General features: G+C 35.7%; 5 protein-coding genes across 9 annotated transcripts in view; 3 read left to right on the top strand and 2 right to left on the bottom strand.

Moving 5' to 3' along the window:
- LOC110113327 (ribosomal RNA small subunit methyltransferase H) overlaps positions 1 to 4,584 on the bottom strand; it is a 20,893-nt gene extending 16,309 nt beyond the window's left edge. For 2 of the 5 annotated variants that reach the window (XM_020845868.2, XM_028692336.1), the window contains exons 1-2: positions 4,090 to 4,578; positions 3,759 to 4,001 (exon numbers count right to left, since the gene is read on the bottom strand). In XM_020845868.2, coding sequence (XP_020701527.1) covers positions 3,759 to 4,001; positions 4,090 to 4,476 — 630 coding nt within the window. In that variant the 5' untranslated portion in view covers positions 4,477 to 4,578. Of the gene's footprint in view, positions 1 to 3,758; positions 4,002 to 4,089 lie in introns of all 5 variants that reach the window. The other 3 variants (XM_028692341.1, XM_028692332.1, XM_020845870.2) reach the window with 3 other exon arrangements.
- A 7,847-nt stretch (positions 4,585 to 12,431) lies between these two features.
- On the top strand, positions 12,432 to 37,691 carry LOC110113329 (transcription factor SPATULA). Its single transcript, XM_020845873.2, has 8 exons — positions 12,432 to 12,877; positions 12,957 to 13,055; positions 13,140 to 13,205; positions 13,313 to 13,378; positions 35,350 to 35,607; positions 35,753 to 35,819; positions 37,141 to 37,294; positions 37,386 to 37,691. Exons 1-8 carry the CDS (start codon positions 12,713 to 12,715, stop codon positions 37,444 to 37,446), a joined length of 936 nt encoding a protein of 311 aa, XP_020701532.1. The 5' UTR covers positions 12,432 to 12,712; the 3' UTR covers positions 37,447 to 37,691.
- Positions 37,692 to 41,896: 4,205 nt separating this feature from the next.
- LOC110113335 (caffeoyl-CoA O-methyltransferase) lies at positions 41,897 to 43,420 on the top strand. The gene is made up of 4 exons (XM_020845882.2): positions 41,897 to 42,100; positions 42,250 to 42,329; positions 42,445 to 42,589; positions 42,749 to 43,420. Exons 1-4 carry the CDS (start codon positions 41,984 to 41,986, stop codon positions 43,172 to 43,174), a joined length of 768 nt encoding a protein of 255 aa, XP_020701541.1. The 5' UTR covers positions 41,897 to 41,983; the 3' UTR covers positions 43,175 to 43,420.
- An 8,067-nt stretch (positions 43,421 to 51,487) lies between these two features.
- LOC110113331 (40S ribosomal protein S16) lies at positions 51,488 to 52,281 on the top strand. The gene has a single exon (XM_020845878.2). It carries the CDS (start codon positions 51,597 to 51,599, stop codon positions 52,035 to 52,037), a length of 441 nt encoding a protein of 146 aa, XP_020701537.1. The 5' UTR covers positions 51,488 to 51,596; the 3' UTR covers positions 52,038 to 52,281.
- A 10,586-nt stretch (positions 52,282 to 62,867) lies between these two features.
- LOC110113332 (ethylene-responsive transcription factor RAP2-9-like) lies at positions 62,868 to 63,693 on the bottom strand. Its single transcript, XM_020845879.2, has one exon. The coding sequence runs from the start codon at positions 63,631 to 63,633 to the stop codon at positions 63,151 to 63,153; it is 483 nt and encodes a 160-aa protein (XP_020701538.1). The 5' UTR covers positions 63,634 to 63,693; the 3' UTR covers positions 62,868 to 63,150.
- Positions 63,694 to 72,089: the final 8,396 nt, after the last annotated feature.

Raw genomic sequence — 72,089 nt, 5'->3', positions numbered from 1 at the left:
TCGCCAAACTCATGGTAAACTTGCTAAGCTTAAAAAGAACTCTCCGGCTCGTGAAGAAGTTGCCAGGCATATTAGGACATACTCGTTAGGGCCAAAAGCTATTCAACAACTTCCTTCATATAAGTCAACAACTTCGCTTTATCAAGCTAACGGCTAAGCAAAATATTCATCTAAAGTTAGCAAACGATTATAAGTAATTAGGCTACAAGATTCATGTATTTATAGCTAGTTACCTTTAGCTTAGCCATGTAATTTCCCTTATTATGCAACTCTATGAGTAGTCAATCCTATAGTGTTTAAACCTTAACCAAACCTATAAATAAGATGTCAGAGGTGGAGCTCAAGATACGCAATTTTCTGCACTTAAACTGATTTGGTGAAATCCCATATTTTCTCACTCTAAACTCCATATTTCTCTCTTACTATTTGTTCACTTTTTGTGAATCTTCTCAGTAAAATTCTGATATAATTCACAAACAATTCTGGATTCAGCACAATAGACTTCTTAGACAATTATAAATCACTCTAGATAAAAAAAGCCATATAGACAATTACACAAGTTGTTTCATGAGAAAATCCTATCGAGACTCAGTACAAATCAAAATGAATAGCACGAAACTCGATAAAACTCCAAGCATATCACAGTCACTAAAATGGATCAATTAAAAGTAATTGAGTCAATCTAGGCATATTGGGCATGATATATTTTAGACCAAGTTGTTGCTTCCTTACGCATCCTACACTAGATAGGGATAAAGGCCTAACAAAATCCCATGGCATGGTCACATCTAGCATGCCTGATACATCAACCATGACATGTGAGACCAATGGAGGTGATCTTGTTAGGACCTCCACCAACCACCTCAATCCAAAAATGCACAAAACTTCTTCAAACTATCAAAGAGACTACACTCCTTGTTGCCATTCTCCATGAAATGATCTTGCATTACAAGAAATAGCCTCATAATTTTCTTCAACGATGTTGGAGACCAAGATGGCCGAACTTATTGGTAGAGTTATTGCACCTCTTCATAATTTTTCTCACATTTCCAGTGATGAAATTCTTTAATATCATCCCCATTCTGATAACAACCACCCGGACATTGGCTGCAACGCGGCCAGCTGCTACAAGAGGGAGGCTAGAACCATTGAACTCCTTTTATGCTTGAGAAGAAGGCCTTTGGGTCAAGGTCCTTAATTGGATCATTTCAATGTGTGGAATCTAACTATGCCGATCAATTGAGTACTGTTGACTCAGACCTCAATTCCGTCGATCAATATTTTTTTGTATGTACAATCATACAGCACTATGGAGCTGTATGCTAGAGCACTACAACACTTCATAGTCATGATAGAGATAGAGAGTGGTAATGCAGGACTAAGTGAAATAAGTCATGCAATTATAGATTTATGCTAAGATAACATCAAAGACAGCAAAATAAACTTCATAAAACATTAAGAACAATAAGAAAATTTGAACTATTAGATCATGTAATAGCAAGAAACTAACAAGTAAAGGCTAAACATTAAAAATGGGTGAATCAATTTAGACTAGCTAACATGGGTTGGCACAAGTCCAACATTTAATTAAAGGACTAGTCACTAGAGTTTCTGATCGCTCAAATTTAAGTAGGGTTTGACGGATTAATCAACACATATGAGATGATGCTACTATAGATGAAATGAGAAAATTAATATTTAGTTAGATGATGAGCAAGGGGAGGGTTTGATACTTAGCTCATGAATGGAAGGAATGAAGTCCTTGATGAAATGTCGGCAAGTTCCTCCTTAGCTTGCCTTTGAAACCCTTGCTCTTTGTTGAATCGATGTCCTTGTTGCTTTAGAAGAAGCTAGGTTTCCTTGGAAAGGTAGAATAGTGAGGGGAAAAGAAAGTTTCAGCTATATGATGATATGGAAGTGGAGAAGTCAGCTTGGGAAGTGAAGAGGTGGGGTTGGTTGCTTGGGAAAGAGAGAGGGTTGATGTGGCTTGCTTGGGAAGGGAAGTAGTTATATTGGGATAGGGAAAAGTTAGATTAGGAAAGGGAGAGGGCTGATGTGGCTTGCTTGGGAAGGGAAGTAGTTGGCTTGGAAAAAGAAAGTAGTTAGCTTGGAAAAGGGAGAGCGCTGACGTGGCTTGCTTGGGAAGGGGAGTAGTTGTCTTGGGAAAGGAAAAAATCAACATGGGAAAGGGAGAAAATTGAAGTGGAAATGGATCTCCAAAGGTCACAATTAATTGAGATAAATGCTCAATTAATGTGAATTAAATACAGAATTTTGGAAGTTCAAGGGTCAAGGGTGTTGGGGAGAAGGTGGAGATGGTTAGAGAGAAAGAGAAGGGGGTGGCAGTTGCTTGAGAACAACAATTTGCTGCAGAAAAGGGGGGGGGGGCTATTTGGGCGGCTAGAGAAGAACAAAACAAGAGAGAGGGGGAAGATGATACAAACCAAGAGCTTACACGTTGTTGGGTATTTCTTTGCTTTTCTCCAAAGGGCTTCACACACAAACTCAACTCACCAAGAGAAGAGAAGCTTAAAAATAAAAAAAATTATATCAAAATATTCATCATCCTTACAAGAGAACAATGAGCCATAAATATAAGTTTCAAAACATGATAGGAATAAAAGACAAGAAGGCTCTTCGCCAAACAATACAAAAGCTCCCTCAAGATAGGGCAAAACTGTAATAAAATAAATAACACAACATAAATCTCCTACAACATATAAAAACTAAAAATATAAAGACTAAATCAAGGCCGTAGATCTCCGGCCTCTACGGCGATAAACCCTCCAAGCTCTGATGTCCCCATCAAGTGGAGCACTGCAGCACTCCAAACCCTAGCGTCAAGGCACTGCGAGTCGGGCTAAGTATTTTTTCTTCCATTTTCTTCTTATTTCACTTGAATGGTTGCATTCTTTGGATATTTTAAGTGTGTCTCTTATTTGTTTTTAGTATATTAGTGCATCTAAAGTGAAGAGAGGAAAAAAAAGAGTGATCATGATAAGAGAGATCTATACAATTTCTCCCAATTTTCATGGTGGATTTAATGGTGTGGTGCGCTGTGGCTCTGTAGTTTTTTCTCAGTATCGATTTTTTCCACGTTAAATCCTTGTTTTCTTTCTTCTTCTTTGCACTTATTTTTCTTGTTTGTTTCACTATGTGATTATACTTCCTAACAGGTTTAAGCAATTCATCGCATGAGAAAATTGAATATCATTCATCGCACAAATTTTGACAAGAATATGAACTTCCTCATAACCATGAACTATGAATATAATCAAGCAATTTTCAGCAATACAAAAATAATCGTTACAATGAAATTCTCAAATATTTGAGTTATTTCCTTTTGAGGGCCCCTGAGCTTAGCTTCCATCTTTGAGAGCCCCCATCCAATGATCTAAGTTTCATTATTTTTGTTTCCATACTTAGGCAACTCATGCATCCTTCTGTCTCCTACCATTTGTCAAGTTCGAACTCTCAGTTAATTTGAGCAATGAGCACACATGGTCCTTCCTAAGGCGAAAGCCCTCAGATTCGACGTTATTTATTATTGTTGATGTGAGGGGCTCGGCCTCAAGCTAGACTATCCAACTTGAAGAACTCCACCAGCGTCAATATAGCCTTCCAGCTTACCACAACTCTGATTCAATTGATAGCTACTACGAAATTTGAATAACAGTACGCATAACATCGGATTTCAAATTAAGTTAACAAACCACTCCCATATTTCAAGCAGAAACGAGCGAGGGTACAGAGAAAACCTGCATGGATGAAATTCCCAAGTCCATGAAGATGCCATCCACTCCTTCACTAAGTGGATTCTCATCAACACCATCAAGCACAGCCTTTATGTACTTAAAATTCCTCGCATGAGTGTACACTTTCAATTCCTCCCGGCAGCCATCACTAACGAGTGCTTCAATCCTGGTTCGAGCTTTGTCAACGGCGAGAGTATCCACATCCAAGCCCACAAAGAGCTCCAGCTCCCTATGGGCTTCAATAATCTGGTTAATGACAAGCAATCACAAAAAATTAGAAGAGTAAATGAAAATTATGGAGAAAACAGAAGGAAGACGAGAACGATAGACAAACTGCGGAGCTGTGACCGGCAGCACCGAGAGTGCAATCGACGAAGGAGCGCAGCCGAGGTATGCGGAAGGCTTCGAGGACTTCGCAGAACATTACGGGGACGTGGCCGGCAGAGGCGTATCGCTCGTATAGGTCGCGGTCGAACTCGACACCGGAGCGTGTTCGCCGCTTGAGATGTTCAGGCGAAGGAATGCAATTCGTCGGCGGGGCAATTTTCTTGATAGCTAACTTCAGGTTTCCGCCGCGTCGTACCGCGTCGCGAGAGGTGGAAAGGGGTCGCCTGAGTTGAGATCGTTGGCGGGTGTGTAGACGAAATAATGGAAGAAAGAGGTTGTTTTCGCGTGGGTGCAGGAAGGCTGCGCTCTGTGATAAGAGACGGTTAGTCGCCATGCACGGCCCCGCGGCCGACGAACTCGGCGGTCGGACTATAACGCAGAGGCGGTGCGGTGAACCTAATCCAAATCTACTCGGCTGAGGAAAATGGAATCAAAACAAAAAAAAAAGGATTTTAGTTTTGACTAATTATAATTAAGATTTAAAAAATTAAAATCAAATAAAGTACATATCTTTTTTTCCCCCTTATAATACATAAGCTCCTTAATACATCTTCTATCAAGAAATCAACCAAACCTAATTCAAAGTGAGCAAATTTGAAGCCAAAGAGAACATTGAAGTCATTATTCCTAGAACAATTAAGAATATTATTTTGTAAAAAACATATTATTTATATTTTTTAAAAAAACCTGCATTTCATTTAATAAAAATATTTTATTGAATATAAAATATAAATAATAGAAATGATATGTCATCAAAAAATTGTCTTGATCAGGCACGAATCTCAATGTAAATATTTGATTGAGACTTCAAAAATTAAAATCAAGATCATATGAACTCCAATTTCAACAAGCTTGTAGTCAAATTGAATTTCTCAAGAAGAGGAACCCAATGACTCCAAAATCAATTCAATACAAGTTCCAATGGACCCAAATCAAAGGTCTGAATCATACTTGAAAGGTTTAATGCATTAATTGGACGATCAAATGATCATCAAATATGACATGCTTATAGTAGAATCGAGCGGCTCGACGAGACGAATCCAACAAGCATATGATCACTCAATTATGACATCATTAAGTCACATAAAAGCTTGATAGATGCTTAATGATCAAAAGAATCGTTATTAGTCATCCGATGGAACACTTCCAACATGCCCTTGATCTCTCCATATTTGCAAATTAAAGTCATGTTATCCTTAAAAAAATATAAATAGTCCCTCATTCTTCACATGAGGCGATGGAGAAAAAAGAAGAAAATTTGAAAGCTCTTTTGCCATCGACCGCTGTCGGATTTCTTCCCAACCACCGATCGTCATAAATAGTTTTGTTTGTTCGTTGGCCACCGCCAAATTTCTTCCCGACCATCGTTGAATTTATGTTTATTTGTTGGCTGCCAACTGATTTGTTCTCGACTGATGATCGTCATCAGACTTCTGTTCGTTCTTTGATTGCCATCGAAATTCTTCCCGACCATCTACTTTCGCCAGACTTTTGCCCATTTGTTGGCTGTCGCTGGATCTTTTCTCAGCCATCGACTATCACTAGACTTATGCACGTTGTTTGGACATTGCCATCGCCAAACCTCAGCTAAACATTCTCCTGCTTGTTGCTAACAGATTCCCAACATTTGTCATTCATTCGAGAAGTTTGGCAATATCTTCAACATATTGTATTCATATTGTCCCATGAGTTAAGGAACGGTTCGACTACTATAATCCACTTAAACAATAGTGGAATCATTTCAATTGGACAATATCCCATGATTTTCATATTTTTTAGGATTTTTCACATGAAAATCTCGGCGTTTTTTTAATCATTTCAACTACATGTTTGCGCGCAAAATTTTTTTTGCATCGCTAAGACGTAAAATCCTTACACTCTATCACCGCGAATTTTTCAGCCCGCAATAAGAAAAAAGTTTAAAATGGTGCATAGAAATCAAAATGAAATAGACTATGAAATTTTTGTCACTCATTAGTACTCTAATTTTTCTATTTCTATCATAACTTTTTGTTCTATTTTTATTTATATGTCACGTGCTAAATGTAAGAACTAAATTTATATTGTTTTAGTTGATCTTGGAAATTGTACAACAACAACAACAACATCAAGCCTTTATCCCACTACGTGGGGTCAGCTACATGAATCCTTTTTCTCCATTGTGTCCTATTAAAAGCCAAATTCTCGTTTAAATCTAATAAAGAAAGGTCATTCCTAATATTTTCTAACCAAGTCTTTTTAGGTCTACCCCTACCTTTCTTAACACAAGTCAAATCTAATACCTCTACTCTCTTAACTGGGTCGTCGGAAGGCCGCCTTTTTATGTGACCAAACCATCTAAGGCGACTCTCTCTAATCTTATCTTCTACTGGAGCTACTCCAACCTTTTCACGTCAATATTTATCATTATATAAAATATTATTATTTAAAAAATGATATGTGATTCTATTAATTTATTATCCTAATTTTTCAATTTAAAAAATAATCTCATCTTTCACACATTAAACATAAATTCTAATCTTTGATTCGTATAAGAATGGATGAATTATAGGGTTCCATAGAGTTCTAATTTCAGAGGTAGACACATCTAATTGGCTTGCTACCTTTGTCATACTTGGTATGGTTGAGCCCAGCAAATGGCTACAAAGTAGCCACCATTGCCAAAATGATTATGTTTGGTGCGCCAACTGAGGCTAGCAAACCAAGAAGAAGCCATTGGTACTCATGAAAACCAATGGCATAAGAAGCTCAGATTTACTTGCTGAAATCCCCTACACTTTCTACTTGAATTCCATTGGAGGGTGAAACTGTATTGCTAGTGCAAAAGACCCAATAAGCCCATGATAGCTGAAAGGCTCGTCCAAAGCACCGATAATAGTGTACATTTAGGCTTCCTTTGGGAAGACTTTCTTTCTGCTTCTTAAAGCAGCTTCCTAGTATAAAAATTGCTTTAAGAAACAATAAAAAAGCCATCCCAAATGAAGCCTTAACTTGCAATTATTTATATAGTACTTATCTTCTTATGATAGAATGCATAATAATGAATTAGCATGAGATCTTTTACCCATTGTAATTAAATAAGTAAAAGCAGATGCCATAATGACACACGTGACCACAATGTTTTAAATAGGTAGAACTGTAGAAGCGTGTATAATAAATAGATAATTGATTATTATTATCCCCATTTAATGTTTGTCCCAACCCTAAGCACTCATTTTAGTGGAGTTAAAAGTTTAATTTAGTATAATCTTATAAATGTCACACTATGTTGATGAATGAGATATGACACTTTAGTTGATTTGATGACATGTTGATGAACATAATTTGAAATTTCAATCATAAAATGTTGCTATTGGTGACATATGAGTTGATGATATATTGGGGTACACATGCCTCTGATGATGATATGTTGGTGGTCATAACAAGATAGAGTGATGTTAAACATCAACTGATCATGAGTAGATAACTTAATAACATAGTAACTTGAAGAAGGGTCTCAATCATTGAGGTTGAGCAATGTTTTGTTAGTCCATCATAGGTTCATCAATGTAATGTTGGCGGGTCTCACTTTGATAATAATTATGAATAAAGTGAACGATTGAAAGGTTTGATCATCTCTAACATTATTTTGAATTACCTTTTTTTAAAACATTCATTAGATATCACTCAAAGTAGAGTAGAAGAAGAGAATGATGCATGTGTCTAAATTAAGGTGACCCTAATCAAATAATAGCTAACACCTAATCATGAATCATTAGTCTTAGCTTGAATAGCTATGAAGGTTATGACGGTTGTTAAAAAAATGAGTAAAAGATTGAGTTAGTTAAGAGAGAGTGCAATCGAGCATACTTGCTTGTGCAAACACTAGAATATCAAATAAGCCATTCTATGAACTAAGTAAAATGCATTTGAGTGTGTTGATGTGATGAGTCGCTATTCATAATAATTTGGTTGGGTTAGTTTCCACTTGCGGGTCTATTTGAAATGACGTAGGAGTGACAAGTCATGGGGTTGGGAGTTAATCATCGTATCATCTTTTCAAGCAATTATCATCAGTCTAGTAAATAAAATTTCTTCTTATAAATTTATTTAATTGTTTTAGAAAATAAAGCTAAAAAAATATATAATTATTCAACTTCACAAACATTTCATGCCCAGGGTAAATCGTTATAAACTTTGCTTTATATAAAGCAAAGTCCTTCAAATTGCCTTAGGGATGAATGAGCTTGACCAATTTAGAGCAAAATATCATATTCATTTTGTTTGGTTGATTGCTTTGATTCATCTCAGCATTAAGTTATTGAGTTCGACACTTGTTAATCATGGGTGCCTATAAAAGGAATCACATAACTCAAATATTTTTCAGTTATAATGCATTAATTAAATACATTCATGCAATGCAATGCTATTTCAGAAGATTACGAATATGCCTGCTCATTCTGATTAGATATGATAAGAATTTGTTATAAGAACTCGAGATTTACATCACAACCTTCGTAAAGAGCTGTTGGATTTTTTTATTGATGAACCAAATGCCATCACTCGTGATAATTGATAGATGAAAACCACATTAGAAAAATATAATTGAATAGAGTGATTTGATATCAACATCAATGTCCATCTTTGTTAGAGGGCCTTCACTAAAACCATTTTGACATTGACCAAAACTAATAAGAAATATCTATGCTTACTAATCAAGAATATATGACCAATAAAACAAATCCCTCATACAACAAATGACTAATGCTTAATGATTGAGCATTTATGTTAATATATATTTATGGAGCGTCTTTCAACATATTTGATAGGAGTGACATCTTCTTGAAAATGCTACTACATCTTACTTTAGTGCTTTCTAAAAGTAACAAAGAAACTTATCAAATTGCGTTACTCATGATTTTTTGTTGATTGGTCTGTTAAGTTCACAGATGAATGAAGCATGTAGGTTATCGTTCTTTAATAGTGGATCGACTGATTGATTTTCTATCATAGAAAATTACTTCACCTCTGCCACCTCAAGTGGTGGTCCTAAGGATGGTATAATCAATTAGTCGATCCACTATCGAGGACCATTCCTTAGTGGCTCCTAAGGATGGCGTTGACTCCATTAATGTATAATCAATTAGTCGATCGACCATTCCTTGGTGGCTCCTAAGGATGGCGTTGACTCCATTAATGTATTCCATTGAGACATTATCAACATCATACTCATTCATCTTAAAATATAGCTAAGCTGGTTAAATTCCTCTAATGTCACACAATATTGATGAGAGTATACACTTTGTTAATCATCAATGATAGAAATTCTATGTCATAATCATTGATTATATCAATTTAGTAAGTGAGTCAATTGTATAATTTTGATTCATTTAAATGTTATGCTTAAAAGATTATAAGAATTTTTAAACCTATATCTCCAATATTAAATATTGTCGTTGTATTTATTTATTTAATTTGAATTCACTTCTAAAAAAAAATTCACATTATTTCATTTATTTTGTGATATATTTATTTAATATTAATTTATGACCTATTTTCTTAATTAGAACACCGAAATTAGAAAATCAGAAAGAAGAAAAAAATTTATGTATCCATATTATTTAAGAACGAAACATTACTATTAAATTTTTAAAAAATAAGTAGAGTCGAAGCTTAATAAAATTGTTGCGGCCAGGAATATTCGCGACGATAGAGAAATTTTGTTTTGCGTCTTAGCATTGTACGAAGATACATCACGCAAGCATAAAGAGAGAGATCAAGATACCCGATCTTTTTTACGTGGAAAACCCGAAGAGGGAAAAACCACGGGGCCTCGCTCAGGTGAAAAGATTCCACTAAACTTGAGTGAATTACAAGGGTTGACCCGTCCCTCGATTTAGAGGTGGCCAGATTACAGTAATTTGAAGAGTCAGTCAAAGGATCGATGACGGTCAGAAAAAAATACGACAGCTTTTGTGCAGAAGTTTGGCTGACAATGAACGATCCGACGAAGGTCTGGCGTTGAACGGCATCCAGGCAGTGGTCAGGCGATGGCTGGGCTGAAGTCCAACGGCAGTCAGCGGCCAGGCTGAAGTCCAATGGCAGTCAGCGGCCGGGCGGTGGTTCGGCGATGGTCGCCGGCGACACCGCGACAGGCGGTTGCCGGGTGGTCTGGCTGCAGGAGGCGGCCGGGCAGTGGTGCTAGAGCTCTTGAAGCTTCATAGCTCTCTCAAATCTCCAGCCCCCAAGGTGCCCCCTCGTATATAGAGTGGGGGTCTATTTATAGATTTTCATGAGTGGCACCCCGTAAATTTAGAGAAGATCCGGGGTACGTTTAGAGTGCTCCATCGGATGGCTCGTATTGATTCCCCGATCATAGAGAGTTTTTCAACTGTTTAAGTGCCTTAATAGTGTCGGAATTTAGAGATCTTGGGCTCGTTGGATTCGTCTCGCCAAGACGCTCGATTTGACTATAAGCATGCCATATTTGGATATAATTTCATTATCCAAATAATGCTTTAACCCTTCCAAATGTGGTTCGGGCCCCCGATTAAGACCCATTGGGGCTTGGGTTGGACCAATTTTGGTGTTGTCTTGTTGGGCTCTTTGAGATGCTCAATTTGACTATAAGTTTGCTGAAATTGAAATTCAGATGATCCCAAATTTAATTTTTAAAGTTTCCAACTTGAATATGCCTCAAGATTCGTTTTTGATCAAGGTAATTTTTGAGGACGTATCAAAAATAATAAAAAATTAATTTATAACTAGGTGTCCATAAGACTATAACCAAATAAAATATATTAAGGAGAATGATTTAATATATTTGCAAGATTTTTATCCTTTGTTATGAAGTTAGTATAATTTTTTTTTCTATTTTTAATAATTGTTGCGTGCTAGAATATATGCAGCGATAGAGTTTTAATTCTACGTCTTAGCGTTGCATGGATATCTAACTCACACACAAAGAACACAATATTTTTTATGTGGAAAATCCTTGAAAGGAAAAAACCATTGGGCATAGCCTAGTTGAAAAGATTCCTCTATAATTTGAGTTGCGTACAATAGGATGACTCGTCCTTGAGGGCGATATATTACAAATGTCAACCGTATGGTTGAAGTCTAGTGTCAAATATGGCGTCACTTAAAAGTTCAGGTGTCAATCAGTAGTTCGACAGTGACTTGGTGGAACTTTGGCATTAGTTGGTAGTCCAGCGGAGCTCAGGCCCTTAGATGGTCCGACGGAGTTCAGGCCCTCAAGTAGTCGTCCGGCGGAGTTCAGGGCCTCAAATGGTGGTCCGGTGGAGTTCAGACCCTCAGGTGGTGGTCCGCCGAAGTTTCAAGCCCTCAGGTGGTGGTCCGACAGAGTTTAAGCCCTTAAGTGGTGGTCCGGCGGAGCAATGATGTCAGTTGGTGGTCCGGCATAACTCAAGCGCGATGTTCGAGGAGGAGCAAGGAGGCAAGAGCGATCTCCGATCTCTCTCTTGAATCTCTTGGGCTTGTGGTCCTTTTTAAAGAGAAAAGGGGCTCTATTTATAGATTTTTGTAGTGGCATGGTCCATAAATAGGTGGGAGATCAACGGCAAATGAGAAGCAGTTGTATGAACGACTGATGTTGAATCCCATGATCATGGACCGTTTGATCAACATTTGAATGTCATAGTGATGTTGAAATTCTGTGATCTTAGGCTCGTTGGATTTGTCTTGTCGAGCCATTCGATTCAACTATAAGTACGTTAAGTTTAGAAACCGTTTGGTAATCCAAATTGAGGTTCGAACCTTCCAACAGTGCTTTTAACTATTGATTTGGACCCATTTGGGCTCGGATTGGGTCGGATTTGGTGTCGTTGGGTTCGTATTCTCGAGACGTTCATTTTGACTATAACTTTACTAAAATCAGAGTTTAGATAGTCCTAATTTTAATTTTAGAAGTTTCCAACTTGATTTTGCATCGAGATTTGTGCCCAATCAAGATAATTTTTTGATGACGTATTAATAATCGATCCAAAAAATAGCAGTAAATAATTCATAATTTGATTTGTAGGCACTATTTAATTTAATTGATAAAAAAGTAAGGTTCAATTTGAATATATTTATGCTTTTAGAAAGAATTTTAATATATTAAATTTATGTTAAATATTTATTGAAAATGATTATAGACATGTGGTAGATAGTTATTGGATGCGCCGCAATTCGAATGTTTTGGCCTCCGCACGAATCCAACCAAAAAGCTCTCTCTCTCTCTCATCTCGCCGCATTAAATAACAATTATAGATGTCTGCTTCGTCCCTCTCGCTTTCACAGCTCCCCTCCCAAAGCCCGCATTTAAACCCTTCACCCACGAGCAACGCACAAACTCATAAACACGAAAGCAGAGAAGCCGAGCAGGCAAATCGCAAAACAGAGATGAACAAGTCATGATTTATTCCCGTACTTTCTTTTTCCACTTTACCCAGAATCAAAACACCTCAGCAGACTGAAAATCTCTCTTTGCTTAAACCCTCAAGCACATAAACCCTCATTCCCTCGGTTATCTCTCGCTGGAGTCAGAAAGGAGTCTCCTTTGGGAGCAAGGGAAGCAGATTCATAGATTCATGGATAGCAGCTACGGCGGCGGGCCTTCCTGCTCGTCTGCGGCGCAGGAGCAGATATCCCGCTTCTTCAGCGAGCAAGTTCCTCTTCCATTCTCTTCTTCTTCTGCTGGATTCAGGGAAAGGAGTGGGTATCCGATCACTGAGAAACTTGAGTTAGAAGTCGAGGTAATGGTGAATGGGCTTTTCTTCTTGAGATGGATTTGGTGGATTGGTTGTCGGGGTTTGCTTATGTGTGCTATTATAGGAGGCGGCGGAGGAGGTAGCGAAGCCAGTGGCGTCGACTCGCAGCGGCTCTGGCTCGAAGAGGAGCAGAGCAGCTGAAGTTCATAACTTGTCGGAAAAGGTGGTAGCTTTGTTGGCTGGTTTCCCTGTTTCTGGTTTTTCTTTGATTTTTGTACCCCCTCAAGCTATTATCCTTCCTTGTCAGAGGAGGAGGAGTAGAATAAATGAGAAGATGAGAGCCTTGCAGAACCTGATTCCTAATTCTAACAAGGTTGCCTTTTGCTTTTAGATTAGTTGTTGGAAATACTTTGTTTGGTTATTTTTGCTTGATTTGTGCTACTACTTAAAGCCACAAAAATTAAAATTGTGCCTGAACAGACTGACAAGGCTTCAATGCTTGATGAGGCGATTGAATACCTGAAGCAATTACAGCTTCAAGTTCAGGTTAGTGGATGCTACCGTTAAAATCCAAACTAGAACTGTTTAAGTTTTTTTATTAGAGCTTTAAGGGCTCATTTGGTTGCTTGTAAAATGCAAAGCAAGCTTCAGAAAGTCATGTTTTTGGCTTTCATTCATTTTTAGAGACAAAATGAAATCCTCACTTTTGAGGAATTAAGATAAAATTCATAGTTTTTTTTTCAAAAAATTGCTTTCTCACTTGAAGAAATCAATGCTATTTTTTTGAATGGCTCGAACTAGCTATAAATTTTGAGGATATATCAGGAACACTTGAATGGCACTTTCTGAATTTTTGTTTAGGCACGCTTCAAATGGAAAAAATTGCAATTTATATTCAATTCTTGTTGTTGTTAAGTTGCCTGAAATATATATATATATATATATATATATATGTTTATTATTCTTCACTATTTCCATTCTAACACACTGTACTATGCCAGGTCCTAAAAAAATTCCTTATCAATATTTTCATTCCCAAAATGCTTTTGGTATATTTGCTGTTTGGCAAAAGGTGCTTTTGATTTCAGTTTGTAATTGAAAATTTATGAACTTGATTGATTTTTGAATGTTTCCATTATGTTAATGTGTTTACCTAAAACTTAAGTTTAGTTTAGCAACAAAAAATATTTTTTTTCAGGTTAGGCCTTTTCCATATGAAGCATTTAGGTACAATTGCTTTTGGATAAATCCCAGCAATCTGTGATTGTATTTTCTTGTCATTGAATGACCGCTTTACGGGTCAAATAGCTTCTACAATGAGACTTTTATGATTTGATGGAAAACTAATTCATTTCTGAATCCCTTAATACTGATTTTTTTCATGAAAAGTACTTTTCATCCTTACTCATAGAATTAATAAGTCTATAGATCAATATGTGGTGACTTGTGGAATCCTCTTTATGTACGTTTGAATTGGTTGCAATAAATTCCTCCACCATTTCACATGTACCATATTGATCCCTTTTAGGATGATTTTTTTTTAATGCTTGATGTACTCCTTTCATTAAGAGTCTATTTTTTTGGTTTTCTTGGCAAAAGCATATATAATTAATAGAAATCATCCATCTATACGCTTCTTTTTTTAAAGCAGTTCATTTTAAATGAGGCTAATGCAACCACGTGCACATACTTGCAACTTTTATCTATACATGAGCTCAACAAAATTGCTCAGCTTTGATGACATAACAATTGAGTGGTAGTATTTTTTCAAATAATAGACTCAAGGAGTCATCTCTATGACATCCTGAAAGTTACTTGCCTTAGTTTTTGCTGTAATTTGTTTTTTTCTGGCAATTGTTGACTCAATGAATGAGGTAATAATGCTGTCTTTGGTAAAATTATTGTGCTTAAGACTGAGTTAAGGGCTTCATGTGACACTGAGTTTGCTGGCTGAGTAAGGATTTAATCACAAAGGTTTGAACAAAGAAGATGATTGATGCTTAAGTTGGTTACTTGGCCTACTGCAAGAGTGTAAATGCTTAGTCGAGTTCAAGCCATCTCTTATTTGAGCTTGAGCTTGGCTGATTAAGCAAGTTTGAGCATGACCTTGAGCTCAATTCTATGAATTTGAACTAGTTCTTTTTTATGAGAAGTAGGAGATGCTTTCGCTTTGAACAGTTGCAATAACAGAATGATAGAATGATTAATCAAACGAGAAATAAGAATGAGTGCGTTTAGATTGTTACTTTCATTTAGATTTTTGATAACTTTGTACTTAAATCCATGCATTTTTAAGTTTATTTTATATTAATTCTTTTTTAAGTGGCTGAGTTATTGGGGTTGGTTCAAATTTGGTTCATTATCTCATTGAGCTTAGTTCATGAGCCGAGTTTAAGCTAGCTTGACTCAATTTAACCCTAGGTTTAACTTCAAAGGATCTCTAAAAGAAATATTATAAATAGTATAGTATTATTTAGTATACAAAAGTCTATAGCCTTTTATTGTTTGAAGGGTTGACTATCACTAAACCTTCTCTTCAACCCATCGATGTGGGTGTTTGAATGACATCTACTGTGGGATGTGTGGGACATTGATCAAGACACCTAGTTTTACTTAGGAGGGAGACAGAAAAAAAGATTTGATGCCAATTTGATGATAGTCCCTTGTTGATGAACTTCTTGGTCTTCTTCTTCTCTTATAATGGCATTGATTTTGTTTATGTTCTTTTTTGAATTCGATCCAGGCGTTTTATAGTATGGTGAGAATTATAGAATCTTGGAACTCATATCATTTTAGGAATTGTATAGAATTTGAAAGGGGATGGTCTTAAATATCTTGGGAATCATATGTAAGAAAAGAGAGATAATGAGGAGAGAGGTAGGTCTAGAGTCTCAAGAATTTCGTTGAAGAGAAAATACATGATGAATTTCTTCTTGGTCTTCTTCTTTGTTATTCTCTTAGAATTGGCTTTTGTTTTGTTTGTACTCTTTTATGAAATCAATCCATAGGTATTTACATAGGAGAGAAAGAGAGAGAGTCGCACAATCTCAGGACTTAGGTCATCTTAAGAGTCATTCCTTCTTTGGAATACAACAAGAAAGAGAAAGATGCGTGGGGGTGAGTTTCATCGACCTTAGGAATATTATAAAAGGAGAGAGGGAGATCATGAAGAGAGATTGAGACCAAGAATCTTAGGAATTCTCGTAGTTAAAGTGAAAATAAACATAGGAGGGAGTTTACAACTTCCATAATTAAGTCTAAGTGGTTAAAATGAAGAAATGTCTTAGGAATGTTATGTGATAAAATAAAATTATGGTGGCTTAAAGTTAAATTTTATAACATTACAATTATGTTGATGGTGTTCTATGAATTCTAATGTTGGGCTGTAAAAAGATATTGATAACTAAGTTGACTGTCACATCAGTAAGAATGCATGGATTCATGACAAAATTAAAAATGATTAATCAAAGAATGATTATACTAGATTAGAGAAATTATTCGAATGACATTTATTGAAGATAAGTGTTGATCTCGCTTTCGTCATGCTCGAGCTCGACCATTGCACACACACCTTGGTTGACCTTGAGTCTTCCAAGTCAATTGTCATGGTACCCATATACTCAACGATTTGGATTCGGACTTCCCAATTAGTTTCACTTTCTAGTCATGCACATCACCACTGGTTCACTCGATCATGTGCATCTCGTTATGATCATGATCGTCGCTCGATCATGAGTGTTTCATCACTATTTTAATTTTGATCAATTGCAAGTTTTGATATATTCATAATCTTTTCGCAATTAAGTTCCAAGTTTAAACATTTGTTCTACTTTACTTTTAAGACTTTATGTTGATTTTTAAATAGTCTATAAATGGATAATGAGTTTTAGTGAATGTTGATCTTGAAGTGGTGGTGATTCAACAAAGCCTAATGTTGAAGACAATAAGCCTTTGTAGAGTCATTCAACTAAGTTGAAAAATCTTCTAAAGGTGGATGATATATTGCATTAAAATGCAATTATTATAATGTCATTTACAAAGGCTCATAGTTTAGAATGAAATGATATTTGTTAAATATTATTGATCATCAAATTAAAATTTGTCCTAAAGCCAATTCATCATAGTTGAATCAAATACAAAGGTAAATTTGCGAAGCTAAGGCAATGACCAAAAGAAATCTTCCTAAACATATATCACTGCTTAATATTTATAGTTCATGCTATTTTGCTTCATCTTTTATTCAAGCTGATGATGTCAATATCAATAAAGAATTATTTATGATAAAAGGATATGAGCCTAAAAAAAAAAGGTGTTGCAGATAGTTATTTGAAGAAGGCTTTTTATTTGCAAATACAAGAACAACATGATGGTTAAATTGCAAGTATGTTTTTTCTTCTAACCTTTCTACCTTTAAGTATTCCTCATTACAAGAATACATTTACATTTGTTTATAACAATATTCTTTTAAGTTATGTGTCACCATGATACAATAACATTAGATTAATGTTATTACAAAGGGATGTTAGTAGAAATCCACTTCACATGATAAAACTGAATGGCGCATGTCACTTGTATCCATGTGACTCTCACCATGTGCACAGTTACCTTATGTAGCCACTAACAACAACACATGTTAGGGCTGCAAATGAAACGAACCGAACCGAGCCGAGCTTCGGTCTGTTTGAGTTTAAACTCGTTTGTCAAAACCATGCTCAAGCTCGGCTTGAAGCTCGTCGAGCTTCTTGGACAACTGTTCGAGCTCAAGCTCGTGTAAAACTGCCATGTTCGAGCTCGGCTTGATTTCGGGTCTGAGCTCGTTTAATTTCAAGCTTGTCGAGCCTCTTATCGAGCCGAGCAGCTTGGTGTTGTTCCCGTTTTTTTAAAAAGTTATATATATATATATATATATAATAATGTTATTGAACATATTTAATATTTATTTTTAATTAAATAAGGCATAATCGAGCTTTTTAATCAAGCATCTTAATGAACATATTCACGAGCTCTAAACGATGTTGTTCGTGAAAATAAACGAGCCAAATGCCAGGTTGTTCAAGATTGTTTATTTAGTTGTCGAGTATTGAAAAGATTGTTCATTTACCTTATCGAACGAACATAAACGAGCTCTCATCGAGTCGAGCTACGAGTAGTTTGTCGAACGCTCGATTTTATTGCAGTCCTAGCATGTGTATAACAAACCTGTATTCTCTAATGCTATATATATACCACTGCTCATATGTTGTAATGATCGAGTGAATGAAATATTTTTCAATTACAGTTTTCTTCTATGCTTTTTTCCTTTTATGTTTCTCTTTACCTTGCTGTGATTTTCAACATGGTATCAAAGCTATAAGTTTCATAGGTTTCTCTTTGTCAAATGGTCGATCAAGATTCGTTCAATGCTCAATCCATTGCCTCTATTTCTGCTTCCATGGCAGAATATTCTATACCATCTCCACTTAAATTACTTATCTCCAATATCAAACTTATATAAACACTCAGCTTGCAAACGACAACTACCCTATATGGCATCTTTAAGTGGACAAGCTCTTCTTGGCAAATGGATTTGATGGATATTTAACTGGTTGAACTCGCTGCCCACCCGAACCAGCTCCGACCACCACCTCACTCTCCTCAGCAATTATAGATTACCGTCTGTGGCATCTCATTGATTGAAACTTGGTTTCAGCTCTTTTCTCCACCATATCACCCCTCAATTTTTTCATTTGTTCTCACTCTTACCACAACTCATGAAGTCTAGAGTATCTTAGAACACATACTTCAACCGACTAATAGGTCTCGTGTATTTAAATTGAAAAATGAATTACACCATATTCAAATGGGAGATAACACCATGAATCAATACCTTACCCAAATCAAAACACTTGTTGACAACATAGCCGGAGCCGGCTCTCATATAGATATCAGAGGATATAATCTTATATATCCTTAATGGCTTACCATCCACTTATAGCTCCTTCAAATCATCCATCCGCACATCTCTTCATCCCATCAGTCTAGATGTGTTCTACTCGCTACTCTGTAGTGAGGAGATCAATCTATAAAATGAAGCCCTAAAAGAATCAAATCCATTCAAAGTGAACTTGGCATTGTACTCACCCAAACAGACCAATCAAGGCCGCAACAGATCCTTTTGCGGTAGAGGAAACTTCTCCAAACCGTCACCTGGCACTGGTCAAGGACAATCTGTATCCATCGTCGGGCATCCTACGTGCCAAATTTGCAATAAACATGGTCACACGGCTCTCTCCTGTTGGCACCGCTGTAATTTACAATACTCGCCGCAACCCAGTTTCTCCTCTCGGCCCCTCTTCTCCCAGCAACAACTCAACAATCCCACGGAATGGGTACTTGATTCAGGAGTGTCTACTCACCTGATAGCTGATGCCACAAACCTTTGACAACCTGTTCCATATCAAGGTTCAAACAATATTTCCATTGCAAACGGAAGCTCCCTACCATCCATCACAGCAGTCGAGGCATTCTTCCCCTTCCCGATTCCTCTTGTAAGTTATTTCTTCATAATCTTCTTCATGTTCCTTCCTTATCTCATAATCTTCTTTCTATCTACAAGCTTTCATTTGACAACAATTGCTCCATTTCCTTTAACTCATCGAGATTCACCATCAAGGATCTATCGGACTATCAGATCTTGCTTTGTGGCTGTAGCCGTGACGACATCTACCCCATGTCCCCCTTGACTCTCGCACTCTCTCATAGCATTCTATAGCAACACTTCCTCTAGTCACTATGGCATGCTCGCCTAGGTCATCCCCACTCTCAAGTTATGAACACTATAGCAAAAATTCATCCCTCTTTATGTATTTTCTTTTCTCCAATTTTATGTTAATCATATAATGTGGGTAAGAGTCACAAGTTTTCCTTCCACAAAGTTCAACTCATGTTAGTTCACCTTTATTTTTAATAAATTCAGATGTTTGGGGTCCAACCCCCGTTTCGTCCTTTAATGTCTATCGCTATTATATAACTTTTATCGATGATCACCCTTGCTTTTGTTGGCTATTCTTATGCATAACAAAGAAGAAACAACCTCCAAATTTCTACCATTTCTCACCCTAATCCAAAACCAATTCAACACTAAAATAAAAACTCTCCATTCCGACGGGGGCGAGGAATTCACCAGCTCTACCTTTTAACAATTGCTATCCCATCATGGCATAATCCATCAGTTCAACTGTACCTATACACCAGAACAAAACAACATTGTTGAATGCAAGAACTGTCATCTCCTGGACACAACTCGCATGCTCCTACATGCTGCTCATCTACCCCTCAGCTTCTAGGCCGAAGCAGTTCTCACCTCCAAATATCTCATCAATCGTCTACCCATCAAAACCCGCCACTTCAAAACACCATTCCAACTACTTTACGGTCAACCTCCTACCTACATTCATTTACACACGTTTGGGCGTCTCTGCTTCCCACATCTCAAACACTTAGCTCCTCACAAGCTCTCTCCTTGATCCTGTGCATGCATCTTCCTCGGCTACTTGCCCTCCCACAAAGGCTATAGATGTTATGATCCTCAAATCAAGAAAATCCTCATCTCCAGACATGTAACCTTTCATAAAAAAACCTTTCCCTATGCCTCCATCTCTTCCTCCTCGATCTCTTCCTTACCTCTCACCTCAGCCTCTCCTCTTCTACTCATCCCAAGCTCTACCATTTCTGCAAAATCTCAGACGGTCTCCACCCCTCCTACACCACTCACCACTACATCACTATCGAATTCTCCCACCACTTCTCGCATAGCAACTCCACCTGTCTCCCCCATTCTTCCTCACAATCACTTTCCACCACTCATCCCATGCAGACTCGATTCAACATTGGTAATCTCAAACCCAAAATCATCTTTCACCTCTTGGCCACTTCGTCATCCTCCCCCAATCCTACCTGTTATACCCAAGCATTGGCGTGTCACAATGTCTGAAGAATTTCATGCATTGCAAAAACAAGGAACCTGGTCCTTAGTCCCAGCTCCCTCAAATCATCCCATCCTTGGTTGTCATTGGACTTACAAAACCAAACTCCATCCCGACGCCAAACTAGATCGCTATAATGCAAGACTAGTGGCTCAAGGCTTCAACCAAGAACACGACATCAATTACCAAGAGACATTCAGCCCAGTGGCGATGTTTCCCATGATTCGCATCTTACTCACCATAGCCCTCAACCGTAGATGGAATGTCATTCAGTTTGATGTCTCCAACGCCTTCCTCCATGACGAGCTCCATCAAGATGTCTACATGCACCAACCTTCTGACTTCACCAATTGTTAAAAAAAAAAAGAATATATATATACACATATATTGAATGAATATTTACAAGGGGTCGATCATGCATGAGTTAGCAAAAAGATTCACTAAAATGTGAAAACATTCTCTCGGATTCTTGAGTATTGAAATTCCAATGCTTATAATAAGAGCTTTATTGAATGACTAAACATGACCCAACACGAAGAATGTTCCAGTTATTAATTTATTATACAATACAAGTCTTTGAAACATATAAAATGCAGCTCTAAATACAAAATATTTGAAAGCCAATATTATAGCAAATTACCAAGAAGTCATTAACAATATATATTTCTGTGTGGATCTAGTACGAGACGAATTATTATGATTCTGCCTTATGATTTCTGCTATCATCCAACTCCTAAATTCGAGTGGGATAAAGGCTTGATGTTGTTGTTGTTGTTGTTGTTGTTGCCTTATGATTTTTGCTATCATCCAACTCCTAAATTCGTTCAACATATAATTATGTGAATGAGTTCAAGGAAGAGATGGTAAAGTTGTTAACAGTCAATACACATCGCATGAGAATGACAAATATTGTTATGAGCAATTATGATAGAAAGGAGTTGTCCATAATTTTGAGTTGCAAATATGTTAATAAAGTATTGTTTGATGCCCCATGCAAAAGCAATGGTATCATATGGAATTAGCCATTGAGCTTTCTAAGGCTTTTGAGGAAGCATGCAAAGAAATGGGTGTTGAATGTTCTATAATAATATGGCTCTTTGAGGCATTGAGACAAACACTATGTGTGCACAATATAATCAAGATGTAGCCACTAATTTAACTATAGTTTGTAGTGACAGCTGTAAATTAAGATTTAATTTGGATACCTACTCACCCGAAGTAATCAAATTGCATATCTTTAAGCTTTAAATTGTGATTTATGTATAACAATAAAGATTGAAAGAAGCAATTTATATGTGTATAATTGCAATAACAATAGTTTATACAAACAATTCAGATATACATAACTGGGATAATTGCATTTATATTCAAATAAGTTAGAGCCAATATTTTGAGTTGATGAATTTGCTGGATGTTTGCATAAAAAATAGACAATTAATTACATAGTTGTGAATGCAAAAAGGGCAAATTGACAACAAATATTATAATTTATTCATGCATTTGTTACGCTATTTGATTTAAAAATATGTATATATAACTGAAGCTTGTCATCATACAGATGTCGTTGTCACGATCTGCCCACGTTGCCTTCACAATTGCAGTTAAAGAAACTGCTTTGATTCGTATAAAATAACAATAAAATGAGCTGAGTTTTTTTTATAGGCTTACAAACTCACGCTTTTAGATTTTGGGGCATAGAGAGATCTCTATTCTTTCCTTTTGGCACCGATCCCCAAGTCCGATCGCACACACAGATCTTCGAGCGCCTTCAATCCGCAGCTTTGGTTTTCTTCAGCCTGTTCTGATTCACTTAAGAGAAATTCCGACCAGCCTTGCCCTCTTCAAAGCTGCTCATCCATCTCCGACAAAGCCCTGAACCGCAGAGATCATCAAAACGGGCTCCCCGATGCTGGCCGAGTAACCCACGCAAGCGGAACTTCGTCCTCTGTCCGGCTTCCTCACATGAAATAACAATAAGCCTCGTTGCTTTGATTGTCGCAATCAAGTTTTTAACCAGAATAATTCTTTTAGGTGTGAACCTCATTTCCGCCTCTACACGATCTTTGGCATTTTTTCTTTCTTCTGTGTGAAAGAACTAAACTCCGTTTTCTCTCCGGCTTTAAAACAATTGCACTTATTCCGCCTCTATCAATTTCCTTTATCTGTTTCTTGAAACAGTAAGGAATCTTGAAGTATAATATTTAATTATCATTGTTAATAAAATTTATTAACAATAATGATTAAATTTGAATAAGAGTTTCTTTTTCTCTATCAAATTTCTTAATCTATTTTGAAACATAAGGAATATTAAAGAATAATATTTAATTATTATTATTAACAAGGTATATTAACAATAATAATTAAAATTGATTAATAATAATTATATTATTATTACTATTGTGGGCTCCGAAAATTCGGCCTCGGCCTCTACTCGCTTTTCTTATTCGGCGACGGAGTTTTAACGAACTAAGTTCCGGGGTAAATTTTGGAAGGCAGATGGGTTTGTAGATAATCTCCTCACCATCGATTTATTCCGACTGAGTCGATCCACTCCTTACCTCCCGGCGCCGGGGAGGGGACGCTCGGAGGCTGTCAAAATTTTCTCAAAAACTCTGGACTTGGGCAAATTGGAGAATATTTAATTGAGCACTTCAATTCAATCAATTTGAAAATTTTTTTATAATAAAAAAAATTCGAGTGTTCAATCGAACATAATTTTCCAAAATATTGAATTTAAAATTTAAGGGATTCAAATTAAATTATACTTAAAAAAAACTTAACTGATTAAACTTATATTTAACTAAATAAGTCATTCAAAACTTCAAGTTATTCATCAACCAATATAATTTAACTTGAAATGAATTAATGAAATAAGTAACCAATTTTCCCGTAATCAAATAAACCAATTAACTATCTAGTCAATTAATTAGATTAACTTAACATTTCCTTAACATAAATTTAAAGGACTAATTAAAAGATAATGTAAATAATAATAAAGTCAAATACTAATAAAATACAATTGAGATGATTAATGTGAAAAGCTTAACTAAATTCAAAATTTGTAATCTTTTAGCCATTCAAAAAAAAAAAAATTAAGACTTAAAATCATAAACTTAAAATGATTTTAAAACTTAAAAATTAAATCTAACTGAAATAAGTAATGGAATTAACTAATTTCAAAAATAAAATTTGAATTTAATCTAAAACTTAAGTTCACAAACTTTAACTAGAAAAATTTGAATCAATTTAAGGGCTTAATTAAAATCAAAACTTTAGATAAATTAAAACTTAAATCAATCAAATTAAGCAAATTAATTTCAATTAAAATTCAATATTTTAATTGATCAACTTAATTAATCTATGCAATTAATCAAATCGAAATAAACATAAAATAAAATAGCATAAAAATAATATTTTCCATTAATCCAACCTAAGTACAGGCTATGACCCTCCAAACAACTGAGCAGCTCTCAAATACAAGTGCTCTCCAAACAACTCTCCGGTAGCTCTCAAATACTGAGCAACTCTCTCCAACAAACGACCTCAAAGCTCTCCAAAAAAAAACTCTCTGAGTAGCTCTCACAGCAGCTTTAAAATTCTCTCAAACCAAAGTTAAAACTCACTAAGTCCCTTAGTTGTAGTCTAAATTGTATCTACCTATGAGGCTCCCTGAACTGCTGACTACGAATACCTGCAAACAAGTAAACAAAAGCGAGCACAAAAATAACAAAACAAAATACAAGGCTACATGCAACTATAGCAAAAAGAGAACTACTATCACAAAAAACAAACAACGGTACACTGAAAGCTAGGGTAGGAAAACAAACTATCATAAGTAGGTGTCAAAACTAAAGGTTAGTGTCAAAACTAACAAATAAATATTCAAACCACAATGGACATCTTATCCTATAGGGCTAAGTTGTAAGACCCGCTATTTGGGCTACTTCTAAGCGAAGCAATAAGACCCGTGTGTTAGGGAACTTCTAAACGAACGTCCCTATAACCAAAACTCAAATCCCTTTGGGCATCTTAGTCTATAGGGCTAAGTTGTAAGACCCGCTATTTGGGCTACTTTAAAACGAAGCAGTATGACCATATACAATGGAACTTTTAAATGAACGACCCTAGTTCTAAAACTCTAATCAATTAGGCAGCTTGGTTTATAAGAACTAGGTTGTGAGATCTACCACCCGACAACTTTCAAATGAAAGCCGTAAGTCCAACCTTAGGGGGTAAGGAGTTGCTCAACTCGGCCGGAATAAATCGACGGCGAGGAGATTGGGAGAGTGAATCAATTCCATTAATGTCTTCGATCCCTCGGCCGAATTAACTCGACGGACAAGGGCTTCGCGGGACCATATCAACCCTGAGACTTCCTTTAATTGGCGATTGCGATATATCAATTAATATTACTTATAATTATTACTGATATTTTATTGACAGTAATAAGAATATAATAATTCTTATTCAATTTTAATTATTATTGTTAATATACATTACTAACAATAATAATTAAATATTATTGATGTGAAACTACTAGGAGTTACGATCGAAATTAAATAGAGAATTGGCCGTCGATCTACGGTTTCGCCGGCGATAAACATGTCGGTAGCGTCTGTCGATGTCCTCATCAATTATTCTTCAATATTCCTTAATGTTTGAAAATAGATTATGGAAATTAATAGAGAAAATAAAACTCTTATTCAAATTTAATTATTATTGTTAATAAACTTTATTAACAATGATAATTAAATATTATACTTCAGGATTCCTTAATATTTTAAGAAATAGATAAAGGAAATTGATAGAGGCGGAACAAGTGCAGGAGTTTTAAAGCCGGAGAGATAACAGAGTTTAGTTCTTTCACACAGAAGAAAGAAAAAATGTCAAAGAACGTGTAGAGGCGAAAATCAGGTTCACATCTAAAAGAATTATTCTGGTTGAAAACTTGATTGCGGCAATCAAAACAATGAGGCTTGATGTTATTTCACGTGAGTAAGCTGGACAAAGAACGAAGTTTCGCTTGCGTGGGTTGCTCGGACAAGAGCGGGGTGGCCGTTTTGAAGGTCTGTGTGGTTCGGGGCAACGTTTAAAATTGCGCAATAAGAGGCGCAATTTGGTCCATTTAAGCCTCAAAGCCCATGCAATAAGTACAGTTTATGAGGCTTACGCCTCAAGTTTACTGAGGCGCGCCTTATGGCGCGCCTCGCCTCATATATTTAAGGCGCCGCCTCTAAAAAAATAAAAGTAACCTAAAGTTTTTTTTTTTTTTCAGTTCGGCCCCCCAGTTGCCGACGTGGCGCGCCTAGTGAGATGTCGACGTGGCATCAACATTTAAACCCTGGTTTAGGTCGAATGCAGAGGCGACGTTTAGATTTTCAAGTTCCAGCAAAAATTCGAACTTTCAAGCATTCACTCCGGAGCAATTTCAAGCACTCTTCACTCAGTTTCTTCTAAAATGTCGTCACCCCCAAAGAAAAAGGTAACTTAATACTATGTTTTCTGTTCCGTACTGCATATTTTATGGTTATCCTATGCGTTGGTTTTCAAGGTTCTGAAGATCTTCTTATTTTATGCTTATTCTATGCGTATGCATTGCTTCTCGAAACTTTTTAAATGTTTGATACTGTGATGCCATCATGTTTTTGTCTGTATTCAGGGTTTATGATAAATTTATGTTGAAATTTGAAACATAAAACCTAACTAAATTTTAAACACCGAGTAAATATGCGTAGGATGTGCGTACGCAATGCGTCTTTTGTGCGTATTTTATTCGTATACGTTGTGTGCTCCTTGCTTATATTGTGCGTACTTTATGTGTGCGTATAATTTGCTGCCATTTTCACTATAATGTGCGTTCTTGTGCGTATGTTATGCATATACTATGCGTTCTTAGTGCTTATGATGTGCGTATTGTCTGCGTTTGTATAATTTGCTGCCATGTTTTCTGTACTGTGCATTCTTGTGCATGTGATGTGCGTAATATATGCGTATGTTATGCGTACACTGTGCGTTACCGTTGCTTATATTCTGCGTATTTTGTGCGTTTTTTGTGCGTATCTCATTTACTTATTTTTAATTTTTTACAATTTTCAGATATATGTTCGTCCAATTACTTATAGATGCTATGTTTCTTTGTTTCGAACAATCTGTGATAACTTTGCTTAGCAAATTACTCCTGAAGTCAAGGACACATTGAAATATTTAAAGATGATATAGTTTTTGGAATTTTCTGGGTTTGAGCAAAATGTCCCTCTTATTTATGAGCGGATCTCAAGGTGGGACATTTCAAAATAATGTTTTGTTATAAAAGGTCAACCCATTCCTTTCAATGCTGATGAAGTCGCCCTTCTTACTGGTCTGCCAAATAAAGGAGAAGAATATCCTGGCATTCCTTAGCACATACTTCAGTTACATCAATGGAAATAAGGAATGACATGATGGAGTTGAACAAGCAAACCCCCCCGGAGACTATGTTAAGAACGTTTATCATGTATTTATGTTCAAATTTATTTTTTCAACTTAACATCCCAGGCAGAAACCGATATGGTTAATGTCGAGAAATATCCATCAGACAGCCTCCATCCTCTGATTCCTCTCATAAAATATCCACCCATCAAAATAACCCTCCCAATCTCCCCATCATACCCCATCTCCTCAGCAAGACCCCCACTAATCTCCTCAGCAACCACATTTAAGTTTTTCTGTTGAAGCGCTTCAGTCTTTACAAGAAACAATAATCAAATTCTGCCAAGAAACATGCACAAAACTTTTTCGAGAATTTGAAGACAGGTTGAGCAAAAAGTTTGAAGATCTTACTGAGAGAGTTGGAGTTATTGAGGTCAAGCTCAATAATTACATTGATCAGAGCAAAATAGTTCCTCAGAAAAGATTTGTTAGCTACTCTTCATCTTCCAATAAGAGACATAAATCAGATATCCCTCCCCACAGCCCCAATGAACCAAATGAGCCAATCCCACCAAATGAGTCAATCCCACCAAAAGATCCAATCCCAACAAATAAGTCAATCCCAGCAGAAATGCAACTTATTCCATATACAAATCCAAATGAACCAATACCAGTAGATAACATTAAATAAAACCTGTAACTTATGTTTATGCAGATGAAATAGAAAATTACAAATGTCTTATGTGTTTGACTTCTGAGAAGAGAAATTTTGTGCTATAATGTTTGAAAAAATTTTATAAAAAGTAAAAAGTTGCAACTTATTTTTTGTTTGAATATCTGTATGCGTATGATATGCGTGTGGTATGCGTATGATATGTGTGTGTTATGCATATGATATGCGTGTGGTATGCGTATGATATGCGTGTGTTATGCGTATGATATGCGTGGGTTATGCTTATGAAATGCGTATTTAATTTTTTTTTTTTTTGCAGGGACGATAGTATCGTGTTTGTTGTTAACATTCTTATTTCCAGATATGACATTTATGAGTTATTAAGCGGCAGTTATTTAGGCAATGAACATGTAGATATTTTTGCCCATCTCTTAGATGAGAAGTGTAACCTTATGCCAGACAAATACCATAAATTTCTATACAGCTCTCCAATCTATTGGGTACTTCGGGGCTTTGCCGGAGATGGATGAGGGGTTCTGAAGAGGACAAGGCTGATCAGAATTTCTTTTGAGTTAATCAGAACATGCTGAAGTAAACCAAAGCCGTCGGTTGAAGGTGCCCGAAGGGCTGTGTGTGTGATCGGACTTGGGGATCTCGGTGTCAAAAGGAAAGAACATAGATCTCTCTATGCCACGAAATCTGAAAGCGTGAGTTTGTAAGCCTAAAAAAATGCTCATTTCATTGTTATTTTATACGAATCAAAGCAGTTTCTTAAACTGCAATCGTGAAGGCAATGTGGGCAGATCGTGACAACGACGTGGGTATGATGACAAGCTTCAGTTATATTTACATATATTTTTAAATCAAATAGTGAAACAAATTCATGAATAAATTATAATATCCGTTGTCAATTTGCCCTTTATGCATTCCAAACTATGTAATTAATTGTCTTTTTTTATGCAAACATCCAACAAATTCAACAACTCAAAATACTGGCTCTAACTTATTTGAATATAAATGCAATTATTCCAATTATTTATATCTGAATTGTTTGTTTAAACTATTGTTATTTCAATTATATACATATAAATTATTTTTTTCAATCTTTATTGTTATGCATAAATCACTATTTAAATCTTAAAGTTATGCAATTTAATTACTTCGGGTGAGTAGGTATCCAAATTTAATCTTAATTTACAGCTGCCACTACAAACTATAGTTAAATTAGTGGCTACATCTTGATTATATTGCGCAAACATAGTATTTGTCTCAATGCCTCAAAGAGCCATATTATTGTAGAACATCCAACACCAATTTCTTTATTTGCTTTCTCAAAGGCCTTAGAAAACTCAATGGTTAATTCCATATGATATCAATGCTTCTACATGGGGCATCCAACAATACTTTATTAAAATATTTGCATCAAAACTCTGGACAACTCATTTCTATCATAATTGCTCATAGCAATATTTGTCATTCTCATGCGATGAGTATTGACTGTCAACAAATTTAGCATATCTTCATTGAACTCATTCACATAATTATATGTTGAATGCATTTAAGAGTAAGATGATAGTATAAATCATAAGACAGAATCATAGTAATTCGTCTCGTACTAGATCTACAAAGAAATATATATTGCTAATGACTTCTTGGTAATTTGCTATAATGTTGGCTTTCAAATATTTTGTATTTAGAGTTGTATTTTACATATTTCAAAGACTTGTATTGTATAATAATTGGAACATTCTTCCTGTTGGGTCATGTTTAGTCATTCAATAAAGCTCTTATTATAAGCATTGGAATTTCAATGCTCAAGAATCCAAGAGAATGTTTTCACATTTTAGTGAATCTTTTTGCTAACTCATGTATGATCGACCCCTTTGTAAATATTCATTCAATATATGTGTATATATATATTCTCTTTCTTTTTTTTAAAAAAACATCAATGATCAATTTTCTCATCACGTCTGCAAGCTTCACAAAGCTACCTATGGTCTCAAGAAGGCTCCAAGGCAATGGTTTCACAAATTCAAATCTGATCCATCTTTACTCATTTAAACTCAACCCAACATACAAATTTACTTATTAATATATGTAGATGCCATGCTTATCATAGGTAATCACCCTCCCACAATTCGCCAGATCATTTCTCATTTACGTGCAGCTTTTACACTCAAAGAACTGAGCTTAGCTTCCTTGTTCCTCGACATTCAAATTCAACACACTTCACACGGTTACTTCCTCAATCAAACACATAATGCTCAAGGCCTCTAGATTTGACAATTGCAAGCCTGCCTTAGCTCCTATATCTACCAAACCTTCCAAATGTCAAGATGTTGATCAACCATTTACCAATTCAGCTCTCTATCTTCGGTTAGCTGGTTTCCGCCAATATCTCACCATCACAAGATCAGATATTACCTTCAGCACAAATCAAATCTGTCAACATATGCATAACCCCACAAACAACCACTATCAAGCCCTCTAATGACTACTTCACTATATCTAAGATACCCTCTCCCATGGCCTTCTCGTCGTAAGCAGTTCGCTGCAGCTGAGCACTTATACAGATGCCGATTGGGCCGCTGATCTCTTAGATCGCAAATCCGTCTATGATTTTTGCACTTAGGTGATAATCTGATCTCATGGAGTGTCAAGAAGCAAACAACGGTGGCAAAATCATCCACGAAGGCTGAAAATTAGGCTTTGGCAGCTGCTACATCATATGTTATTTGGCTTAGAAGTCTCATGGCAGAGTTCCAAGTACATCAAACAGCAGCTACACCACTTTACTGTGATAATAATTTGGCCTTAGCCCTCGCAAACAATTCAGTTTTTCTTGCCCGGATCAAATACATCGAAATAGATTATCATTTCATTAGTGATCACATCAAATCTTAGGCGATAACGGTTCAATACATTCATTCAGTGGATCAAACAGCTGATCTTCTTGCCAAGCCCTTATCAGCCACTTGGTTTCAAGCTCTTGGAACCTTCACATGGGAAAGTGTACTTAGTCACAAGCAGGAATTGAGCTTTTTCCTTGCATTTATTCTTTGACTCCCACTTGATAGAGCCTCACACAGTTTACATGAGGAAGGAACCTTGAACTCATTTATTTATGTAAATTTTACTTAACAAAATATGAAGTAGCTTATGAAAGATGGCTTTGAAAGAACCGGCAAATATGGTTAAGATAAAGTTAAAGTGGAATGATTGAGCTAAGGAAATAGATAAGCAAAAAAGCTTCAAGCTTGAACAGAGATATCACCTCACCCGGAAGATTTTAATTCTACTTGATTAAGGGTCAAAATCTCATTATAATTGTAGAATATGAGCCTTTACTACCAAAATAAGAATGTATTCATTCCATAAATTATCTCTGATAAATAATAATAGAATAATACATCTATTTATAAGCAAGCAAAAAGGGAAAATCTAACAAATTGCAAAAAACTGCTAATGAAATGGATGCCATATACTTAAGATAACTCTGGCAAAAAGTAAATATGATCATTAAATCTACCTCACATAAAATGACCCAGTTATCCTTTGTAATTGATAAAATGACTCTGAACTCTTACGACATACTACAAATAGTAAATATATAGACTGCCACACTATTTGTTGACTGTATTATATTTATTTTTCTTGCACTGTTCAATTACGGAGATCTAAAACTGAATATACGGAGTGTAATTTTAGTAGTGATTGTGATTTTGGGCGATCAAGTCATTAATAAGAGTACACATTTTAGATATCTTGGATCTATTGTTTAGAGTGATGGTGAAATAGATGGGGATATTATCAACAGAATTCAAGTTGGATGGTTGAAGTGGAGGAATGCATTGGTCTTGTTGTGCTATATAAAAGTCCCCCTCAAACTTAAGGGAAAATTCTATAAGATGTTGGTGAGACCTGCAATGCTTTATGGTGCCGAATATTGACCATTAAAAGAGAAGCATAATACTAAGTTAAGTGTTGCAGAGATGAGGATGCCTAGGTGGATGAGTGGCTTTACCCTTAGAGATATGATACGAAATGAGCATCTACGTGAAAAGGTTGGAGTAGCTCCAATGGAATATAAGATTAGACAGAGTCGCCTAAGATGGTTTGGTCACATTAAACGGAGGCGTTTCGATGACCCGGTTAGAAAAGTTGAGGTATTAAATTTGACTTATGTTAAACAAGGTAGAGTTAGACCTAAAAATACTTGGTTAGAAAATATTAGAAATGATCTTTTTTTATTAGATTTAAATGAGTATTTAACTTTTAATACGACACAATAGCGAAAAAGGATTCATGTAGCCAACCTCACGTAGTGGGACAAAGGCTTGATGTTGTTGTTGTTGTTGCACTGTTCAATTACTAGAGTTCTTGAAGAGATGTTCCTTACTAGACTTGAAACAAAATTTTTTAGCACTTGAACCGCAAAATAATGATACGCTACTAATGTTAATGTTGCTTATTTAATAATTTGTCATGATATGTAATGATTTGTGTGCACAAAAAATTGTAAGCATTGGCCCATCTATTTTTTCAGAATAATTTCTTCCTCTTTGTTCCTATAATCCATCTTTTATTAAAGGTGAGTAAGGACTTAGCTTGGGCTGCATGTTTATGAAATGGGATTATGTACATCAGGTAGCTATGATACTGTATTTATCATATTGAATAAAAAGTTTTGATCTCAACTTGGAAGTATGAGCTTAAGGTTATAAAAAATTTGTAGCGTAGTGCATGAAGAGCCCATCACGCTAATTTAGAAATAAAAAAAATAAGCAACCAACTTTTCAATTGTGCCAAGTTGAAAAAGTATCTGAAATGTGTTACAAGTTCGTCTTAAAGGAAATAAATAATAATACACCTTATTGTTGTGTCTTACTAAGTTTTTGTTTGTGTTTGAGAGTCCATGCATGGTAAAAGAGTTTGACTTGTGAACAAGATTGCCCTCAAAAGGCCTATGCTTTCGTAGTTCCCTTTGAATATTACCTTTGACTATCAATAGCATTTAGGATTTTGATAACATATGAGTTTCCTCAAACTTAAGGGAAAATTTTATAAGATGGTGGTTAGACTTGCAATGCTTAATGGTGCAGAATGTTGGTCATTAAAAGAGAAGCATACAATTAAGTTAAGTGCTGTTGAGATGAGGATGCTTAGGTGGATGAGTGGCTTCATTTTTAGAGACAATGTAATACGATATATATGTAAAAAGGTTGGAGTAGCTCCTATGGCAGATAGGATTAGAGGGAGCGTTGCCTTAGATGATTTGCCCGATTAGGAGAGTAAATGTATTAGATTTGACCTATGTTAAGAAAGGTAGAGGTAGATCTAAAAAGGCTTGGTAAGAAAATATTAGAAATGATAGTTTTTTTAATTAGATTTAAATGAGAATTTGACTCTTAATAGGATACAATGAATAAAAATGATTCATGTAACTGATCTCATGTAGTGACATAAAGGCTTGATGTTGTTGTTGTTGTTGGAGGGTGTCCTTATCAAGCAAAACAGAACATGAATGTATGCAATAATAAGATTATTGAATAAAACCAATGTGAAGGGGCCGACTAAAAATAATATTGTGCAAATATATATTAACCTAGTACTTTAGCATAAACTATTAGAGAAAAAATTCCTAAACCCAAACAATTGTGATAAGACTATTAACGAGGGGATGATGATAATTCAATATTGATTAGTTGATGTAGAACGAGAATTGAACTTTGCTAGGGAAAGGATCTCCTCTCCAAAAATCTGAACACAAGCCTAGGTGAGGCCTTGGAAAATTTCAGCCTTGATGGTGAAGAGAAAAACTGAGAAGAAAATTAGATTTTGGGAAGGGGATGGGGAAGAAGTCCAAAACTCGTTTCAAAATCTGTAATATTACTTCAGATTTTTATTCAAAATCTGAGAGAAATTCAGATTTTCACAAAGAATGCTGAGAGGCGTTCAGATTTGCTCTTCAAATCTTCCCAAAAATGGACACTGCTCGTGGACAGATTTTGGGAATTTTTCGGTGGAGAGAAGGGAGGGAATTAAGGCTTAATTTGCTTCTAAACAGGGACTTTCCTAGTGGAATAAATCAAACAGAAAAGGCATGGTGGAATTTCGGCTAGAGGAAAAAATAATGAGCCTTGGATTGATTACCTAAGATAGGATTCTGTACTTAGGAAATAAATCCCAATTTAAGTCCAGGGGAAATAGGGGAGTTACGGGAATTTGAAATTAGTTTCCAAACAATTTGGTAGAATAGGAAATAATTTATTGGAAATTGCTGGTTCCTGCCAAGGTGGAGGTGAGCTGGCGGCATGCAAGGGAGGAATAGGGGTTTGAATGATTTAATTGAGATTACTTAATTGGGGTGTGGAGTTTAGGAAAGAAATAATTAAACCCTATTTGAATTTGAAATTCAAATTGAATTTATTTAGTAACTTTCCAAAAATAGAATGATGAATTAGGAAAGAATTCAAATTTCAAATTTGTGAAATACTGAAAGTTGAAATTTTGAAAACCACCCAAAATTAAATCACCCAAATTAAGTTTGAAATACATCATTAATGAGATTCACTACTTTTCTAAAATGGCTTTCTAATTTAGGAAATTTGAATTTCAAAGGATGAAAATAATTTCCTAAATTATTTGAACTTTTTAGATAAGCAATATATAGGCCATAACATGAGAAAATAAAAATTACAAAAATGCCCCTTGGGCCATAACACTCAAATAAACTAACCTAGGGGTAAAACATGAAATAACATAAAATAATAGCTAAAATTCATAAAATAATTTTTAAATAACAATTTAAATTAGAGCCGTCGATTTACGACGCCTCCTGTGATAGATGCGCCTCGTGCCGATGTCCACATCATTAGTTATCGAAGAAGATAAAAACAAATTCATTAAAACATTTTATTGTATTGTGTTGTGAGGTAAAACATAAAATAATGAAAACAGTAAACAATAGTCAAGTTTTTATTTGAATTGTATAAGAGAAAATATTAAAATGATCTCTGGACTGTTTGTGTGGGCCTTTTTTGTTCCAGATTATTTATTGTATCCAATTTAGTTCCATGAGTTTTCAAATCTAATCTAAAATAGTCTTTTGACTCCTCAAATTTGATCCAAAATAATTCAGCAATGGGACTTTTGGATCATTTTTGAGGAGTTGCAAGATCCAGTTGAACACATTTATAGTTTGCAACTAAGGTTTCATTTGGGACGGCTTTCTTGCTGCTTCTTAAAGCAGTTTTTTATTAAAAAATTAAAATTTTGTACTAGAAAAATACTTTAAGAAACAATAAGAAAGCCGTCCCAAACAAAACCTAAAATAACTCTATAAAAGTAGTCAGGGGCTATTTTAACATTTTTCTCGATTAAATAATTAGGGAAATTGTTTGGATAGAGAGTTACTATTAAGTAAACTAGTAATATTCCGGTTCGACTCCTATGGAGTTTTGTTGTTTCAGATGCTGTCAATGAGGAATGGTCTGAATTTGCATGATATGTATCTATCGGGAATGGTGCAATCGCCGCTTCAAGCTTCCGAGATTTGCATGGGATTCAATGGCGACAACAGGATAGCACTGAACATGGGTAAAGGAATGCTGCCTCTCAACCAAGAATCCTTTTCACAGAATCAGCACGCATCCTCCCATCAAATTCAAACCATTGTGACTAGCCTTGCTGCTTCACAGGAAACCTTTCAGTTACCCATGTCTGCTGAGGTAAATTTATCAATTTTCAGGTTCAATAAATTTTGCAGTTTTCTGATGTTAGTTGGAACATTTTTACTAAACTCTTCTGTTGGGAGTTAAATTATAGAGTTCAAACTTATATTTCTTAAGCAAACTTCTCTTTGTTTATTTGTAGATGCTTGCTGATGGCATAGTATTGCAACAGCAGTTAGATGCAGGGTCTTCTGCAAGAAATACAACTGGTATGCCATCTTCCTTGATTATGCCATCTGCAAGTTCCATCACTTTATTTTTATTTTGGGGCTCATTTGGTTACTTTTAATGAAATAAACATGTTAACAAAATTAGTCAGATTGTACCATTTGGTTGGAAGCTTTGGAGCTTAGAAATCAACATTTGGTTTTAAATCCAACAAATCCCTCAAATATAAGGATTTGTTTTTCACATGCAAAATGATTGAACACAAATGCTATTCTTGAAGTGAATGAAGCCTTTGTTTGGGACAACTTTCTCATTGCTTTCTAAAACTGTTTTTTAATTAAAAAAATTCTAATTCAAGAAATTTTTTAAGTAAAACATTGTTTTAGAAAGCATTAAGAAAGCTGTCCTAAACGAACCCGAAGTCCGATGCCATTCCACACTATTTATTGGTGAGAACATTAGTCTCTGTTGTCTTTCAATCAATCTCAAATATTGCATTACATTGTGTTAACAATTACAATATCCTAAAAAATAAATGATAAATTACACAATGGTTATTGAGTTATAGATCATACTTCACTTTGTCAACCTTTTTAAAAACACTAAATAAGAAAAGGCAAATCTTAGTGGATTAAATTGTAAAAACACTAGGCAAAAAGAATGAAATGTGCTTGAAGAATGCAAGAAAAAAAAAATCATTAACAAATGCTACCCTAAACCCTTACCATGAATCCTTTAACAAATGTAAGCGAAGCCCACCTAAATTTTATGATGAGAATGATGGACTACCTAAAGAACTCATATGCATGGCTCCACCTTACAAAAGCTTATCGACTATGACTCTAGCTTCATAGGAAGTCGTGGGAGCTATCTCACAATGAGAAGCACGGAGGGAGACAATAGATGCAATCGCTACAAAGTCTCAATTTCTCTAATCCCATATAAGCTTATAACAACAACAACAACAACATCAAGCCTTTGTCCCACTACGTAGGGTCGGCTACCTGAATCCTTTTTCGTCATTTTGTTCTGTTTAAAGTCAAATTCTCATTTAAATCTAATAAAGAAAGATCATTTCATAGACAAATTGAGAATTAAAAGCTTATAACATGAGGATATTTTTGTTATTAAAAGAATTGTGAATAGAACAATTCAATCTTAGGTGCCTAACTAGGATATTTTTAAAAATGTGGGCTGATGTGAAGCATGTTTTATACCTGGACCTGTGTAATTTGCCTGCACTTTATATGTAATTCATTGTGAATTTAAATTTGCACCTATCCAAATGAGCTTCAGCAATCTTCCAATGTATACACTTTTTGCTAGTTTGCTTGTCTTCTGAATTGCAATCTGAATTTGAAGATCGAGTGAAGACATCGGTGCCACATTTTGGAGGCGAATGCTCGGTGTTGGAAGACCATGTTCAGTTGCAGACAGGCATCATAGGCAGAGAGGGAACACAAAACATGCTACGTAGAAGCTCAGACCTCCAGTTCAATATACATCACTTGCATGGGTAACTTTGTGTTCTTCCACCTTTTTCCTGCTACCAATTTCTCAATGCGGCTTGACCAAACCCTTTTTATATGTTTTTTAATCAAATGCAGCTTGCAACCTCGAAGGAGCTTAGGTGGTAGTGATATCAAGGCAGAATCTCTTGAGTTCTGATGCTGCATTGCTCTTTTTTTTTTCTTTTTCTTTTTTGAAGATTTTCAGTCATTTGCAGGAAGGGAAACTTTGTCGATTTGAACTAGTTATATCATATTTTTATTAAAGAACTGGGTCTCAACTTTATAAATGTTTAACTTTTGAAAGGAACTTACTAACCTGAGTTGCTCTTTGTGAAAAGAATGTAACCAATGAAGAGGCCACTTCATAAGCCATAGGAAAAATGAAGCTTTCTTTTATGTCTCTATGAAGTCTTCCACTTTCTTGTTGTGCTAATGTATGTGTAAAAGCTCAGAACATTATAGACATATCTTCCAATATAAAAATTCAAAATCTTCTAAAATTGTCTCCATAGTTTCATAGGGTCTGAAAGTGCCAAAAATGAATATGAAAAATTAGAAATACTAGGAAAAAAAACTACTTATGGTAATTATAGAGAATCATCTATATAAATAACATCAAAATGTGTTGACAGTTGTAAATATTGATAACCAATTAGGCTAGACTGAGAAGAGATGAGGTGAAAACTTGTCAAAAGTAACATGTATTACTACTTATAATTAAGGCTTTGTTTGAGATAATTTTTTGCTGCTTTTTAAAATGATTTTTAAGTACAAAAATTTCTTAATTAGAAATTTGTTCACTAAAAAACAGTTTTATAAAGTAAGAAAAAATATTGTTTCAAATGAAGCTTAAGTTTCATTCTTGTTTAGTGTTGGCTTCGTTTCCTTGTTCTATTCTTAATCTATTGGTAACTTTTCTATCTCATATATTTCTTCACATTGCACTTTTGCCTATTGTAATTTATCTCCTTTATTTTCCATTATAAGCAAAGCTAAAACTAATAAGATTCTCCCTCAAGTAATTATTGAATGCATTATAAAGCTCTTCAATTGACTCTATAGAAGACTTAGGTTGTATGATTGAATAACTTCTAGGTTTTTCTTATGCTCTTTGTTTGATTACCTTTTTATTTCTATCCACTTGTTCATGGAGTAGCCTCTTAGAGTAATAATTTTCCTTTTTTTCCAATTAATTAAACTATAATCCTTTTGCTTTTTTCCTTTATCTTCTTGGGTATGTTGGATTAGATTATTTCATCTACTTTCTTGGTGTAGCTTTCAGGAAATTTAGCTATTTTGGCTGTTGAAAAGAGTCATGATGGACTGAAACTTAAACAAGCACAATTTTGAATTTTAGATCCAATCTAATTTGGCTCTTCCTCATATAGATCTCTCAATAAGTAATTTTTTGTCACTTGAGATCACCTCAAAGTCTAATTTGATGATCTTCATCTATAGATTGGTAATTTTTTTGACATGATTATATTTCTCATAATAATCATAATAATTATTATTATTATATATATGGAGAGGAAAATTCCTTGGGATTTTATGTGCATAGATTCAATATTATTGTTATTTGTGATAAAAAAACCTAGATATAATAACTTTTACTTGAGGGGAAAAGCCAATGAATCCTCCTATATCTATAAATGATCTTCTTCAAAAAGATTTGATGTTTATCAATAGTGAAGACTTTTGATTTGGAATTGTAAAAATATGCCTACTTTACCCTTGCCTTTTCAATGGAAAAAAGTTGAGATGGGGAGTAGTTATCTTGTCCATCACCACAATAGTAGTTAAAGGCAAAATTCTCTCATTTGAGAGGTACCTTTCAAAGACCTCACCATCTCGAGCGAAGAAGACCTATATTAGCACCTCTAATTAGATTATTTAGTACAATATATATATGATGAACCAATTAGTCATAAAAATTATGTCCACAATTTGGAGTTTGTAGTACTGTAAGTGGCATACATCAATGTGAAGACATTTGAGCCTCTATACATATTTAAACTCTGATTATATAACAAATGATAATTGTCACAATACTAATTGCTGCATGTTGAGATTATTGATCGAGAAACTCATCGAGAAAGACCATTTTAAAGACTTCTTAGTCTACCTTCAAGCTAAGAAGTGCATTGTGGAAGTGCAACCCTCAGTTGAACAAGGGATGATAGAATAACCTCATCTATTATTAATGATATCGAACTTGAGGCCACCTGAAGAATAACTTTACAAATTTGATCGAGTATGAAGTGCATGCCTCCAATCCTCACCAACTCCACTTCTTATCTTTTCAAATAATGATTTTCCATCACACCGAAATGTATACGATGAAACCACTACGCCTAAGCAATCATCTGTTATTACAAGATCATGCCTACAATGATTGACTCTAATAGATTTATTAACATCCTCTTTCTCAGGTGGCTGAGAGGGTGAGAGACAACCTTTTTTTTTTTTGGAATGTCGGGAGATCAATGGTCTGCCTTTTTAGAGGAAACTGTTATTTATAAGGTGCGATCACAATGAAAATCATTTAGGAGAATATTGATACTAATAAAATGAGACCGTACGAATTTCTTATTGTATGAGCTCCTTCTACCTACAACTCCATTTTTCATATATACTATTAATTTTAAAAAAAGATTTAATACTTTGTAATCTCATAATTTATACTATGATATTTAATTTTAAATAAATAGATAAATAAAATCTTAGTTAGGTCAACTTAGCCATCATCACCAACCGGCCCGGGGTTGTTCCAAGGACCAACAAATGTGGGGTCCGCCTACCAACTCCCTCACCAAACGCTTCCCACCATCGACGACCCTTTCCCGTTTCTGTTGATCACCAAATGTTTGTTTTTATTCCTCATTAGTAATTTCTCGTACATATTCGTTCGTTCCTCGGAACATAGAAATGCGCATTATTTTTAAATCGTATATATTAATAAGACTAATTAAGTAATTAACTAATTATTATCATTACAGTCACGTAATAGAAATATGAAGTCAACCAATTATTGAAGTTCGAATGAATTAAAAAAGATTATTTTCCATATTAAATACTGTACATGATTTTTATTGATTATTTCAAAAAATATTTAAGGTTTCATTTAAAAATATATCTATGTTTTTTTATTTTATTTTAATAGGTAGATAAAAATTATTAAATGTAAAAAAATCAACTTAATTCTTTAGAATTGTTAATTTATTGTATTTTATCATTTTATTGTAATAAATTTAATGCTATTAGAGTTCTCATTATGATCATAACTTCTTTAATCTTAAAGTTCATTTTTAGGCTTCGGCTTCATTTGTGATAGCTTTCTTATTGCTTTCTAAAGCTGTTTTCTATAACAAAATTTTTTATTTCAAAAAACTTTTGTACTAAAAAACTGTTTTAAAAAGTAATAAGAAAACCACCTCAAACTAAGTCTTAGGCTTCGTTTGGGATGACTTTTTTATTGATTTCTAAAACGGAGTTTTAGTACAAATTTTTTTATTTTTGTACTAAAACTCCGTTTTAGAAAGCAATAGAAAATCCGTCCCAAACTAAGCTTAGTTTAGGCCAACTTTCATGCTACTTTTTAAATCAATTTTTTATTATAAAAATTTTTTAGTTCTAAAACAATACCAATAATAACATCAAGCTTTTATCTGATTACGTAGAGTTGGCTACATAATCTTTTTTTTCTAATGTGTCTTACTTAGAGTAAAAAGTACATCAAAAGGGAGCATAACACAGACTTTCCAAGATGTCATCCATTCTATTACTATTCTTGCCCAAACACATTTAACAGTAAAATTTTAATAGATTCAGGGCACTGCTGCTGGTACAGTCGCACCCATTTAATTAAAAAATAAATAAATAAATGAATTTGTGGAGCCCTTCCATACTAAATTGTGAATATTGTTCTTTCGCAAATGCAATCATTTAAATTTTTTATTGATGATGTTTATCAAAGACTCAAAGTCTTCCATATATTTTCTTTTCCTCTAAAGTCCTATGATTTTCGGATCTTAGGACATGAGAAAAGTAGGTAGAATTAAAAAAAAAAGTAGAATAAAATTAATTAAAAGAGGAGAAATGCTCTCTCACAAGTGAAATTATTATGTGCATATTCCAGACGTTACAGACGACGAATCAGAACATGTCATATCATTTATTTGTTGTGTATCACGGCTATGTAACTGATGACACATCAAATTCTGATTCAATAATCTCTGTGTTTATTCGCACGCCATTAAGAGACGAATCAAAATATGACACATCACCTATTTATTGCGTTATATACGATAGGTATTTCTCGTAAAAGTGGATTCTCTGATTCCAAAGTGGACAGCACGATTGCATTATTGTGAGTCATATTTTACAATACAATGCGCGGTTGGTGAGCGGGCCCCACACCCTCGGACCGGTCCAGAATCTACCGCGCCTTCCGAATAAAAAACCAAATAAATAAAACCGCTCACCCATCCCATGCCCACCGGGCCACCCGAACACTCGGAGTGCTGGGGCCCACAACCTTAAATGCTATTGGCCCCGTGGACTATTCACTTCCACCCAGTTTATATATGTATTTTCCCCTTCATTCTTCCCCAAATCACTAATCCTCCGCTCGTCTTCTACTTCCCCAACAGCGAAGAGGAAAACAGAGAGAAAAGAGAAAGCAGAAGGCGGCCATGGCGACCGCCACCGCGGAGGTTCAAACTAAGGCCGAGAACCAGAACGGAGAGCAGAAGACCAGACATCAAGAGGTCGGCCATAAGAGTCTTCTTAAAAGCGATGCTCTCTATCAGGTGCGCCAAATCAGGGGATTTTCTATTCATGAAATTCGCTTTTAAATAAACTTGATAAAATTATAATTAGTTATTTTATTAATCTCAAAATAAATATAAAAAGGTACGATTTTTATTTATTTCTCAGTTTATCTTATATTTATTTGCAGTATATTTTGGAGACGAGCGTCTACCCCCGTGAGCCAGAGAGCATGAAGGAGCTCCGAGAGATCACAGCTAAGCATCCATGGTTAGTTTATGCTTCTAATTTCTTATGCTTCTAATTTCTTAGATCCGACAGAGCTCTTTCAGAAAAACGTAAAAAATATATATTAATTTGGGTATTTATATTATGTTGGATGAAGGAATCTGATGACCACATCAGCGGATGAGGGACAATTTCTGAGCATGCTTTTAAAGCTGATAAATGCGAAGAAGACGATGGAGATTGGCGTATACACAGGCTACTCTCTCCTTGCCACCGCCCTCGCTCTTCCCGACGATGGCAAGGTATCAATTTCTCTTAAATAGCATATAAAAAATCATAAATTTATCTTCAAATCAAGCGAAAAGAGCCCATTAATGTTCATATTGTTCTAATTTCTTCAAAAAGATTATTTTTTTACAAAAAACAAATCATTAAAAATAACATATATAAAAATGGCGCAGATTCTCGCCATGGATATAAACCGGGAGAACTACGAACTCGGCCTCCCGGTGATTGAGAAAGCCGGGGTGGCTCACAAGATCGACTTCCGCGAAGGCCCCGCCCTCCCTGTTCTCGACGAGCTCCTTAAGGATGAGAACAGCCACGGCTCCTTCGACTTCATCTTCGTCGACGCCGACAAAGATAATTACCTCAACTACCATAAACGCCTTATCGACCTCGTTAAGCTCGGCGGCGTGATCGGCTACGATAACACGCTATGGAATGGTTCCGTGGCGGAGCCGGCCGACACGCCCATGCGGAAATATATCAGATATTACCGCGATTTCGTGATCGAGTTGAATAAGGCCTTGGCCGCAGATAAGCGCGTGGAGATCTGTCAGCTTCCGGTCAGTGATGGCATTACTCTCTGCCGCCGTGTTAGCTGAACAAGTGTTTATTGGTTGTTATACTGTCTTTAATTTCTTCTATGGTGTTGACGGTGTATTTGGATTTCGTATGCTTTATTTATCTTTGTTTAATTGTCTTACATGCTGTGAGAAGCACAGCGTTCTCTGTCTTTGTGATCTCTTTCCGTTTCTCTTCGTTGTATCCATTATGACTGTGTCCCCGCTTGCAGTGGAAGAGGAGAAGAATTAATGAGGAAAATGGATTCAAAGTTTAAATTTGCAACATATATTAAGACATTAATTTATGATGGTCCTAAAGAGTTTGGTTGTTTTTTTTTTTTTTTGTTTTTTTTTTGAATGGATATCTACACACTGTCATCCTTAAAAGAGGAAGAGATTATTCTGTGCGGATACCGGGCACATCTTACCGTCCACAGACAAATTAGGTGCAGCCATGTCATCCAGTATCAAGTAGTACCGAGCCGCGATACCGAGTAGGGAGTGACGTGGCACACTTTCATTGGGGGCGGTGTTCGACGTCCACACAAAATAATTCATCCAAAGGAGGAGTATGACGGCGTAATTAATCCCTCGGTGGACCTACCAGCAACCAATCCCACACGTGTAGGGCCACATAGTTATTTTCTTCCCGTTTAAGGAGTCGTGCCGTATGAGAGAGGAATCAGACATGAATTGAGTCAAGTAATTGTTAGAAAATGAACAGCCTATAGTAAAAGCCAAATGCACATACGAAGTAAGTTGGCTAGTCAACACAATTAGTTGAAGTGTCAACTACAAGGCGTCATACTTGTATGAAACCTAAGTAAAATTCTACCTACTATATGTATGATAGTACCTTGTATTTTGTACATGTTCTTCATGATTTATTTTAAAAAGTTACAGAAATTAGTTGGATGGTAGGTAAATAGTACTTGAGAGAAGTAATTCTAAGATAAGGAATGTATTAAAAGTATTTGATTCTTCTACTAAGTATTTTTAGAAATAGATTATCTTATATTAGGGGTGTTAAAATGGGATAGCAATGGGTGGGTCAGATTTAGGTCCAACTTGAAATTGATTTGAGTTGTTTAAAAAATGAGTCAAAATGGTGGATCCAAATTCGACCCGCTGGCAACCGAATGACCCAAACCAACTCATTTGATTTATATTTATAACTTGTCAACTATAAATTTAGGTAATTGATAAAAATAATAATAAGATCTTGCCAAAAAGGGAAAGGATTTAAGGGGAAAAATATTAAACGAGTCACGTTCAAGTCAATATTGAGTTAGCGGGTCAACTCAAATCCGAATTTTTAGGATTAAGTTGGTAAATCAAGTCATTTATTAACATCCAATATTACATATAATTTATTTCTTTCAATGTTTTTCGGCATCAAAGAATCTGTAGGCGATCATATTTTGCTAGATACTATTTTTAAAATCAATATTATAGTTACTAGAACAAAACATAAATTTAATAATTAGTGTTTTTTTAATTAGTGTTTATAATGTAGAATGCCTTTTGATTGTCGCTGCGATCATCTTGGCCAAGAGTCTCATATTTCATGCAAGAATCAAGCGCATGAAAATTGATTTTCATTGTATACGAGATTGCATTCGATCACAATATATTACAGTGCATCATATCTGCTCTCAAGATCAACCAACTGACCTCTTCACTAAACCTCTCAATGCTACCCGCTATTCTCAACTTCGTGACAAGTTAACAATACAACCAACTATTGTTACCTTGAGGGGGGTTGATAAGGAGAATTGAGAAGTTATTTAGTCTATGCATAAGTCGGCTCAGTTCTCGATTTGCTGCTCCACTGCATCTGAAACATTCTTGTATCTCTTTTTAACTTAGCCACTACATTACTGCTGTTAAATTTTGAGCGTTGGTTCTTAACCAACTCTGCTACATATATTCTTTAAGGCTGTAATAATTCATTAGCTTTTCACATAACAATGAACAGTACTCAAGGCTAACCTCAATCTTCTTCTATTCTTCTCTTCAGTTAATCTTTTGTTTTCATATTTCTTCTTCTGCCGTTGCCGAGGAGATTCAACAATCATATGCATTATGAACTTGTACCACTATAATATCATATCATGTAATTAATATTTAGAAAATCTATATATTCATATTTGTATACTATAATATGTGAGTTACGATATCTTGCTCATTTTGTGGTGTTTTCCTTATACAATTCATGTCGGAGTAGCTAGGATATCATATCATACATAAGAGTCGTCATCCTCCCCCAGCCCGTCGACACCCATTTTCATATCATATCATATTTTTCTATCACTCTACATATCATAGATGGGATTTCTTTAACCACTAACCCATAATTAAAGAAATCCCATCAGCTTCCACTCATGTATAGAAACATATATCTTCATTAAACAAAATCATATTGAATTAGTTTTTTTTTTTTTTGTTTACAAACATTATACCACATATAATTCATATGAAATACACCTAACTCTAATAATTACACATATCTCATGTCATTTATGCAGTATTGACAATCATTTACGATACATATACTTGTCTATAACATAATTTTGCAATAAGATTCACGAGGTTATATTTTGCATGGAAATCAACTAATCATAATATTCATATGTAACATTTAGAAGCTTTTTTTATCAACTATAGCAAATTCTATTAAAATCAATATACTCATTAAAATATATGAAATATAATAATTTCCAAAATAAATGGTGAAAATAATGGGCGATCATATCAAAAATATGCAGAATAATTATACATATAACCTATCAAAACGTGCACAATAAAAATTGTCTAGATTGTAAGATATAATATTTTATCAACTTTGGAAAAAAAAAGATAAGAAGTCAAAATTATCAAAGATAAGAATAGGATTGAGGTCGCCTACAACAACTAGTATAATTTTAGCAACTAAAGGAATGGAAAATATCAACATGTGCCTTATTAAGGGAAAATGCTTCATCACTTGCTTATCTTTTTTTAATTTTATTGGTAATGAGCCATAAGACACTTTATTATGTAATTACGTCATTCATGCATGAAGAAACCGAAGACAGGGAGAACAGTGATAAAGAACATAACATAATATGATTTGTATATTTGCTTATCTCACTGTTACAACAATGATAGATATATATATAGTGTTTAAGTAAGATAATGAGTACACGTGTAAAGCTAAGATTGGAAGCAAGATTGGTTATTTAATTTATCTGCTCTAACATTCCCCCGCAAACTGACGAGTAAGTGCTAACAGTCAGTTTGGAGCGGAAAACTTTGAACCGATTAGTGGATAACGGTTTTGTGAGTATATCCGCAAGTTGGTCTATTGTGCTGACAGGAAGCAGTTTGATAAGTTTTTGCTGTAAATGGTCCCGAATGAATCTCTGATCGATTTCAATATGCTTTGTTCTAGCATGAAAAATAGGGTTATTTGCCAAAGCTATAGTAGACATGTTGTCACAGAATATGTCTACCGGGTTGGACAAGGTGATGCGGAAGTCCAAAAGTAATCGTCTGATCCAAAGCGTGTCCGCCGTGGCTGCTGCCAAAGCCCGGTATTCTGATTCTGTTGACGATCGAGAGACGGTAGATTGCTTTTTAACTGTCCATGAAACTAATGTGTTGCCCAGAAAAGTGCAATTGCCCGACGTCGACTTCCTGGTGACTGGATCGGACGCCCAGTCGGCCTCCGAAAAGGTTCGGAGCTGAAGGTTTGATCTGGTTATGGGTATACCGAGGTCTGTAGAACCTTTGATGTATCTTATCAACTTCTTGAGCATTAGAGTGTGTTGCAGAGCCAGATCGTGCATGTGTTGCGAGAGAACATTGACTGTGTAAGCAATGTCTGGCCGCGTCAATGTTAAATACTGTAGGGAGCCGATGATACGCCTGTACAGTGGTGCGTCAAAGCACGATTGATCATCCGTTTCTGTAACAATGGGTTTAGAAAAGGAAGGGTTAGCGATCGAATTGCAATTCTACAATCCGGCCATTTGAACGATTGATTTAGCATAAAGAGATTGGGAAAGAAAATACTTATCTCACTACAGAAAAAATGGCTATTACCGGCGGTTCCAACCGGCGGTTTATGGACCGCCAGTGTTACAGGCGGTATAGCCGGCGGTTAAACCGCCGTCGTTTAACGGCGGTCTGCCGGTGTTTTTTATACGTTAAACCGCAGGTATTAACGGCGGTCCGAAAACCGCCGCATTTGCCGGTAAAAGACCGGCGGTCTACCGGCGCCTTCCGACGGTTTCAAAAACAAACGACGCCCAACTAAACCGCCGGAAACCCGTCGGTATATTGACCGCTGGTAAGCCGTCGGTCAAATAACCGGCGGTCTCACGGCCGGAAGACCGCCGGTTCAGAATCCGCCTGTAACCGGCGGTCTAAGCCGTCGGTAAACCGCCGCCATAATAAACCGCCGGTAAAAAACCGTCGGTGAAAGTTTCCTACACGATTTTTTTCGGCGGTCAAAAAATCGCCATGAAGCCGCCGGTACTGCAAAAAACCGCCGGTTAATATAGAGTAACCGCCGGAAAAAACAACCAGATTTCGGCGTTTTTCCTGTAGTGTCTTGATTGGATTCAATTTTGATGCCTAAGAATTGATGTGCTGCACCTAAATCCTTCATAGTGAATTTGGATTTTAATTGATCAATAAGATCAATCATGGCTTGGCTGCTGTTACCGGTTATTAATATGTCATCCACATAGACGAGGAGGTAGATTTGAAGTTGATCCCGGTGCAACAGTAGGAGGGACGTGTCCGCTTGGCTTTGTTGAAAACCGATTTGAAGAAGATATGAGGTGAACGTAGTGTACCATTGCCGTGGAGCTTGACGTAGACCGTATATTGCCTTTCGTAGAAGACACACATGATTTGGTTTGGAGGTGTCTTCAAATCCCTTCGGTTGACGCATATAAACGGTCTCGTTGATGTCACCATGTAAGAATACATTAGCAACATCGAGTTGGTGAACTTTCCATTTGTGAAATAGCGCTATCGTGAATAGGATGCATATAGTCGGTAGTTTAGCGACCGGACTAAAGGTGTCATTGTAGTCGATTCCAAGTTCCTGTTGGTTGCCTTGAGCCACCAAACATGCCTTGAATCGAGCTATTGATCCATCGAAATTAAATTTCGTTCGGTATGTCCATTTGGAGCCGATTATGGTGCCGTTTGAAGGTGGTGGTACCAACGCCCAAGTACCCTGTTTATGGAGAGCTAGAAATTCGTCTTCCATGGCATTTCACCATTCAATTTTCTTGCAAGCTTCATTGTAGTTTGTAGGATCACTTGAAGTTTGTTCCTGATGAAGAAGATTAAGCCTTTGAACTGGTTTAAGTGTCCCGGTTCTAGTACACGTAGTCATAGGATGAGTATTGTGAAGAGTAGGTGCTTCAGGCGTTGCCTGACTGTTGTTTTGAATATTGTTAGATTGAAGAGCAGGTGGAACACAGTGTGGTAGCGGCATGGCTTGCTGTTTATGAACTTGAGTGTGTTGCTGTATTGTAGACGCGGGAATGAGCAGTGGAGGAGGTATGTTGGTTGTGCCCATAGGAATGTGGGAAGACCTGTTGATGCAGGGAAAAACAGTCTCATTAAATTTGACGTGCCGAGAGACTATAGTATTACCTGTGACCGTATTATATCATTTTTAGCCTTTCATGCTATCGGAATAACCCAAGAAAATACACGCCACCGATTGTGGTGTAAGTTTGGTTCGATTTGTCGGAGGCAGTAGTGGATAACACTCGCATCTGAATGTTCTAAGGTGATCATAAGAAGGTGTAATGTTGAACATTCGTTGTAGCGGTGACAGATTGCCGGTGGTTGTGGATGGTAGGCGATTGATAATATACGTGGCAGTGGAAGCAGCATCGAGCCAATGTACCATCGGTAGACTAGCTGTTTGAATAAGAGTTCTCGTGGTGGTAATGATGTGCCGATGTTTTCGTTTGGCAACTCCATTTTGCTCCGGAGTATATGGACAAGATGTTTGATGCTTGATTCCGGCTGTCTTTGTGAATTCTTGAAATCTCTTGTTTACAAACTCACCGCCGCCATCAGTTCTGATTATTTTAAGCTTACGAGAGGTTTGTCGTTCAATAAACTTAACAAATTGAATAAAAACATTAATTACATCAGATTTATACGTGAGCGGGTATAGCCAAGTAAATCGAGAAAAATCGTCTACAAATATTACATAATATTGGAATCCTTGTTGAGAGGAAACAGGGGATGGTCCCCAAACGTCAGAGTTAACCAGATCTAGTGGAGCATTGGTACTAGTAAGAGATCGTTCAAATGGTAGTTTATGAGTTTTACAAGAATTGCAGGAATTACATTGTAAAGTCCTGTAATGAGGATGTCCGAGCCTCAGGTGCCAAGCATAGGACGAACTGCTCGTGGCCGAGAGTGCTTGAGGCTGCTCTGATACCATGCAGAAACCGAAGACAGGGAGAACAATGATAAAGAACATAACAGAATATGATTTGTATATTTGCTTATCCCACTGTTACAACAATGACAGATATATATATATATAGTGTTTAAGTAAGATAATGAGTACACGTGTAAAGCTATGATTGGAAGCAAGATTGGTTATTTAATTTATCTGCTCTAACAATGCATAAAACTATGTTATGTGTATTGTGAGTCATCCCATGCCATTTGGACTTTGGGCACTTTTAATTAGAATTGGTTGATACTATTTGCTCATTGTAGGCATTTAAGTTTTGTTTGAGACGACTTTCTTACTATTTTCTAAAGCAGTTTTTATACTTGAAAGCTGCTTTATGAAGCACGAAGAAAACCATCACAAACGAAACCTTAGTTATTGCTTATCCGCCTTTTGTAAATGGGTTTCAAAGGCTTCGTTTGGGACGGTTTTCTTTTTGCTTCTTAAAGCAGTTTTCTAGTACAAAATTAAAAAAATTTGTACTATAAAACTGCTTTAAGAAATAGAAAAAAAGCCGTCCCAAACAAAGCCTAAATGTTGATCCTCTATAGTGATTGATCACCATTAAGATCTAATAGGAGACTTGATTGGCTCATAGCTGCTAAGTGTTTGCTTATTTGTTATTTTTCTAATGATAATTCATATATTGATTAGTGTTTATTTGAATATAGGGCTGGTGATAATATGAAGATTGGCTGCAAATATAATACTTATTTAGCATTTACACTAATTACACTTGTTTATCATTTACATATGCTTCACCAATGTAAATGAGTGAGTGAACTCGATTCATTAACGAGTTCACGAATTGAGCTTATTAAGCCGCGAGCTTGAGCTTGAGCTCAAACTTGAATTTCAATATAAAACAAGCTTGAGTTCAAATTTGACATAACTCGGATTGTTGGCTAAAGAGCCCGCTCGAATTATTCAAAAATAATATGTTTAGTATTTAAAATAAAAATTAAGAGCAGGAGATAAATAATGCTGCTTTCATTTCCAACATTAAATGGCATTTTTTTTTTTAATTTTGAAAGCTAAGCAGGCACAATTGCTGTCATTATTCCATTAAAGCTTCATTTGTGCCATTTTTTGCATTAAAGCATCTTTGTAGCATAAAGCTAACAATATTAATTTTTGTCCCTTAAAAAATAGAGTGGCACTCCTCCATCAGAGAAATTATTCTCTGCGGAGTCCGGACGGGAATAACAGTACAGATATATGAGTGTACACAATGTGTACATATTTATATATAGGTTGTAAAAAATTATTGTACATACTATGTATACACAATGTGTATACTCATAGTCCAGACGGTTGTTCCCGTTCAAACTCCGCACAAAATAATTTCTCCAAGCTCCATTGGTGACTTCTACCTATAATTGGCTTTTTTCCTGCTAGTTGCTGCTACAACACCTTCTGCATCCTTCTATAATGTTGACGAGTTTTTTTTTATAATCTCGAGCTCATGTTTAGTTTAACGAATTGAGCTTGAGCTTACATTTATTTTCAAGACTCAAGCTAAGCTCAATGTACAAGCTTGACTCAATCGCACTCGAGTTCGAGCCCCCTATTAATTGAACCAGTCGAGCACGGCTGCTCGAGTAAGATTTCTTTTGGAATGAAATTCTTACTACTTCTTAAAGTAATTTTTTTATAAAAAAAAAAATTAATTTTTGTAATAAAAAGCTATTTTAAGAAGTAATAAGAAATCCGTCCAAAACCAGCATTAACCCGCATTCAATTATATTAAGGCGGCCTATGGACCCAACAAGACCTGGTTAATCTTGGGGGCATGTCGGGCTGTTGTTTGGGCCTTTTGGGCTTAATAGAAATAAGTTGGACAAGAGTACAGAACTAAAGAAAGCTTTGATTAAAAACCCTAGTTTGTCACTCTTCATATCGTACGTCTCCACTCGCACGCCGCCGGCCTTCTCTTGCTTCATCTTCCCTTTTCATCGACTGTTGAAGACGACGTCCATGGCGACAAAGGTTGCAGCAAACTCCGTCCAGTGTTTTGGACGCAAGAAGACGGCGGTTGCCGTTACTCATTGCAAGGCTGGAAAGGGCTTGATCAAGGTTAACGGCGTGCCGATCGAACTCGTGAAACCTGAGATCCTCCGCTACAAAGCCTTCGAACCGATCCTCCTCGCCGGCATAGAGCGCTTCCGTGGCGTCGACATGCGCATCCGTGTCCGTGGAGGCGGTAAGACATCTCAGATCTACGCCATTCGCCAGAGCATCGCCAAGGCTCTTGTTGCCTACTACCAGAAGTACGTCGATGAACACTCCAAGAAGGAGGTCAAGGACATCTTCATTAGGTATGATCGTACACTGTTGGTTGCTGATCCGCGCCGCTGCGAGCCCAAGAAGTTCGGTGGTCGCGGCGCTCGTGCAAGGTTTCAGAAATCTTACCGTTAGGTCTACAGTTTGGGGTCTCCTCCATCTTTGCTTATTTTTTTCGGGGATTGCTTTAGATGTTCAGAGCGCCGTTGAATGAACTCTGTTAGTGCAACCTTGTTTCAGTTATTGAACGCATTATTTAATTTGTCTGCATTATGCTACTTTCGCTACCAGTTTGTCAAGTTTTGTTATGTCATTGATACTTATGTTATTCTATCTTTGAGATTGGATATACAGGTTACATGACTTTTTTTATCTTTTTCAAATCTGTCCAACAATTTTGCTTGTTCTATTTTCGATATGTTCTCTCCTGAAAATTTTTATCTTGAAATTTCGGTTGAGTTTGCAGTTTGGCTATGTTCGGTTCTTCCTTGAAAAATGACATTTAGTTTTCTAGAAATCCAATTATTTAAAGCATCATATATTTTTTGTGATCTTAATATTGTTGGTATGATACTATAATTATAGTGTTCTTTTAAACGTGCGTTACATATGCTGCAAACTATTTTGAATCTTTTTACAATATTTCATTTGGAAATATTGAATCAAGCTGCTTTCCCTTTAAGCAATTTTTTGCTAGGTATTCATTAAATGTTTATTTATCTTAGGTATTTGTTATTCTTGAATACATATTTTTGCAAAATGGTAGCTGATAAAGCTCTTTCTCTCTTCATGTAATTGTTGTTGGACGTGTAGTGGCTGTGTGAGAGGGCGGGAGGGGTTTTTGTCATTGGAGATGGGACCAATATTAGAAGCTTAGCTGGGGGAGCTAGGATCATTGGAAATGGAACCCCACTACTCAAAGCTTAGTTGAAGGAATGTCAACAAAATTTGATGCAACTCTATCTGGCTATGGCACAAGATCAGCCTCAAGTTGCTGGTCTTGGTCTGTTATCCATCAAAAGTAGGCTTTGTCACAACTTTTAGAAATGTAGCAAACCTAAGTCATGGTACATCATAAACATCCTTATAGTTGAAATCATCAAAAGTAATTGTTCTTTATCATAATAATCTTTGCGATGACCATTGACATATAAATTAGAAGCACAAAGTTCAATCACATATTTTTGGAGTAAAGGAATTCTAGAATGTGGTTGTTGTTTGGTATGTAAAGGATGGGTAGAAGGGGATTGTCTTTGTGTAATTAACACTTTTAGTTCATTCATGAGAGCATTTTTGCTAGAGCTAAAAGTGTCTTATTGTTGAGTTTTTTGATCATATGTATCAATATAAGATGTTGAATTAGATGATTGATAAAAATCTGGTTGTGCATTAAATTCATAAGCATAAGATGAATACCAGTAAGATCTATAATGAAAACAATTATCATAATCATATCCATATGACAAGAAGGTTAATATAGCCACTCATAATCATAATAAGATGCACTAGTACTTCTCAAATAATGAGATTTGCTAGGGGAAGAAGAATGTAAGTAGTAATGAGTAGGCTCAAAAAACCTAACTTGGTGACATATAGACAAAACAAACTTATGATCGTTATATGTTTTAGGTTGTGACGAGGAATGGGTAGGAAGTGCGTACTTCTTTTTTTTTAAGTGAAAAACTCTCAAAAAGGGAAAAGTCACGAGGCCTTACCCAGTTGAAATGTTTTCAATAATATTTGAACAAATTACAAAAGTCCACCGAATTACAAATCATTGGAAAACGGACCAAACTTTAGATGGGTACTCCTGGTCTTAATTGAATGACATATATTAAAATTATGGCAACAACAGTCGAGAGAATACTTGACAGAGGTCCGATGATAGTTAGGGATCAGATGATAATTAGCAGACGGACAAAAGCCCATAGTCAATTGGCTATCGGGAGAAAGTCCGACAACGGTCGAAAGTCAAGAGGAGATTCGATGAAAGCTGTAATAAAATCAAATGCATTGCTTCCATAAGCTTAAACACAGTCCAAAAATTAGATCAAAGGAGCTTTAGGGGGCGACTGGGTGCTTCTATCAACCTTAATACACTTAGTGTTTTTTCCTCAGCAACGACTTATAATGAGATAATCCCATCAGATCAATATTCGTTGGAGGCCTCTAGAAGGCATCCAAACTTTATATAGATTCTTCGTAAATATTCTCTCATGCAAATTGAATCCGCCGCAACTGTCATCTCATCCCTTCCGGCGCCGATCTCCCCTCATAATTTCCCAGCGAGTTTCCGATCCTTGCAACTTAAGCCCATCGTCACCACCCGAGCCGCCATCTCCGTCTCTCTATCCATACCCCCAACCAGCAAAACCCTTTCCCATCTCGCCAACCTCGAATGCGTTCTCCGACCTTCACCCCCAGCACCATTGATAAACACAAGCACCCTATCCCACCTACTCCAATCTGATCCCTCATATTCATCTCCCCGTAACAGAGGAGTTCTCGGAGGAGATTAAGGTTTAGAGGATCGAGAAGATCTTCCCAGTCGTCGGCACCATGGAGTTCACGCCAATGACTGGCAATTGAGGACCAGGAAGTGCATACTTCTTAGATGACTTGGAGTAGGAGTAAAGTTCATCATAAAACTTGGTCATGAGACTAATAAAAGCCATTTGTGGAGGGTGTAAGAAAGTTATGGTATTATATGAAAATGGTTTACTTGTTATTTACTTGGGAAAGTTTATATTTCTTAATTGGGCCAAAGATGGCAGCCAATAAAGTGATAATTATGGTATAGATGTGATTGATGTGATAGCAATGAGGAACAAGATGATTTAGAAAGGAGATTAGCTTTTATAAGAAAAATAGATATGCCGTGAATAAGTGAATTGCATGATTGTATACAACTCAGACAATATTATCTTTTTGCAAATTTTGAGTACACATGGAAGGAAATTTGGTGGATCTGTGGGTGGAAATATTAGGGGTGTTGGGAGGTGGAGAAGAAGTTGGTTGGTAATGGAAAGAAGGCTGTGGCTGATAATTGAGGTGGGAGAGGATGGTGGTGGAGCATAATTAAACTCAAGAATTTGAGGTTGTTTGGGTTGATAGAAAGGTTACGTGATTTTGGAATGCCTCAAGATTTGGAGGAATTTTGCTCCCCAAACAAACCTAAACATGAAAAGGAAATTTTCATTTCTCATGCATTATTTTAGCTTTGATGGGAGATTTTCTAGTAGCTAGCATATATTGAATTCTCTTAGCATTTATGGAATACTTTTCTATTTTATATAGGCCATGTAAGCATTTACATCAGCACAAGAATCAATAATATTTTAAAACTTTTTGAAATTATATTTTGGAAGTATAGCATTAGTTGATTTGGATGGATGATGTTTGGAAGATCCATAAAAAAATTATTCAATTCCAAGTTAATTTAATAGGGTAAATGATTGAGAATAACATTATTTTGTGAAAGTTAAAATTTGTTTATGTTGTTGAAATTTTTTATTAAAATATGTTCATAAGTTTCGTGGGATATAAGAAAGCGATTCGAAAAAGTGTTTGAAGGCATGGGAGGACAATGGAGATGTTCTAACTTAAAAGCAAATTTTTTGGATTCACTATAAAGAGTCTGCATTGGATTTTGCTCTAATATCAAATAATGTATAGAGGATTTAAAGAATGATTGTTAAGGTTGATTTTAGATTTTGGTTAATGGTTATACAATAATCCAAAGTGGGAGAGGGCAGTGGAGAGAGGAAGAAATTTTATGCAAACCTATGAAGAGAGGAACAAAATCATGCTAGAGAGGAGGAAGAAAAGAGGAGGATACAAGACAAGATATTTCTCATTCAATTATCTTCACTTGATTCATTCAATCCTAAGGCATTGTTTATAGATCAGGTTTCTCTATATCTACTTCAAATATTCAAGACTAAAAAACTGCAAAAAGATATAATGTACCCTTATTAAATATTTTTGGGGGATTCATTTACATACTACTACACAATTCTTATGAATTTTTATACCTGATGCCAAAATTTTATTATGCGAATATTTAAATCACATAAAAAATGCTACTAATATTAATTTTTCTGAAGTGAAATACATATTTTCATGCATAAGCTTTAATGTATTGGAGACATGCACTAAACTATTATGAGTAAATAGCAAAATTTAGGTGTTAAATATGTAAATATATATGAATTGTGTGGTATGTAATATGTATGGAAATCCCCCAATATTTTAAACATGAAGTGTAATTATATCTTAAAAAATATTTTGGCTTGAACTCATGATGATTTGCATCAAGAAAAAATGATAATTGTGACGGACCCACATCATCGTGTGCTAGAAAGAGAGAGAGAGAGAGAGAGAGAGAGAGGGAGGGAGCGCCAAGGTTTTCTGATCACAAACATGATTGATTTTATTGTACAATATTATGATAACTAACAAGCTTGATGAACCTTTAAATAGATGGAATATTGTGCGAAAAGGACTAATTTATCAAAATCATGGTGTTCTGACACATGAAATATACCATGACATGAAATAAAAGAAATATAAGTTGAGGTAAAAGCATAATGTTTTCAAAAAAGGGAGGATATTCTATTGGAATAATTAAGAATTGAAATGTGTGTCTATGGTGGTGGAAAAGGCAACTTTGAACTTTGTAACTTGGAGAATGATATTTGAAAGCACAAGTAGACCTAGAGGCTTCATTTTAGGCTTCACAGTATTATGATAACCAACCATCATGCATTCTTATCAATATAACAAGGTTGATAGCCTATGCAGCAGTAAGATGAAGGCGACACAATTGACATGTTTTAGTGGCAATACAACAAGATAAAATCAACTCATCTCCAAAGACTTGAATTTCAATTGGAGTAGGAACCATCCTCTATTGTATAAGATCATCAGATGGAACTGCTTTTACAAGTGTCATCTGGTAAGGTCTCAATAGTAAAGATAGTATGCATGAACGAATAATGGTTCTTAAATCTCAAGTTCATGTGCGTCAGTCTTTGATTTAGGAACTTCAATTAATAGCTCTTTTTAAGATTAAATTCTTTTGCGATTAAATTCTTTTGCAAACAATATTTGTCTTTAAAGTTTCAAGAGGATTGGTTTCAAAGTCAATTGGCACTAAATGTTTTTGAATGATTTATTTGGTCTCTGTTTATGTTTTTGAAGAGGAGCTGATTGAGGTGTTATTGGAAGGGAAGTGAATTTTGGTGTGATTTGTGAGTGTTTGAAATCATATTCATTCTTGTGATCAATTTCTTTTAATCTAATTTCAAGTTGCTAAATCTTTCTAATTGTGAAGGACTTGGTCAATGTTTTATCCACTTGGAGATTTGCCACTTGCGGTAGAACTGTAAGAAAAACAAATTTTAGTGTGACTTGTGAGTGCGTGGAATTAATTACCTTTTTGCAATCAAATTCTTTGATGTCAACTTCAAGTTGCTAAAATCATTCAACCACGACTTTTAACAGTGACGTTAATCGAATATTTGGTAATCACTGTTAGTGTCATTGTAAGAAATAGTTGATAGGAGGCTATCTATGATAACAAATGGTGCTTCAATAAGGATTAATTTTAGTGTTTTTGCAAAGAATGGGAGGAAGGACCATGAAAAATATGATTCTCTTCTTATTGAAAGATTTGAATCGGCCAATTTGAAAATGTTGTCTTACTTAGGAAACAATTCATTCTTATTGGTTGGGATAAATTTAGGATGGTTTGATAGTATGGAAAGATATTGTGAAATTCTAAGCAGTTTTAGGGAGAAAATTTGGGTGAGTTGGTTTGATAATAGGATTTCATGGAGAAATTATGAAGAAGAAAGAGGTTGGGGGGAGGCAAGTCCTTGGCTTATGTTAGATAGGATCAAGTGATGTTCCTTGCAAGAGGGTTTGGTGGGAGTCGATGTGCGAGGCATGGAGATTTGAGTTATATTTTTATGATAAGGTGTTATAGTTTTTTTTTTTTTTTTTTGAGTAAATTTATTGAATCTAAATAGCTTTGTTAAATGCATGAGATCTTTGCATTTTTGTATAGGCATGTGATCTAGAGAATGGAGGAGAATGACATGAAACTCTATAAAGGACGAGGGATAAAATATTAATGTGGTCATGCGAAGATTAAAGTGAAAATGGGATGGCATTGTGGTAGGGGTGTGCATTTTAGTTAATTTGAATGGTTTGATTTATGAATTAGTTAAATCAATTGATTTTAATTATGAAATTTTGAAAAAATGAGCCAACCACATTATTTTTCAAATTAAATTAAATATAACCAAACTTTTTTTGTCAGTTCGGTTTGATTTTGGATGAACCAAAATGAAATTATTTTAATGATGAATATAAATATCTTTAGCTTAGAAATCTAATGAATTTTAGTAATGCAATAACTAGGTAGGTTGTTGTGTGCAAGTGTGTAAAAATTTCATGTGTCAACTCTTGATTGGTTGGCTATGTTCATCTTCCCCATCTTTCTCTTTTGCACCTAGTTAATTGAATGGGGGGAAAAATATTTAGATCGATTAATGGCTTGCCTTGCTTGTATAAATTCCACGCTGGTAAATATGCTGCGTTTAGGTGAGAAGTGGAATCTCGCTTTGTTAGCTGAAGTGATTTATGTTGACAAACCTGAGTTATGAAAATTCCTTTATCGAGCTAGTTTCTTGCTCTCTAGCTGTGGCTAAACTGGCAGGTAAGTTCTATGCTTTTGTTAAATCTGTACTCTTTGTTTTGAATCCAGTTCTTCGATGCCTGTAGCTTATTATGAATAGTGGCCAAATATTTTTTCTTAAACAATTCCATATTTTTAGAACTCAATAGTCAGTTAACACAATAATGTCTGGGAGTAGAATTAAGAGCTCAATAGCTTTGGAATGACCATCTTGTATACTCTTCTGCTTGCATATCACAGCACTGCCTAATTATAACTAAATTATTCAGATAAAAATTGTGACTGTTCATGTTTTGTGCTCTAGGAATATGCTGCTTTATTTGAAAATATTATATTCTTAGTGAAGTGGTTTCAAGGTGAACCAGCTTTTAAGTGGCAATAATTTCATTTTAGTTGCATGAATTTTGATAAAACTTGCATTGTGATGTTTAAATGTTTCGAAAATTTAAATTAATGTGCATTCAATGCTTTGACTTGTTCAGATTTGATTCTGATTTGCAAATTTAATAAGGCTTCGTTTGAGATGACTTTTTTTATTTCAATGCTTTGATTTGTTCAGATTTGATTCTGATTTGCAAATTTAATAAGGTTTCGTTTGAGATGACTTTTTTTACTGTTTTTTAAAACAGTTTTTTAATATAAATATTAAGTTTTTTTTTTATTAGAAAGTTGCTTTAAGAAGCAGGAAGGAAGTCGTCCCTAATGAAACTTAATTTTTTTTTGTTTGATTTGAATGAGCCCAGTTTAGAACAATATCATATCTTATTCTTCCCAAATCATTATAAGATTTGATGGAATTGGTGTGAAAGCCTTCTATTGATCTAATTGTTTGTAGCTCTATTGTTGTTTGGTGGTTCTTTCGCGTTTGTGAATTGTAATGGTGTGGATTTATGGTGTGTTGAATGTGTCAGTTCCAAGCAAATTATTAGGTCCGGTTATTGGACCTAAATTAACAGGTCCGGTCACCGGATCTATTTCTAGGTCCGAACATTCACTAAAAATTCGCCACATGAAATGTACACGTGTCCGTGAAAATTTAAGTCAAGCGTGTCAAGAGTCTAGGTAAAGGGTAGGTAAAGCCAGGGGCGGATGCAGTGTGGAGGCCCTAGGGGCATGGGCCCACACTGACTTTGGTATTAGCACCTAATTAATTTTATTTAGGATGCATTAACTACAGGTTAAATCAAATAAATGTTTTCTTTTTTATCCCAATAGTAATCCCGCAACTGCAAGCACGCCTGGCACTTAATTGGACCGTCCTTCTTTGCGGCTCGCGCAAGCTTGGTCCTCTCGGAAGAGAGATACGAACGCATGAAATTCCCTGTTCGACGTGTTCGTTCAGTTCTCTCGCTCCCACGGCGGACAACCCTAACCCTTTACACGATCGCGCCAATCCCCGCCGATCTTGATCCATCTGCGCTTCCCTCTTGCTCTAGCCAATCCACTTCCGCCTGTTCATATGAAATCCCCAGCCCGGAGATTGACTGGTCATCCCACGTGAAGCCATCGGGGTTGGAACCCACATGTTCGTGTGCAATCCTCATTGTTTGCACTTAGTGTTTTATCCTATAGAGTTGGGCTTCAGGAATCTACAGCTTATTGAAGTAAACACAAACTACAAGCTTATTGTTTAAATTTATAGCATGTGTTATATTTTTTGGTTGTTGTGGTGATTAGGCAGCGTATTGTTTTTCCTGGTGCTCTAGTAAGTTTAGAAATTCCTTTTGTTTCTGTATTGGGTACGTAGCATACTGTTATTATCTTAGTTCCTTTCTTGTTAAATTAAATTGATTAATTTGTTCAACAAAGTACAGCTTTTTTTATTGCTTTAAGTTCCACTATCTCGGTTTCATTCGAGTATATCTCATATATGTTGTACATCATTTGATCAAATTGCTTATGTTATTATTATTATTATTTTTACTTCAATGATTTGTACCCCACATCAAAAAATCTTGGCTCCGCCCCTGATTTGCAGTCCTACATTTACCTATCTTCTCTACATATTTATATATACCATTGAATTTTTATACAATATTAATAAAATAAAATAAAAATCTTTATCTTTTGTCACTAATATTCCATCCCTTAAGAAACTTGAATCAGCTTAATGACAACCAACAACTGTATAATGCTAAATGTCCTAATTCTCTCTCTTTTGGCCTCTTATTTAAAAGAGAGATTGGTTAATTGGCTGCCGAAAGAAGAAAACAAATCAAATTATACAAGTCTTTGGAAGCTTGCCATCTTTTTCCTTTCTTTCTTCTGCTTTTAGGCACGTAGCATTTATATTTGCCCCATTAGGTAGGCAGAGATGCCCACCTGATTCATGCATTCCTCTGCTACTTAATACGAAGCTAATAGCCATTAATTAACGTCATGCTACAAAGTCAAATAATGCGTCTATTCATATACGTCAAAACAAATATAAACCATTTGGGCAAAAAGTCTATTGATTGCTTCCTTAGGATCATTCGGAGATGAATGAGAGCGTGTCATGTCACCTGATATGCAAGATCTTTACACAGAAAAAAATGACACGACGCTCTGTGATTCGTCTCCGAATGTCTTCCGGGTGACCGCACAGAATAATTAATCCCTCCCGAAGCCATTTCGATCGATAAAAAAATATATATATATTCGGACGAATTTGAAATCCGTCCATTTTATAGTAAGATTAGTGCATTTTTTATGTTTTTACTAATTTCAGTATAGAATGAATGATAATTAAGATGTGATTTGCTTCAAGATATTCTGATTTATTTCTTTTGGTTTTCAGTCATTCTCTCTCACCTGTTTTCGTTTGGTTAGTTTTTGCCAGTTTTGCTTTCTTTTGGATGAAGTTTCAGCTTTTGATTCATGCATTAAATGTTATTGAAAATATATTTTAAATATGAAATAAAAATTAGTTACATATAACTAATTTTAAATTGATCTGAGAATATCATAACTAAGGCTTCGATTGGGATAGCTTTTTTATTGCTTCTTAAAGCAGCTTTCTAGAACAAAATTTTAATTTTTGTACTATAAAGCTGTTTTAAGAAGCAGGAAGAAAGCCTTCGTTTGGAATAGCTTTCTTATTACTTTTTTAAAGCGGCTTTCTAGTACTTTTCAAGGCTTCGTTTGAAGCAGCTTTTTAGTATAAACATTAAAATTTTTGTACTAAAAAGTTGATTCAAAAAGCAATAAAAAAGTCATTCCAAATGAAGCCTAAAAATGCTTTAAAAAACAGGAAGAAAGCCATCTTCAAATAAAATCTAAATTGAAGCCATTAGAAGAAATCATCAATATCAAAAACTATAGTAGATTTCGTTTGAGACGGTTTTATTATTATTATTTTTTGAAATAATTTTTTAATTCAAAAAAAATTTATACTAAAAAAAACCATTTCAAAAAATAATAATAAAGCTGTCTCATACCAAGGCTTAGTGGTGAGCTGGTTTTAGCTAGAAAAAGAGTAGCTTTGGACTTGGAGAAACTGAGAGGTCACATTACAATACTTTAGATATGTAGTTTAATCATACAGGCTATAAATTGTTCTTAAAGCAAACTATGAGAAAGAAATGGTCCAAATGGAGGGCCTTACCTACAACATATAATGAAGGTTCAACAAATAAATGAGAAAAAAATGGACAATAACAACAAAGCCTAATCAAAGTCTAAGGGAGCCTACTACTTTGATTGTTTCTACTTGAGAAATAAATGTTATATCAACATACAAACAACATCAACATTTGGACACCAAATTGACTATAGAAAATCAAGACAAATGTGGTGGTGATGAGATGTTTGATGTAGTCGATGATATGACTGATATAAGATAAATTTTTTCAGACATGTGCTTCGTATGAGTACCGTCACATAAGAGACTGGCGAATAGGAATTATCAAGCAAGAACGGCTATGGAGCACCTTTCGACATATTTGACATCGAAGTACTTGTCAACTATATTTAACTATGTCAGCTTATGTATGTTAGATGTTATATGTACCGTTGTTAGAGTTACGCATTATTTCTGGGGAATATTTAGGTCAATTAAAACAAATTCACAAACACATCAGATATGTAAGACTCAAATCCAAATCTCTTTAGCTAATAGTCAAAACTCAGATAGAGCTACTCATTATGAAAAATTCTTAATAATGATCCGTGCGTCTTTTTTAAGATTCCTAAGTGATTTGGGCAGGTTCAGCAATTCTCTACGGACACAGTTAGAAGAGTAATAAACAAAGAAAAAGCTTCGAACTTGCAGGGAAGAATTATGCAGCTCAAATTACCTTCTTTTACTCTCTTTGTTATTAATAAAAATCGTTTTTTTAAACGGACAAAGGGAGAAATTTACAGAGGAAAGCAGTAACCGCAACTTGACGCGGTCCTCTCGCTTACCGGCCGTCTTCACTCACTCAACCACGCCGTTGCAGGCTGACAACACCGGCGATCCCCTCCATAAGTCCTTCTTCAAGGAAATAGAACAGTCTTCCCATCTGACCAAAATCGTCATCTTCTCCATCCTGTAAAAGAAAAAAAAAAAATACAGAGACTTCTTCACTCTTCATCGGAAGTCTCGGGGCTCGGCTCCAAATTGAGGTCCGGGTATTTCCACGATCTCGACGGCGGCGGTGGTGGAGGCGGAGGGGGCGGGATGACACCCGTCTGCAGAGCGTCCACTCTTGCCCCAACCTCTGAAGCCTTCTTCCTAATAGAAGCTGCCGTGATTCCGCTGTTGAAATCGTTTGTCACCTCCTCGACTTCGATCTCCTCCGGGAAGTTAAGCCGAGCTGAGCGTCCTCTCAGGAGATAAACGGCTGTGTCGTAAGCCCTCGCTGCCGCCACCGGAGTCGAGTAGGATCCAAGCCATATCCTAGACCGTTTGTTCGGCTCTCTTATCTCCGCCACCCACTTCCCCCACTTTCTCATCCTTACTCCCCTGAACTGTTTCTCTCTCCTTCCACCCGCGGAAGGCGGCGTCGGCGGCGAAGGCACCAGCGGCGTTCTTCCGACCTCTTTCCTCCCCATCTCTGGCTTCATCAGCCGCCGCTGGGTCTCTTCTATCTCTCTTGTTTACGCGGTTTGTCTGTACTTAGATGTCTAATTATACAGAGGATGTTATTAGGATTTGATTACCGGCCACGGAAATTAATAATAAAATATTGATTATGGTTTATCTTCTTGCCACGCTTGGAGCTGTCTTGTGAAACAGAAAAGGCCACACGCAAGAGAGAAATGATGAGCTACAGGGAGCCGACCTGACGCACGCTTCTGTGGTTCAATGAAGAAAAAAATTGGGTCAGAATATCTCTTATGCGTTTTTTTATGAGAATAATCTTAAAGAATATATTGGATGATTAAAAGATGTTCAAATATAGTTTGCTGATAGTTAAATCGAGGGGCTCGCAAGATGAATCCCATGGCCTAAGATCGTTTAATTCATACATCATTAAAGCAATTAAATGCATGAATAAATGCTATACGATTAGGGGAATCGATATAAGCTATCAGATTAGCACTGCATCTTCTCCATATTTATAGAGCAAGAAACTCACAAAAACTTATAAATATGCTCATGATCTCTTCATGAAGGGGCCTTTGGCTCTAAATTGGAGAGAGCTCTGAGGCTTCAAGAATCATGGAATTCTATATAAGCACCACCGACGGCGAACTTCCATCAACCAAAGCCAAATCTCCGCTCAGCCGACGGGCCACCGCCTGTCCGACGAACGTAGCCATACCACTGCTCGTCTGACAACCGTCGTTGGTCCTCATCTCAGACACCGATCCCTGCCTAGCCTCGACAATGCCGCTGAACCTTTGCTCGGCTACCACTTAAACACCACTCTGATCACTGTCGCTCGTAGGCTACAGACCCTCTCGCCACTATCACCCACCAACTACAGCCCCTCTAACCAATGTTGCTTACACATTGTGGTCCCAGCGATCACCATTGCTCAACTATGGACCCTCTGACCAATGTTGCTCAACTACAGTTCCTTCGACTACTGTCGCTGATTGATTATGGTTCCTCTGGCCACCTGCTCCCTCTAATTATGATCACTCCGACCACCGTCACCCACCATTTATGGTCCCTCCGACCACCGTCTCTCAACTATTGTCCTTCCGAACTCTGTTGCCCATCGAGTACATTCCCTCTAGCCTCCGTCAACCGACGAAGATAGTCTCTCTAACCACGTTCACCCGTCGACTATGGTCCCTCGACCACCTTCACCTACCGATTATGGTCCTCTGACAACCATCACCCGCCTGACTACGATCCCTCCCACCATAGTCGCCCGTTGACTATAGTCTCTGCGACCATAGTCACCTGCCGACTATGGTTCCTTCAACCATGGTCCCTCCGTCCCCCATCTCACGACAACTATGGTCCCTTGACCTATATCACCCGTTGACTATAGTCCCTCTGACCTCTGTTGCCCAATTACTATAGTCCATCCCTCTACCATTATATGTCGAGTACGATACCTCCTGTCTGTGTCATCCATCAACTACGATCCCTCCGACCTTCGTCGCCCACCGACTACCATCCCTCCGACCTCTGTGATGATCTATAATTTAATTTGAAAGAATTCTTTCTTTTTTTATTAGATAATGATTAGAACTATTTAATTTTATTTATCGATAATAAAATTAAATATCAGTGGAAGCAATTTTTGTTGACAAAATATTCATGAGCATCTCTCTTCATTTCTTCAAAATTATATACAATACTGAGGAATCATACAAATATAATTTATCGTTTCAATCTCGAGTACAAAAGAATAACTACAGACAAAAAGAAATGAATAATAGTGAATTTTGAGAAACCTGATCATCCTTACACTCTTGATCATCTGTTATGCCCTGAAATCATTTAAACCATGTATATAAAGTTAAATAGCCAAGCTGGTCACCAAATCTTACAATTGAACTAAAGCACAATTAAGAAGTAGAATACATATATAATTAATTTAATACAAGTAATAATCATATAATCACGAATAAGTGTAGAAACATTAAAACAGTACGACATGAGAACCAGTAAAGCAGTATAGCGTGAAAACTAGTAAACTAGTATATGTGTCGAAATAATAAAATAGTAATCATATATGTGCTATCAATCAATGACAATTGGTAAGGAAATCATATATACCAATAAAACTAAAGCATTGGTAAAGATTACTGTAAATCATATCAATGCAGTAAACCAAGAGCAATAATATTAATGTAGTAAACTGATAACATTAATCATATTATATATATCAATACAATATCTTAATCACGTGCTCAGTAAGTCACATAATCAATCAGTCAATAATAGTATCAGAAATAGTTACATTATACCAATAGTAGTTTCTATAATATTATGTATTTTAACCCAAACAAATAATTTTTTAGGAGTCGTTTTAAGTCCAAATCATAAATCATTTTTACCATATGATAGAAATTATTATGTTTTAATTATACTAATTTTTTTGTATTTTTTTAGTACTAGTGCAAATCCTTAATAAATTGATAGATGTTGTACAAGTGAGAATTTTTGGACCATTGGGTGTCTTTTTTACAAACCGATATCACCAATATTTTTTAAATAAAATAAGCTATTTTATGAATATTTTTTAATAATTTCAAATCCCCAAAAGAATTTATATGAATTTTATACTAGAATTTAAATATATTATTATTATATTATTATTTATTTATTTTATTAAAATATCTTAATTCACCATGAACATAATCTTTTAAATCCATTATAATCTCTTTGGGAAGCTGGTAATAAAGAAAGGAAAAAGGATTCAAAGAGTGAAATAAAATGAGAGAAAATATAGGCTTGGATTTGGAGACCATAAAGTTATTTTCATCCGTTGACCCTATTGGAAAATTGTCCATCTCATTGCAAGGAATCATAACCAATTTTTATTTTAATAATTTTGTATTTTGATTATTTTGCAGGTCAAATTTATATTTCTATTACAAAAAAATGAAGATCATTTTATAGCAAAATTCCAGTTTCTTTGGTGGAGAATTACTTGGAGGAGAGGGACAAAGTGTTATAGGAGCTGAAGAGACATCTGTTGAGGGCACAAGAGATTATGAATAAACAAGTTGATGGGCATAAGAAGGACGTCTAGTTCAAAATAGGAGAGAGAGTGTTCTTGAAGCTCCATCCCTATAAATAGAAGACAGTAGCTAACAAGAGGAATGAGTAGCTTGCTCCAAGATACTTTAGACCTTATGAAGTGTTGTAAAAGATTGGAGCAGTAGCATATCGACTGAAACTATCACCAACGACGATGATACATCAGATTTTCTATGTATCCCAATTGAGAAGAGAAATTGGAGAATATGCAACCAGCTCGGAGTTACAATTGACACTCATGGACGACATAGATGTGATATTAGACCCTTAGAGCTGATGGGGGTTCGCAAGAGGGAAAATGGGGCTAAAGAACTATTAATCAAGTGGGAATGTCTTCTAAACTACGAGGCCACGTAGGAACCATATTAGAGGATGGAACACCAGTTCTCAAATTTTCACCTTGAGGACAAGGTGATTCTTTGGGAGGGTGGTAATGTTAGACCGGTCCCTAGTGGACCGATCCAACCCCAACCGGCCCCCTTGAAGGGGCTGGTTCTTTGCTAAAGGAGTAGGGGCTGTGACAAGCCCAAGGAGGGAGAGAGAGAGAGAGAGAGAGAGAGAGAGAGAGAGAGGCCCCACTAGGAATTCAAATTCAAACTATTTGGAGGCAAAGGAGGGGGCGGCAAGGGAAAGGGAGTAATTTGGCTTAATTAATTAATTGTATGCCTTAAGTAGGATGAAGGAATTAGTGTTAGGTTTTCATGCATGATTATTGTTTCTCTTGGAGTTCTCTTTGGTATTTTGGGCTCTAGACTTCTAGTTTAGAGATTGGGAGAAAACGATCATTCTCTCGAATTGAAGATCAATTGTATCTTTGTTTCGTTCTTGCTTCGCTTTGATTCCTATAAGATTATCTACTATTTTTTATTATTTCCACCAAAGTTCTTCTATTTTTCTCATTGTTTTACCGATTATAGTTAGTTTGCTTGCGAACGCAAGTATTTCCCATTATGGTTACTTGTGAACTCAAGTATTTCCTATCAAGATCAAGATGCTAAAATATGTTTTTTCTCTTTTTTTTCATCTTTCCTCTTTCCTTTCCTTCCTCCTCGTCCTTCTTCGGCGATGCACAACGAAGAAATTTTAATTTGTTTTCATTTAAAAAATCATTTTAGAAATTTGGGTTATCACACCTTGGATCACTGTCACTCACCAACTATGATTCCTCTGACCACTATCTCCCTCCGACTACAGTCCCGCCGACTTCCATTGCCTGATTATGGTCATACCGACCAAACGAACAAACCAACACTCTCTTCAAAATAATTCTCATATCATTATCTTCCAACTTTCACTATATAATATATCATATATGATGTATAATTGTTATATCGAGCCAATGTCTTCTCCCCAAGGAAGGGTCTCATTTGTATTCAACAAGAAATATTAGTATAATCATTTTAACTGGGTTAGACCCCATGACTTTTCTCCTTTTTCAAGTTTTTTATATAAAATTTGTTGTGTCTCTTATGACTTTTGCACTCATCGATCTCTCTTATATGTCAGTATGTTGGATCTTCGTACAAAACTTACATGCTAAACTCTATATATCTCTACCGCCGCAAATGTTTCAGGATGCAAACACAACAATGATGTATTAGTGAATTTAGATCATAAAATTTATATATTATTAGAGGTTATATGAGTCATTACAAGTCATTAAAAGTCAATAAATACTTTATATGCAAAGCATTAGAACACTAAAAATATTAAAGACGAGCTTTAACATATTTTTTCTCCTCAAAAAAACAATTTGGAGTTATAAGCAAACTCCTAATTAACTACATCTTCATCTCCAATCTTTGTTGGAATTTTAGATAAATTTTAAGCTTCATGAAGCTTAATTATCATAGATTTGCTATCATTTTGTAGTTTTTTTTGTTAGGTTCCTAAACATTTAAATATTTTGCATATATTCCATAATGACTATTTTAAATTTTTTTTAATTATTTTAAAAATCAAAATAATGTAAGTTCATTTATTTAAATATGATAAAAATAACATATATTAATTTTTAAGCGCATTCATATAAAAATTAGGTAGAATATCACGAATTTCTTTTGGATATAACGCCAATTTAATTATTAAAAAAATTAAGTGAATATATGTTGGCCAAAAGTTGATTAAATTTAGTTTTAAAACTTCAGAATTTACTATAAGTTGAGTAATTTATAATTAATTAATTAATTAAATTTTTTAAATAATTTAAAATTTATTTTCCTCTAATATTTCTCCTTTTAGCCTCCGACCAATTGGATGATTCCGAACCACTATCGCCAACTTAAATAAAGTTGGAGAGACGAGCTTGATCGAGACCGGAGAAGTCGGCTCCGCCGCGTTAGGTCCACCGGCCATCAGAAAGTTTTAATTTCGGTGATTTCTTTATTAAATAGGTCACAAAAGCATGCTAATAAAAATAATAAAAAAAATATTAAAAGTCACAATTAAATGTGTCTTCTACATAAAAAATTATAAAACATTTTATAAAAAAAAAATACTAGATAGAGTTCAATTTCTTATATGATGCCTTTACTTCTTTAATTTTTTTCAATGTGCATTTAATAAATTCGAGTAATCATTTTAAGAGGCTTTTTTTAATACTATTTTATTTTAATCCTAGTTCAGATGAGCCCAAAAAAATATTTAAAGCGGAACTAAACATTTTTTACATTAATTTAAGGACCATATATTTTTTTAAATATTATATCCATATAGTCAAATTGAGTATCTGAACGATAAGAGTCCAATGACATCAATAAAACTCAATTACAATGTCATAATGACACTTAGATACTAAATAAATGATCCTTACATGGAGTGTTTAGATATTTTGATTGAAATTATCCAAATGACCTAAAAATGTACAAGTGCACCAACATTTTATAAAAAAAAAAAAAAAAATCTAAATTTGAAAAGAGTTTATGTAGATCATAAGAAGTTCAAAGCCCTGTTTAACAAGCAACATTAAAGATCGCATCACGTCATCACTTTGTCATTGTAGCTCGATTGTCATCATCCGATAATGATCACCTGATTATCATCACTAGATTCACATAATCTAATCGTCGTTGCCGATCCTCATCCTCCAATCACTATTGTCAGCCTATCATTACTTGACGATCGTCATCTAACTAGCACTAAACAATTATCATCACCTAATAACCATCTCTTAACCATGTTCACTATCCTTCATTATTTCTCTACAATTCTTTACTATAGTCTATAGCTATAGGAAGTCAAGCTAGTATTTTATATATTATAATATCTTCTTTTTCAATTGAGAGGGTAAATATATTTTTGTAATCACATTTAGGCTTCACTTAGGACAGTTTTTTTATGTTTCTTAAAACAATTTTTTTTACAAAGATTAAATCTTAAGAGGCAGAAAAAAAATTTATCCCAAACAATATCTTAGATGACAGAATATTTCAATTAAATCAACTCCGAAGTAAATTACTTATCAAATCGATCTTTATAAATTTTATACCAAGAATCCTTATACAATTTTTTTCCATTTTTCCTTATAAAATATAAGAGCTTTAATTAATTTAATAAAAAATATTAACTAGTTTTAAATGCCTAAAATTGACTATATTAATATAAAATAATTAAAAATTGGACCAATCTTAATCATTTAAAATAAATTGTACGTTTGAAACAAAATAATCCGCGGGGTCCTGAGTAGGACGTCGGGTCTTTGGCAGGAAGTAGGGACTGAACGTCGGGCCTTAAGGTGGTGGTCCGACGAGGTTCTGTGGTGGTCCGGCGAGGTTCCTGCGGTGGTCCGGTGGTGGTCCGACGAGGTTCTGCGGTGAGAGGGTAAATATATTTTTGTAATCACATTTAGGCTTCACTTAGGACAGCTTTTTTTATGTTTCTTAAAACAATTTATTTTTTTACAAAGATTAAATCTTAAGAGGCAGAAAAAAAATTCATCCCAAACAATATCTTAGATGACAGAATTTTTCAATTGAATCAACTCCGAAGTAAATTACTTATCAAATCGATCTTTATAAATTTTATACCAAGAGATCCTTATACAATTTTTTCCATTTTTCCTTATAAAATATAAGAGCTTTAATTAATTTAATAAAAAATATTAACTAGTTTTAAATGCCTAAAATTGACTATATTAATATAAAATAATTAAAAATTGGACCAATCTTAATCATTTAAAATAAATTGTACGTTTGAAACAAAATAATCCGCGGTGGAGACGACTGACGTGCGAAGCGCTGACCCCACCACCACCCATCAGTATATCCGCCATAACTTGAGGATGCTGACGTGGACCTGTTATAGTTCGTCTACCAAATGGACCACCGATGGGAACACGCGCAACCAGAATGGGTCCCACGTGCGATTCGTGTCGGCGTAACCTCTTCGTATTACGAAGTTTCGTGATTGAGGCCGGTGAATGGGATCTGACGGCTGGGATTGGTTGTCAGTGGTCGGTCGGTGGTGATATGGCCGTCCACGCTATGATGCCTGGTCGAGATGTGCGGCGTAGAAAGCTGTATATGTTGGAGTGTTATTATCATAATCTTATCGTAATGGGATTTATATTAAGAATAATACAGGGTGCTCCATGGTCCACCGACACCGTTTAATAACCGATTGATATGCTTCTGTCCAGGAGCCATCTTTCTTCTTCGGCATGTTCTGCCAAGCTGGCAGGCTGTTTTGTGGTTCGGTAAATGGTTCCGGAGGAGCAGGAGAACGTACGGAGCTTTTTAAACATAACTGGTTGTATGTTGGAGGATTGCCCTTAGATTTGCTTTGCGATTCGTAATATGATCATCTAAGATACAGCCATGATTTTTTTAAGAAAAGAAAATTCATTTCAACAAAAATAAAGGGATACAAGCAAGTTCAAAAAGGGACAAAATAACGATTACAAGACTAAAGCAACAAAAAAGGGACCGGTAGTCAAAGCCCGGCCTTCATGGGGTCCTGGTTGGGTACCCACGTTTTGCGCTGGCGGGCTTTGCCCACCCACGCCCACCTATGGTGACTTTCAGAATAGCATACTCACCCATTTTTCACTCTTCTTGAATACAGTCTGCCACAGATTAATGAACTTGAGGTTTGTTGCACTTTTCTCTGACTGCGAACTTTCAAACCACATATCAAAATAGCTAGGGACGACGGATGTCTGAAGCTCAGAGCTCGTGTGTTGCTAGCAAGGCTAGCCTGGTCGGGACGACGGGCTCGGGGCTTCGACGGAGCACGCCGTGACGACGAACAACGGAGCTCGACGAGACGACAAACTATGGAGCTCGAAGAACGACGGAACGATGGAGCTCGCGACTTCAACGTAGCTCGGGATGTCGTTCGACTGGACTCGTTTCGT

Source organism: Dendrobium catenatum, unplaced genomic scaffold, assembly GCF_001605985.2.
Source record: "Dendrobium catenatum unplaced genomic scaffold, ASM160598v2 fragScaff_scaffold_156, whole genome shotgun sequence".
NCBI classification, from domain to species: Eukaryota; Viridiplantae; Streptophyta; class Magnoliopsida; order Asparagales; family Orchidaceae; genus Dendrobium; species Dendrobium catenatum.
The sequence above is the reverse complement of the archived record's forward strand: the minus strand, read 5'-3'. Positions and strand labels throughout refer to the sequence as shown.

What these genes read in the sequence shown, in the direction of transcription:
- LOC110113329 (XM_020845873.2), top strand. Translation starts at nt 12,713, where the DNA reads ATGGATAGCAGCTACGGCGGCGGGCCTTCCTGCTCGTCTGCGGCGCAG. An exon ending in AACTTGAGTTAGAAGTCGAG is followed by an intron (nt 12,878 to 12,956) that starts GTAATGGTGAAT and finishes GTGCTATTATAG; the next exon opens with GAGGCGGCGGAGGAGGTAGC. An exon ending in AATTACAGCTTCAAGTTCAG is followed by an intron (nt 13,379 to 35,349) that starts GTTAGTGGATGC and finishes TTGTTGTTTCAG; the next exon opens with ATGCTGTCAATGAGGAATGG.
- LOC110113335 (XM_020845882.2), top strand. Translation starts at nt 41,984, where the DNA reads ATGGCGACCGCCACCGCGGAGGTTCAAACTAAGGCCGAGAACCAGAAC. An exon ending in AAAGCGATGCTCTCTATCAG is followed by an intron (nt 42,101 to 42,249) that starts GTGCGCCAAATC and finishes ATTTATTTGCAG; the next exon opens with TATATTTTGGAGACGAGCGT. An exon ending in CTCTTCCCGACGATGGCAAG is followed by an intron (nt 42,590 to 42,748) that starts GTATCAATTTCT and finishes AAAATGGCGCAG; the next exon opens with ATTCTCGCCATGGATATAAA.
- LOC110113331 (XM_020845878.2), top strand. Translation starts at nt 51,597, where the DNA reads ATGGCGACAAAGGTTGCAGCAAACTCCGTCCAGTGTTTTGGACGCAAG.
- LOC110113332 (XM_020845879.2), bottom strand. Translation starts at nt 63,633, where the DNA reads ATGAAGCCAGAGATGGGGAGGAAAGAGGTCGGAAGAACGCCGCTGGTG.